This window comes from Petromyzon marinus, unplaced genomic scaffold, assembly GCF_048934315.1.
Source record: "Petromyzon marinus isolate PM22_M1 ecotype Great Lakes invasive population unplaced genomic scaffold, UKy_Petmar_22M1.pri1.0 PM_Scaffold_96, whole genome shotgun sequence".
Lineage (NCBI taxonomy): Eukaryota > Metazoa > Chordata > Hyperoartia > Petromyzontiformes > Petromyzontidae > Petromyzon > Petromyzon marinus.
This window is the reverse complement of record NW_027423706.1, coordinates 259,878-321,381: the sequence shown is the minus strand read 5'-3', so window position 1 is coordinate 321,381 and position 61,504 is coordinate 259,878. Positions and strand designations below refer to the sequence as shown.

At 54.3% G+C, this 61,504-nt stretch overlaps 2 protein-coding genes and 1 long non-coding RNA gene across 3 annotated transcripts; all 3 read left to right on the top strand.

Annotated features, from left to right (window-relative positions):
* Positions 1-4,957: 4,957 nt before the first annotated feature.
* Positions 4,958-14,679, top strand: LOC142923956 (sorting nexin-33-like). The gene is made up of 2 exons (XM_076064984.1): positions 4,958-5,155; positions 14,412-14,679. The coding sequence occupies exons 1-2, from the start codon at positions 5,086-5,088 to the stop codon at positions 14,663-14,665; spliced, it is 324 nt and encodes a 107-aa protein (XP_075921099.1). The 5' UTR covers positions 4,958-5,085; the 3' UTR covers positions 14,666-14,679.
* Positions 14,680-20,436: 5,757 nt separating this feature from the next.
* Positions 20,437-23,907, top strand: LOC142923959 (uncharacterized). The gene is made up of 5 exons (XR_012941032.1): positions 20,437-21,590; positions 21,833-22,313; positions 22,371-22,957; positions 23,079-23,266; positions 23,468-23,907. It is a non-coding gene; the product is annotated as an uncharacterized LOC142923959 (long non-coding RNA).
* Positions 23,908-31,880: 7,973 nt separating this feature from the next.
* Positions 31,881-50,087, top strand: LOC142923957 (putative ribosome biogenesis protein RLP24). Its single transcript, XM_076064986.1, has 6 exons — positions 31,881-32,084; positions 39,491-39,604; positions 42,731-42,803; positions 44,852-44,915; positions 47,568-47,653; positions 49,580-50,087. Exons 1-6 carry the CDS (start codon positions 32,004-32,006, stop codon positions 49,663-49,665), a joined length of 504 nt encoding a protein of 167 aa, XP_075921101.1. The 5' UTR covers positions 31,881-32,003; the 3' UTR covers positions 49,666-50,087.
* Positions 50,088-61,504: the final 11,417 nt, after the last annotated feature.

The window sequence follows — 61,504 nt, the reverse complement described above, 5'->3', positions numbered from 1 at the left end:
AACTAACTAGTATAACTAACTAGTATATGACCACCGTAACGAGTTCCACAAACAAAACCGGCAAACGCCTTCTGTGCCCCTCGGCCTCGCCTTGGACGGCGACCCTGTCCGGTAGGCCACTCTCGCTAGTTCGTAACTAACTAGTATAACTAACTAGTATAACTAACTAGTATGTGACCACCGTAACGAGTTCCACAAACAAAGTCGGCAAACGCCTTCCGTGCCCTCAGGAGATTGAATCTCTACCCTCGGGGCTCCTCCAGAAACAACAAAAAGCCGCTTCGTGTGGCCACGTGGAATGTTCGAACTCTCACTGCGGAGGAGAGGCTGCCACTCCTCTGTCGGGAGCTGGACCGGTACCGCCTGGATCTCTGCGGCATTCAGGAGGTCCGGTGGACCGGTTCTGGCTCCTGCCACCATGAGGGGTGGACAGTCCTCTACTCAGGGCAGCAGACTGCCAAACAACAGGGTGTGGCTCTTCTTCTGAACAAAATAATGAATGGGGCGTGGGAGCGTGGCGGTGAGGTGTGGGAAGCTGTAAGCCACAGGCTACTTTGGGCTCGGCTTCCCATCAACCGGAGGAGAGGAGTGGTGGTCGTGGTTACTTATGCCCCCACCGAAGACGAACATCCGTGGAGGGATGCAGGCAACGCCGATGAATCAGATGCCTTCTAAGACCTCCTGTCACAGGTGCTGGCTAAAGTGGCCCCTCGGGATAGAGTCATCATGTTGGGTGACTTTAATGCCCGAGTGGGTCATGATGCTGGCACCTGGTCTGGAGTGATTGGAAGGCATGGGCCAGATCAGCTCAATAACAACGGTAGGAGGCTGCTAGATTTTTGTGCAGCCCATGGGCTTGTAATTACCAACACACTGTTCCGGCATCGGCGCATCCTCACAACATCATGGATGCATGCCGGGTCCAAGCAAGAACATCTGCTGGAATACAGTGATGGACCAGCGGATGCGAGCCCATGTCCTTGACACCAGGACCTACCGTGGAGCTGATCTGCCCTCTGACCATCGACTAGTCATCTGAAAGATGCGCCTGCCATTCTTCCACTCCGGTGGTGAGTGTACCCCCAGGACCCCATTCCCACCGCAAGGTGGCCTGGTCTCAGCTATCTGATGACAGTTGCAAGCGAGAATTTCATCATCGCTTGCGGCTGGGATTGGCATCGTCCCCGACTCCTCCTGATGTCGAGGGTAAATGGGCGAGGTTTAGGACTGTGACTCATGCAGCTTCATTGGCTGCTTTGGATACGCGGTCCAGACCTCCCCAGAGACGCTGGGTGACAGAGGAGGTGTTCAGGATGGTTGAGAAAAAGCGACAGGCCCACTCTAATCGTCTACAGCATCCCACGTCAGAAAATGAGGAGGTTTACCGCAGCCTTCACTCGGAGGTTCGGAGAGCAGTGAGGCGCTGCAAGGATGGGTGGTGGTCGCGGGTTGCTGAGGAGATGGAGTCTGCCTCAATGGCCCGCGATCACAAATCCCTATTTAACTTCATCAAAAAGTAACCTGCAGCGCCACACCTATTACCGTCATTAGGGGAAAGAACGGTGATCCAATCTCTAACCCCCAGGAACTGGTTTGCAGATTTGCTGAGCATTTTTGTGAGGTCCTGGGGGAGGGGGAATCCCTCAGCCTGGAAAACATCATGGGACAAAGTGGGGATGACCCTGCTGAGGCTGCGGTGCCTCAAATATTGGAGGAGGGAGTCACCCCCCGTGAGTGGCTGGCTGAGGTGCCATCTGTTGAGGAAGTACTGAAGGTGATCCGGAGTCTGAGACCAGGAAAGGCAGCGGGCAGAGATGATCTCCCAAGCGAAATTCTGAGGGAGGGTGGTGTTTGTGCACAGACTGCCCTCTATGACATCATAACAACAGTCTGGGCCACTGGACGGGTTCCGCAGGATTGGAAGGATGCCCTGGTGGTCCCCCTCTTTAAGAAGGGGGACCGCACTGACTGTAACAACTACAGGGGCATCTCACTCCTCAGTTTGCCGGGAAAGGTCCTGGCAAGGATTATTCAACATCGCCTTGCTAGGCACACTGAGGAGAGGCTTGTGGAGCCCCAATGCGGTTTCAGGAAAGGGTGGTCCTGCACAGATGCCATATTTTCTGTCCGTCTGCTACAGGAGAGGTGTAGGGAATTCCAGCAAGACCTACGTCTCTGCTTCATTGACCTGGTCAAGGCCTATGATACCATCAGTAGGCCTGGGCTCTGGGTTGTTCTTCGTGCTTTCGGAGTCCCTGACCCTCTGCTGACGATCATTAAGGACGTTCATGATGGTGAGCTGGCCCGGGTAAAACTACGTGGCCGGGAGTCAGAGCCATTCCCTGTAAACCTTGGGGTGCGACAGGGATGTCCTCTGGCTCCCACATTATTTAACATCTACTTCGACCGCGTAGTTCGTGAAGCCTTCAGTAGCTTTACCGGAGGAATTTCCATCTGGTACAGATACAATGGGAGGCTGATCGATGCCCGGGTGCGGTCAAGGGATGGCTCCCTATCGCTCAACCACGTTATGTATGCTGATGATTTGGTAATAGCTGCTCATTCAGAGGAGGAGTTGGAGACGCTGCTGCTGAGACTGGAGCGTGCCACTAAGAGGTGGGGCCTTACCATCAGCCCCACCAAAACTAAGCACCTGCCTGGGTATTTTGTACCATTGGGCACTCCACCCCCCAATCGGTGATGGGGCAGTTGTGGAGAGAGTGGAGAGTTTCCCATACCTGGGCAGTGTGCTTATGACCGGCTCCAGTTTAACAGTAGAGGTCTCACTCCGAATCAGTCGAGCGGCAATATCTTTTCATCGGTTGCGTAACGCTGTGTGGAAGCTACCTGATCTGTCGCTCCGCACGAAGCTTCGGGTCTTCTCTGCCACAGTCATTCCCTCCCTTCTCTACGCTTGCGAAACGTGGACCCCCCTAATGGAACATCTTCGCCGGTTGGAAACATTTAAGCTGGCCTGCGTATGATCAATCCTGAGTTTAACAAGGCTGGATTGTGTGAGGAGCTCACAAATCCTTGAAAGATCTGGGCAAGGTCCCATCGGTGAGCTCCTCCGGCAGGCAAGGCTGCGTTGGCTGGGTCATGTAGCCCGCATGCCCAGCCACCACATGCCTAAACAGCTTTTGTTCGGCCGGATTGAGGGGGCTAAACGGGCGCGGCATGGTCTAGAGAAGAGATGGAGTGATGTGGTACAGGAGGACGTGGAGCTGAGTGGACTTGCCGATGACCGGTACCAGCGGTGTCAAGATCGGCCTCTGTGGAGGAGGCTCGTGAAGGATGCTACTGGGCAGTTGGAGGCAGTCGCCCTCCAACAACAACGGAGGGCGGAGGAGCGACGCTCACAACAACGAGGGAGCGCCGGGCGGCTAAAGCACAGCAGGTTGGCACAGTAGGGGGCACAGGTGGTGCATCAGCCAGTCATCTCGGTCAGTCGACCCATGGCACCTGGGTCTGCCCCGTGACCTCCTGCCAGCGGGTGTTCGACACTTCATGTGGCCTCAGGGTGCACATGGCCTGGCACAAGCGTCGTGGTGACGTCACCGCCACTTAGTGGCGAATGGCGGTTGTTGTTGTTGTTCTCTCACTGTGTGTGTCTCTCTGTGTGTCTCTGTGTGTGTCTGTGTGTGTCTCCTAGGGGTACCGATCCACTGAACTACGCTCTAAGTCAAACGGGAGACACCTACGTAGCTATAGGGGATCTGTGTGTGTGTGTGTGTGTCACTGTCTGTGTGTGTCTGTGTGTCTCTGTGTGTGTCTCTGTGTCTCTGTGTGTGTCTCTGTGTGTCTCCTAGGGTTAATGATCCACTGAACTACGCTCTAAGTCACACGGGAGACACCTACGTCGCTATAGGGGACCTGTGTGTCTCTGTGTGTGTCTCACTGTGTGTGTGTGTCTCTGTGTGTGTCTCTGTGTTTCTGTGTGTGTCTCTGTGTGTCTCTGTGTGTGTCTCTGTGTGTCTCCTAGGGGTACCGATCCACTGAACTACGCTCTAAGTCACACGGGAGACACCTACGTAGCTATAGGGGATCTGAGTGTGTCTCACTGTGTGTGTGTCTCTGTGTGTGTCTCTGTGTCTGTGTCTCTGTGTGTCTCTGTGTGTGTCTCCTAGGGGTACCGATCCACTGAACTACGCTCTAAGTCACACGGGAGACACCTACGTAGCTATAGGGAATCTGAGTGTGTCTCACTGTGTGTGTGTCTCTGTGTGTGTCTCTGTGTGTCTCTGTGTGTGTTTGTGTGTGTCTCCTAGGGGTACCGATCCACTGAACTACGCTCTAAGTCACACGGGAGACACCTACGTCGCTATAGGGGATCTGAGTGTGTCTCACTGTGTGTGTGTCTCTGTGTGTGTCTCTGTGTCTCTGTGTGTGTCTGTGTGTGTCTCCTAGGGGTACCGATCCACTGAACTACGCTCTAAGTCACACGGGAGACACCTACGTAGCTATAGGGGATCTGAGTGTGTCTCACTGTGTGTGTGTCTCTGTGTGTGTCTCTGTGTCTCTGTGTGTCTCTGTGTGTCTCTCTGTGTGTCTCCTAGGGGTACCGATCCACTGAACTACGCTCTAAGTCACACGGGAGACACCTACATAGCTATAGGGGATCTGTGTGTGTCTCACTGTGTGTGTGTCTCTGTGTGTGTCTCTGTGTCTCTGTGTGTGTCTGTGTGTGTCTCCTAGGGGTACCGATCCACTGATCTACGCTCTAAGTCACACGGGAGACACCTACGTAGCTATAGGGGATCTGAGTGTGTCTCACTGTGTGTGTGTTTCTGTGTGTGTCTCTGTGTGTCTCTGTGTCTCTGTGTGTCTCTGTGTGTGTTTGTGTGTGTCTCCTAGGGGTACCGATCCACTGAACTACGCTCTAAGTCACACGGGAGACACCTACGTAGCTATAGGGGATCTGTGTGTGTCACTGTGTGTGTGTCTCTGTGTGTGTGTCTCTGTGTGTGTCTCTGTGTGTCTCCTAGGGGTACCGATCCACTGAACTACGCTCTAAGTCACACGGGAGACACCTACGTCGCTATAGGGGATCTGTTCTCGGAGCAGCCGGCCTACGATCTGCAGCCCATGCTGGATGTGCTTGGCCTCTACCAGGGCCTGCTGGCCAACTTCCCGGACATCATTCACGTGATGAAGGGTACGGGAGACACGGGGGGGAGAGACACGGGGGGAGAGACACGGGGGGGAGAGACACGGGGGGGAGAGACACGGGGGGAGAGACACGGGGGGGAGAGACACGGGGGGGAGAGACACGGGGGAGAGACACGGGGGGAGAGACACGGGGGGAGAGACACGGGGGGAGAGACACGGGGGTGGAGACATGGGGGGAGAGACACGGGGGGGAGAGACACGGGGGGGGAGAGACACGGGGGGAGAGACACGGGGGGAGAGACACGGGGGGAGAGACACGGGGGGAGAGACACGGGGAGAGAGACACGGGGGGTGGAGACACGGGGGGAGAGACACGGGGGGGAGAGACACGGGGGGAGAGAGACACGGGGGGGGAGACACGGGGGGGGAGACACGGGGAGAGAGACACGGGGGGTGGAGACACGGGGGGAGAGACACGGGGGGGAGAGACACGGGGGGAGAGAGACACGGGGGGGGAGACACGGGGGGGGAGACACGGGGGGAGAGACACGGGGGGAGAGAGACACGGGGGGAGAGAGAGACACGGGGGGAGAGAGACACGGGGGGAGAGAGACACGGGGAGAGAGAGACACGGAGGGAGAGAGAGACACGGGGGGAGAGAGACACGGGAGGAGAGAGACACGGGGGGAGAGAGACACGGGGAGAGAGAGACACGGGGGTGGAGAGAGACACGGGGGGGAGAGAGACACGGGGGGAGAGAGACACGGGGGGGAGAGAGACGGGGGGAGAGAGAGACACGGGGGGAGAGAGACACGGGGAGAGAGAGACACGGGGGGAGAGAGACACGGGGAGAGAGAGACACGGGGGGAGAGAGACACGGGGCGGAGAGAGACACGGGGGGAGAGAGACACGGGGGGAGAGAGACACGGGGCGGAGAGAGACACAGGGAGAGAGAGACACGGGGGGGAGAGAGAGACACGGGGAGAGAGAGACACGGGGGGAGAGAGACACGGTGAGAGAGAGACACGGGGGGAGAGAGAGACACGGGGGGAGAGAGACACGGGGAGAGAGAGACACGGGGGGAGAGAGACACGGGGAGAGAGAGACACGGGGGGAGAGAGACACAGGGGGAGAGAGACACGGGGAGAGAGAGATACGGGGGGAGAGAGACACGGGGGGAGAGAGACACGGGGGGAGAGAGACACGGGGGGGAGAGAGACGGGGGGAGAGAGAGAGAGAGACACGGGGGGAGAGGGACACGGGGAGAGAGAGACACGGGGGGAGAGAGACACGGGGAGAGAGAGACACAGGGGGAGAGAGACACGGGGGGAGAGAGACACGGGGCGGAGAGAGACACGGGGGGAGAGAGACACGGGGGGAGAGAGACATGGGGCGGAGAGAGACACAGGGAGAGAGAGACACGGGGGGGAGAGAGAGACACGGTGGGAGAGAGACACGGGGAGAGAGAGACACGGGGGGAGAGAGACACGGTGAGAGAGAGACACGGGGGGAGAGAGAGACACGGGGGGAGAGAGACACGGGGAGAGAGAGACACGGGGGGGGAGAGACACGGGGAGAGAGAGACACGGGGGGAGAGAGACACAGGGGGAGAGAGATACGGGGAGAGACAGACACGGGGGGAGAGAGACACGGGGGGAGAGAGACACGGGGGGAGAGAGACACGGGGGGAGAGAGATACGGGGAGAGACAGACACGGGGGGAGAGAGACACGGGGGGAGAGAGACACGGAGGGGGGAGACACGGGGGGGGAGAGACACGGGGGGAGAAACACGGGGGGAGAGACACGGGGGGAGAGACACGGGGGGAGAGAGATACGGGGGGAGAGAGACACGGGGGGAGAGAGACACGGGGGGAGAGACACGGGGGGAAAGACACGGGGGAGAGACACGGGGGGAGAGACACGGGGGGAGAGAGAGAGACACAGGGAGAGATAGAGAGACACGGGGAGAGAGAGAGAGACACGGGGAGAGAGAGAGAGACACGGGGAAAGAGAGAGAGAGAGAGACACTGGGAGAGAGAGACACGGGCGGGAGAGACACGGTTAGAGAGAGAGAGACACGGGGAGAGAGAGAGACACGGGGAGGGAGAGAGAGACACGGGCGGGGAGAGACACGGGGAGAGAGAGAGAGACAAGGGGAGAGAGAGAGAGACACGGGGAGAGAGAGACACGGGGAGAGAGAGACACGGGGGGGAGAGACACGGGGGGAGAGAGACACGGGGGGAGAGAGACACGGGGGGAGAGAGACACGGGGGGAGAGAGACACGGGGGGAGAGAGACAGGGGGGGAGAGAGACACGGGGGGAGAGAGAGACACGGGGAGAGAGAGACACGGGGGGAGAGAGACACGGGGGGAGAGAGATACGGGGGAGAGAGACACGCGGGGAGAGAGACATGGGGGGAGAGAGACACGGGGGGAGAGAGACACGGGGAGAGAGACACGGGGGGAGAGAGATACGGGGGAGAGAGACACGGGGGGAGAGAGACACGGGGGGAGAGAGACACGGGGGGAGAGAGACACGGGGAGAGAGAGACACGCGGGGAGAGAGACATGGGGGGAGAGAGACACGGGGGGAGAGAGACACGGGGGGAGAGAAACACGGGGGGAGAGAGACACGGGGAGAGAGACACGGGGGGAGAGAGACACGGGGGGAGAGAGACACGGGGGGAGAGAAACACGGGGGGAGAGAGACACGGGGAGAGAGACACAGGGGGAGAGAGACACGGGGGGAGAGAGACACGGGGGGAGAGAGACACGGGGGGAGAGAGACACGGGGGGAGAGAAACACGGGGGGAGAGAGACACGGGGGGAGAGACACGAGGGGGAGAGAGACACGGGGAGAGAGAGACACGGGGGGAGAGAGACACGGGGGGAGAGAGACACGGGGAGAGAGAAACACGGGGAGAGAGAGAGAGACAAGGGGAGAGAGAGAGAGAGACACGGGGAGAGAGAGACACGGGGAGAGAGAGACACGGGGGGGAGAGACACGGGGGGAGAGAGACACGGTGGGAGAGAGACACGGGGGGAGAGAGACACGGGGGGAGAGATACAGAGAGACACGGGGGGAGAGAGACACGGGGAGAGAGAGACACGCGGGGAGAGAGACATGGGGGGAGAGAGACACGGGGGGAGAGAGACACGGGGGGAGAGAAACACGGGGGGAGAGAGACACGGGGAGAGAGACACGGGGGGAGAGAGACACGGGGGGAGAGAGACACGGGGGGAGAGAAACACGGGGGGAGAGAGACACGGGGAGAGAGACACAGGGGGAGAGAGACACGGGGGGAGAGAGACACGGGGGGAGAGAGACACGGGGGGAGAGAGACACGGGGGGAGAGAAACACGGGGGGAGAGAGACACGGGGGGAGAGACACGAGGGGGAGAGAGACACGGGGAGAGAGAGACACGGGGGGAGAGAGACACGGGGGGAGAGAGACACGGGGAGAGAGAAACACGGGGAGAGAGAGAGAGACAAGGGGAGAGAGAGAGAGAGACACGGGGAGAGAGAGACACGGGGAGAGAGAGACACGGGGGGAGAGACACGGGGGGAGAGAGACACGGGGGGAGAGAGACACGGGGGGAGAGAGACACGGGGGGAGAGATACAGGGGGGAGAGAGACACGGGGGGAGAGAGAGACACGGGGAGAGAGAGACACGGGGGGAGAGAGACACGGGGGGAGAGAGATACGGGGGGAGAGAGACACGGGGGGAGAAAACACGGGGGGAGAGAGACACGGGGAGAGAGACACGGGGGGAGAGAGATACGGGGGGAGAGAGACACGGGGGGAGAGAGACACGGGGGGAGAGAGACACGGGGAGAGAGAGACACGGGGGGAGAGAAACACGGGGGGAGAGAGACACGGGGAGAGAGACACGGGGGGAGAGAGATACGGGGGAGAGAGACACGGGGGGAGAGAGACACGGGGGGAGAGAGACACGGGGAGAGAGAGACACGCGGGGAGAGAGACACGGGGGGAGAGAGACACGGGGGGAGAGAGACACGGGGGGAGAGAAACACGGGGGGAGAGAGACACGGGGGAGAGAGACACGGGGGGAGAGAGACACGGGGGGAGAGAGACACGGGGGGAGAGAAACACGGGGGGAGAGAGACACGGGGGAGAGAGACACGGGGGGAGAGAGACACGGGGGGAGAGAGACACGGGGGGAGAGAAACACGGGGGGAGAGAGACACGGGGAGAGAGAGACACGCGGGGAGAGAGACACGGGGGGAGAGAGACACGGGGGGAGAGAGAACACGGGGGGAGAGAGACACGGGGGAGAGAGACACGGGGGGAGAGAGACACGGGGGGAGAGAGACACGGGAGAGAGAGACACGGAGAGAGAGACACGGGGGGAGAGAGACACGGGGGGAGAGAGACACGGGGGGAGAGAGACACGGGGGGAGGAGAGACACGGGGGGAGAGAGACACGGGGGGAGAGAGACACGGGGGGAGAGAGACACGGGGGGAGAGAGACACGGGGGGGAGAGAGACACGGGGAGAGAGAGACACGGGGGGAGAGAGACACGGGGGGAGAGAGACACGGGGAGAGAGACAGGGGGGAGAGAGACACGGGGGGAGAGAGACACGGGGGGAGAGAGACACGGGGGGAGAGAGACACGGGGAGAGAGACACGGGGGGAGAGAGACACGGGGGAGAGAGACACGGGGGGAGAGAGACACGGGGGAGAGAGAGACACGGGGGGAGAGAGACACGGGGGAGAGAGACACGGGGGAGAGAGACACGGGGGGAGAGAGACACGGGGGGAGAGAGACACGGGGGGAGAGAGACACGGGGGAGAGAGACACGCGGGGAGAGAGACACGGGGGGAGAGAGACACGGGGGGAGAGAGACACGGGGGAGAGAAACACGGGGGGAGAGAGACACGGGGGAGAGAGACACGGGGGGAGAGAGACACGGGGGGAGAGAGACACGGGGGGAGAGAGACACGGGGGGAGAGAGACACGGGGAGACAGGGGAGAGAGACACGGGGGAGAGAGACACGGGGGGAGAGAGACACGGGGGGAGAGAGACACGGGGGGAGAGAGACACGGGGAGAGAGAGACACGCGGGGAGAGAGACACGGGGGGAGAGAGACACGGGGGGAGAGAGACACGGGGGGAGAGAAACACGGGGGGAGAGAGACACGGGGGGAGAGACACGAGGGGGAGAGAGACACGGGGAGAGAGAGACACGGGGGGAGAGAGACACGGGGGGAGAGAGACACGGGGAGAGAGAGACACGGGGAGAGAGAGAGAGACAAGGGGAGAGAGAGAGAGAGACACGGGGAGAGAGACAGGGGGGGAGAGAGACACGGGGGGAGAGAGAGACACGGGGAGAGAGAGACACGGGGGAGAGAGACACGGGGGGAGAGAGATACGGGGGGAGAGAGACACGGGGGGAGAAAAACACGGGGGGAGAGAGACACGGGGAGAGAGACACGGGGGGAGAGAGACACGGGGGGAGAGAGACACGGGGGGAGAGAAACACGGGGGGAGAGAGACACGGGGAGAGAGACACGCGGGGAGAGAGACACGGGGGGAGAGAGACACGGGGGGAGAGAGACACGGGGGGAGAGAAACACGGGGGGAGAGAGACACGGGGAGAGAGACACGGGGGGAGAGAGACACGGGGGGAGAGAGACACGGGGGGAGAGAAACACGGGGGGAGAGAGACACGGGGAGAGAGACACGGGGGGAGAGAGACACGGGGGGAGAGAGACACGGGGGGAGAGAGACACGGGGGGAGAGAGACACGGGGAGAGAGAGACACGCGGGGAGAGAGACACGGGGGGAGAGAGACACGGGGGGGAGAGAGACACGGGGGGAGAGAAACACGGGGGGAGAGAGACACGGGGAGAGAGACACGGGGGGAGAGAGACACGGGGGGAGAGAGACACGGGGGGAGAGAGACACGGGGGGAGAGAAACACGGGGGAGAGAGACACGGGGAGAGAGAGACACGCGGGGAGAGAGACACGGGGGGAGAGAGACACGGGGGGAGAGAGACACGGGGGGAGAGACACGGGGGGGAGAGAGACACGGGGAGAGAGAGACACGGAGAGAGAGACACGGGGGGAGAGAGACACGGGGGGAGAGAGACACGGGGGGAGAGAGACACGGGGGGAGAGAGACACGGGGAGAGAGACACGGGGAGAGAGAGACACGGGGGGAGAGAGACACGGGGAGAGAGAGACACGCGGGGAGAGACACGGGGAGAGAGAGACACGGGGGGAGAGAGACACGCGGGGAGAGAGACACGGGGGGAGAGAGACACGGGGGGAGAGAGACACGGGGGGAGAGAAACACGGGGGGAGAGAGACACGGGGGGAGAGACACGGGGGGGAGAGAGACACGGGGAGAGAGAGACACGGGGAGAGAGAGACACGGGGGGAGAGAGACACGGGGGGAGAGAGACACGGGGGGAGAGAGACACGGGGAGAGAGAGACACGCGGGGAGAGAGACACGGGGGGAGAGAGACACGGGGAGAGAGAGACACGCGGGGAGAGAGACACGGGGGGAGAGAAACACGGGGGGAGAGAGACACGGGGGGAGAGAGACACGGGGGGACAGACACGGGGAGAGAGAGACACGGGGGGAGAGAGACACGGGGGGAGAGACACGGGGGGGAGAGAGACACGGGGAGAGAGAGACACGGGGGGAGAGAGACACGGGGAGAGAGAGACACGCGGGGAGAGAGACACGGGGGAGAGAGACACGGGGAGAGAGAGACACGCGGGGAGAGAGACACGGGGGGAGAGAAACACGGGGGGAGAGAGACACGGGGGGAGAGAGACACGGGGGGGAGAGAGACACGGGGGGAGAGAGACACGGGGGGAGAGACACGGGGAGAGAGAGACACGGGGGGAGAGAGACACGGGGGGGAGAGACACGGGGGGGAGAGAGACACGGGGAGAGAGAGACACGGGGGAGAGAGAGACACGGGGGGAGAGAGACACGGGGGGAGAGACCGGGGGAGAGACACGGGGAGAGAGAGACACGGGGAGAGAGAGACACGGGGGGAGAGAGACACGGGGGGAGAGACACGGGGGGAGAGACACGGGGAGAGAGAGACACGGGGAGAGAGAGACACAGGGGGAGAAAGACACGGGGGGAGAGAGACACGGGGGGAGAGAGACACGGGGGGAGAGAGACATGGGGAGAGAGAGACACAGGGGGAGAAAGACACGGGGGGAGAGAGACACGGGGGGAGAGAGACACGGGGGGAGAGAGACACGGGGGGAGAGAGACACGGGTAGTGGGTGTTAGTCTCCGCTTCCAACCCCCCGTCATGATCACCCTTTCCTCTCCCCACCACCACCACCCACCACCACCCACCCACCCACCACCACCACCCACCCATCACCATCACCCACCCATCACCACCACCACCACCACCCACCCATCACCATCACCCACCCACCACCACCCACCCATCACCACCACCACCACCCACCACCACCACCCACCCATCACCACCACCCACCCACCACCTCCCACCCATCACCATCACCCACCCACCACCACCACCCACCCATCACCACCACCCACCCACCACCTCCCACCCATCACCATCACCCACCCACCACCACCACCCACCCATCACCACCACCACCACCCACCCACCACCACCCACCCATCACCATCACCCACCCATCACTCACTCACCGACCCACCCACCGACCCCACACCGACCCCCCCCACCGACCCCCCACCACCACCCACCCACCACCACCCACCCACCACCACCCACCCACCACCATCGCCCATCACCATCACCCACCGACCCACCACCCACCCACCACCACCCACCCACCACCACCCACCCACCACCACCCACCCACCACCATCACCCACCGACCCACCACCCACCCACCACCACCACCGACCCACCTACCACCACCATCCACCCACTCACCCATCACCACCACCACCACCACCCACCCACCACCACCCACCACCACCCACCACCACCGACCCACCTACCACCACCATGCACACACTCACCCACCACCCATATCACCATCACTGCCACCACCCACCACCACCACCACCCATCACCACCACCATCACCATTACCACCACCACCACCACCCACCACCACCCACCATCACCCACCCACCCACCACCACCACCACCCATCACCACCACCACCACCATGCACACACTCATCCATCACCATCACCATTACCACCACCACCACCCACCACCACCACCACCCACCACCACCACCACCATGCACACACTCACCCACCACCCACCACCATCACTACCACCCCCCACCCACCACCACCACCACCACCATGCACACACTCATCCATCACCACCACCACAACCACCATGCACACACTCATCCATCACCACCACCACCACCACCATGCACACACTCATCCATCACCACCACCACCACCACCATGCACACACTCATCCATCACCACCACCACCACCATGCACACACTCATCCACCACCACCACCACCACCCACCCTTCACCACCACCACCACCCATCACCACCACCCACCACCACCCACCACCACCCACCCACCCACCACCACCCATCACCACCACCATGCACACACTCATCCATCACCACCACCACCACCACCATGCACACACTCATCCATCACCACCACCACCACCACCATGCACACACTCATCCATCACCACCACCACCACCACCATGCACACACTCATCCACCACCACCACCACCACCCACCCTTCACCACCACCACCACCCATCACCACCACCCACCACCACCCACCACCACCCACCCACCCACCACCACCCATCACCACCACCATGCACACACTCATCCATCACCACCACCACCACCACCATGCACACACTCATCCATCACCACCACCACCACCATGCACACACTCACCCACCACCCACCACCACCCACCCTTCACCACCACCACCACCCATCACCACCACCCACCACCACCCACCACCACCCACCCACCCACCACCACCACCACCCACCACCATGCACACACTCATCCATCACCATCACCACCACCACCATGCACACACTCATCCACCACCACCACCACCACCATGCACACACTCATCCACCACCACCACCACCACCATGCACACACTCATCCATCACCACCACCACCACCATGCACACACTCATCCATCACCACCACCACCACCATGCACACACTCATCCATCACCACCACCACCACCATGCACACACTCATCCATCACCACCACCACCACCATGCACACACTCATCCACCACCACCACCACCACCCCCGCCCGTCCCTTCACAGGAGCCCTCACCAAAGTGCGTGAGTCGCAGCGTCTGTGCGACGAGGGCAAGCTGGAGCCGAGCGAGGTGAGCGAGGTTCGCCACCGCTGCAACATCATCGCCTACGCCACGCTGGCCGAGGTGAACCACCTGCACGAGGCTCGCCTCCGGGACGTCAGGCGCATGGTGCGAGCCTACCTGCAGCAGCAGATTTCCTTCTACCAGCGTGTTGGGCGCAAGCTGGAAGACACCCTGCGCATGTACGACGCGGAGTGACGGGGGCACGCCGGTGGGTGGGTGGGTGGGTGGTGGAGGTGGTGGAGGTGGTGGTGGTGGTGGAGATGGAGGACATTGAGCATCCATCACACCGAGTGAGCAGAGGTGGTGGTGGAGGAGGTGGAGGAGGAGGTGGTCGAGATGGAGGTGGAGGAGGTGGGGATGGAGGACACTGAGCATCCATCACACCGAGTGAGCAGAGGTGGTGGTGGAGGAGGTGGAGGTGGAGGAGGTGGGGATGGAGGAGGTGGGGATGGAGGAGGAGGTGGAGGAGGAGGTGGAGGAGGAGGTGGAGGAGGAGGTGGTGGAGATGGAGGTGGAGGAGGTGGGGATGGAGGACACCGAGCATCCATCACACCGAGTGAGCAGAGGTGGTGGTGGAGGAGGTGGAGATGGAGGTGGAGGAGGTGGGGATGGAGGAGGTGGGGATGGAGGAGGAGGTGGAGGAGGAGGTGAGGAGGAGGTGGAGGAGGAGGTGGAGGAGATGGAGGTGGAGGAGATGGAGGTGGAGGAGGTGGGGATGGAGGACACTGAGCATCCATCACACCGAGTGAGCAGAGGTGGAGGAGGTGGAGATGGAGGAGGAGGTGGATGGTGGTGGTGGTATAGGTGGAAGTGGTGGTGGTGGAGATGGAGGACACTGAGCATCCATCACACCGAGTGAGCAGAGGTGGAGGAGGTGGAGGAGGAGGTGGAGGAGGAGGTGGAGGAGGAGGTAGAGATGGAGGTGGTGGAGATGGAGGTGGTGGATGGTGGTGGAGATGGAGGACATTGAGCATCCATCACACCGAGTGAGCAGAGGTGGAGGAGGTGGAGGAAGAGGTGGAGATGGAGGAGGAGGTGGAGATAGAGGAGGAGGTGGTGGATGGTGGTGGAGGAGGTGGAGGAGGAGGTGGTGGAGATGGAGGTGGAGGAGGTGGAGATGGAGGACACTGACCATCCATCACACCGAGTGAGCAGAGATGGAGGAGGTGGAGATGGAGGAGGTGGATGGTGGTGGAGATGGAGGACACTAAACATCCATCACACCGAGTGAGCAGAGATGGAGGAGGTGGAGGAGGAGGTGGAGATGGAGGTGGTGGAGATGGAGGTGGAGGTGGTGGATGGTGGTGGAGATGGAGGACACTGAACATCCATCACACCGAGTGAGCAAAGGTGGTGGAGGAGGAGGTGGAGATTGAGGAGGAGGAGGTGGAGGAGGAGGTGGAGATGGAGGAGGTGGTGGTGGTGGAGGAGGTGGAGATGGAGGTGGTGGAGATGGAGGTGGTGGATGGTGGTGGAGATGGAGGACATTCATCATCCATCACACCGAGTGAGCAGAGGTGGAGGAGGTGGAGGAGGAGGTGGAGGAGGAGGTGGAGGAGGAGGTGGAGGAGGAGGTGGAGGAGGAGGTGGAGGAGGTGGAGATGGAGGAGGTGGAGATGGAGGAGGAGGTGGAGATGGAGGAGGAGGTGGTGGATGGTGGTGGATGGTGGAGGACACTGAGCATCCATCACACCGAGTGAGCAGAGATGGAGGAGATGGTGGAGGTGGAGGAGGTGGAGATGGAGGTGGTGGATGGTGGTGGAGATGGAGGACACTGAACACCCATCACACCGAGTGAGCAGAGGTGGTGGAGATGGAGGTGAAGGAGGACACCCTGGACATCTACGGAACTGAGAGGTGATGGAGGTGGTGGAGGAGGTGGACGCCCTGAACATTTACAGCACTGAGTGAGAGATGTTGATGGAGGAGGTGGAGGAGGTTGAGGAGTTGGTGGAGGAGGTGGAGGAGTTGGTGGTGGAGGTGGAGGTGGTGGTGGTGATGGTGAGGTGTGGGGTGGTGGAGAGGGTGAGTGAGTGACTGACTAATCTCTTCACACGAGTGACAGCATCACACCTCCTAGACCGCCTCAAGACCGACACCTCCTGGACCTCCTCAAGATCTCCTTAAGACCCCCTCAAGACCTCTTGGCAAGATCCTCCTCCGTCTAAGGTACTGCTCAGAGGCCTACTCGGGAGGACCCGATCTCCGATCTCGTTCTCCTTCTCAAGATCCTCTCTCTCACTGTTGATCTCCGAACATCTGCAGGAACCAGTTTGTGATCCACAGGGAGTCCTCTGGGAGCCTCAGTTTGGACCGAGTGATCTCCTAAGATGGATCTCAGTCTCCTTTAAGATCCTCTCTCTCGCCGTTGATCTCCGAACATCTCCAGGAATCAGTTCGTGATCCACAGGGAGTCCTCTGGGAGCCTCAGTTGAGACCGAGTGATCTCCTAAGATGGATCTCAGTCTCCTTTAAGATCCTCTCTCTCGCCGTTGATCTCCGAACATCTGCAGGAACCAGTTCGTGATCCACAGGGAGTCCTCTGGGAGCCTCAGTTGAGACCGAGTGATCTCCTAAGATGGATCTCAGTCTCCTGCTCAAGATCCTCTCTCTCGCCGTTGATCTGCAGACATCTGCAGGAACCAGTTCAAGATCCTTTCTCTCTTGCCCACACTCCCCCCCCTCCTCGGTGATGGGGGACAACGTCTCTGAGATTGTTGTGATAATCTGTGATGGGACTTTGGTGGTGGTGGTGGTGATGATGATGGTGGTGATGGTGGTGATGGTGGTGGTGGTGATGATGGTGGTGATGGTAAAGGTGGTGATGGTGGTGATGGTGGTGGTGATGAAGGTGATGTTGGTGGTGGTAGTGGTGGTGATGGTGGTGATGGTGAAGGTGGTGATGATGGTCATGGTGGTGATGGTGGTGATGGTGAAGGTGGTGATGATGGTGAAGGTGGTGATGATGGTGGTGGTGGTGGTCACGGTGGTGGTGGTGATGATGGTCATGGTGGTGAAGGTGGTGATGATGATGGTGGTGGTGGTCACGGTGGGATCTTTATGGTATTTTTGATGGGATCTTGGGAGGGTCTTGATGGGGGGTGGGGGAGGGTCTTGATGGTTTATTTTTGGTATCTTAACGGGAGTTTTGACGGTATGTTGATATCCTGATGGGATTTTGATGGTATGTTGATGGTATATTGACGGTATGTTGATATCCTGATGGTATGTTGATGGTATATTGATGGTATGTTGATATCCTGATGGTATGTTGATGGTATGTTGATATCCTGATGGGATTTTGATGGTATGTTGATGGTATATTGACGGTATGTTGATATCCTGATGGGATTTTGATGGTATGTTGATGGTGTATTGATGGTATGTTGATGGTATATTGATGGTATGTTGGCATTCTCTCAAACCTCCACAACTCACATGGAGACAGCTACATCATCATCATCATCAGCTACATCATCATCAGCTACATTGTCATCATCAGCTACATCATCATCAGCTACATCATCATCAGCTACATCATCATCAGCATCATCATCATCAGCTACATCATCATCAGCATCATCATCAGCTACATCATCATCAGCTACATCATCATCATCAGCTACATCATCATCACCTACATCATCATCAGCTACATCATCATCATCATCAGCTACATCATCATCAGCAGCTACATCATCATCAGCAGCTACATCATCATCAGCTACATCATCATCATCAGCTACGTCATCATCAGCTACATCATCATCATCAGCTACATCATCATCATCAGCTACATCATCATCAGCAGCTACATCATCATCAGCTACATCATCATCATCAGCTACATCATCATCATCAGCTACATCATCATCATCAGCTACATCATCATCAGCTACATCATCATCAGCTACATCATCATCAGCAGCAGCTACATCATCATCTACATCATCATCATCAGCTACATCATCAGCTACATCATCATCAGCTACATCATTATCATCAGCTACATCATCAGCTACATCATCATCAGCTACATCAGCTACATCATCATCAGCTACATCATCATCATCAGCTACATCATCATCATCAGCTACATCATCATCATCAGCTACATGATCATGATCAGCTACATGATCATGATCAGCTACATGATCATCATCAGCTACATGATCATCATCAGCTACAGCATCATCAGCTACATCATCATCAGCTACAGCATCATCAGCTACATCATCATCAGCTACATCATCATCAGCTACATCATCATCAGTATCTTCAGTAGCAGCATCATCATCAGCTACATCATCAGCTATATCATCATCAGCTACATCATCATCAGCTACATCATCATGATCATCAGCTACATCATCATCATCAGCTACATCATCATCAGCTACATCATCAGTATCGTCAGTAGCAGCATCTGGAGCAATATTATTAGTAGTAGCAGCAGCAGCATCATCATCAGCATCATCAATAGCAGCAGTATCATCAGCATCATCAATAGCAGCATCATCATCAGCATCATCATCAGCATCATCAATAGCAGTATCATCATCAGCATCATCATTGCAGTATCATCATCAGCATCATCATTAGCAGCAGTATCATCATTAGTAACAGCTTCATCAGCTTCATCAGCAGTAACAGCATCATCAGCAGTAACAGCATCATTATCAGCAGTAACAGCATCATCAGCAGCAACAGCATCATCATCAGCTACATCGTCATCATCCGCTACATCATCATCAGCTACATCATCATCATCAGCTACATCATCATCATCAGCTACATCATCATCAGCAGCAGTAACAGCATCATCAGCAGCAGTAACAGCTTCATCATCATCAGCAGTAACAGCATCATCAGCAGTAACAGCATCATCATCAGCATCATCATCAGCAGTAACAGCATCATCATCAGCAGTAACAGCTTCATCAGCAGTAACAGCTTCATCATCATCAGCAGTAACAGCATCATCAGCAGTAACAGCATCATCAGCAGCAGTAACAGCATCATCAGCAGTAACAGCGTCATCAGCAGCATCATCATCAGCAGTTACAGCGTCATCATCAGCAGTAACAGCGTCATCATCAGCAGCAGTATCAGCATCAGCAGTAACAGCATCATCATCAGCAGTAACAGCATCATCATCATCAGCAGTAACAGCATCATCAGCAGCAGCAGTAACAGCATCATCAGCAGTAACAGCATCATCAGCAGCAGCAGTAACAGCTTCATCATCATCAGCAGTAACAGCTTCATCATCATCAGCAGTAACAGCTTCATCATCAGCAGCAGTAACAGCATCATCATCATCAGCAGTAACAGCTTCATCATCATCAGCAGTAACAGCTTCATCAGCAGTAACAGCTTCATCAGCAGTAACAGCTTCATCATCATCAGCAGTAACAGCATCAGCAGCAGTAACAGCTTCATCATCATCAGCATCAGCATCAGCAGCAGTAACAGCTTCATCATCATCAGCAGTAACAGCTTCATCATCAGCAGTAACAGCATCATCAGCAGTAACAGCTTCATCATCATCAGCAGTAACAGCATCATCAGCAGTAACAGCATCATCAGCAGTAACAGCATCATCAGCAGTAACAGCTTCATCATCATCAGCATCATCATCAGCAGCAGTAACAGCATCATCATCATCAGCAGTAACAGCTTCATCATCATCAGCAGTAACAGCATCATCAGCAGTAACAGCATCATCAGCAGTAACAGCATCATCAGCAGTAACAGCATCATCATCATCAGCACTAACAGCATCATCAGCAGTAACAGCTTCTTCATCAGCAGCAGTATCAGCATCAGCAGTAACAGCTTCATCAGCAGTAACAGCATCATCATCATCAGCATCATCATCAGCAGTGAATCAAAGAGAGGACGAATCCACGTGGGTTATCTTGTACAGGCAGTGGTGGGGGGCAGTGGTGGGCGGCAGTGGTGGGGGGCAGTGGTGGGGGGCAGTGGGAATGTGGTCCACCACCACCATCACCACCACCTGTGATGTACACACAGACAAAGCTCCCCCAGGTAGCCTCCAGCAGGGCTGTCGGGGCAAGTGCAGTGTTAGTAGCGAGTTAGCAGCACCGCCTATGATGTACAGAGTTAAACAGAGACACACACAGTTACACATGGAGACACAGAGAGACACAGAGAGAGACAGAGACACACAGAGACATACAGAGACATACAGAGACACACAGAGACATACAGAGACACACAGAGACATACAGACACACAGAGAGACACAGAGACACACAGAGACATACAGAGAGACACAGTGACACACACAGAGAGACAAGAGACAGAGACACACACAGACATACAGAGACATACAGAGACACACAGAGACACACAGAGACATACAGACACACAGAGAGACACAGACACACAGAGACATACAGAGAGACACAGTGACACACAGAGAGAGACAAGAGACAGAGACACACACAGACATACAGAGACATACAGAGACACACAGAGACACACAGAGACACACAGAGACACACAGAGACATACAGACACACAGAGAGACACAGAGACACACAGAGACATACAGAGAGACACAGTGACACACAGAGAGAGACAAGAGACACAGAGACACACACAGACATACAGAGACACACAGAGAGACAGAGACACAGAGACATACAGAGACAAGAGATACAGAGAGACACAGAGACACACAGAGAGACAAGAGACAGAGACACAGAGAGACACAGTGAGACACAGATTTACACACCGAGACACACAGAGAGACACACAGAGAGAGACACACAGAGAGACACAGAGACACACAGAGACACACAGAGACACACAGAGAGACACAGAGACACACAGAGTTACACACCGAGACACCGAGACACACAGAGACACACAGAGACACACAGAGAGACACAGAGAGACACAGAGACACACAGACACATGGAGACACAGTTACATAGAGGAACCTTTACTGACATCACTGAGACTAAACTACAGCTGTGTGTACAGCAGGTGACACTACTACAGCTGTAGTGACACTACTACAGCTGTAGTGACACTACTACAGCTGTAGTAGTGACACTACTACAGCTGTAGTGACACTACTACAGCTGTAGTAGTGTCACTACAGCTGTAGTGACACTATTACAGCTGTAGTGACACTACTACAGCAGGTGACACTACTACAGCTGTAGTAGTTAACACTACTACAGCTGTAGTGACACTACTACAGCTGTAGTGACACTACTACAGCAGGTGACACTACTACAGCTGTAGTGACACTACTACAGCTGTAGTGAACACTACTACAGCTGTAGTGACACTACTACAGCTGTAGTAGTGTCACTACTACAGCAGGTGACACTACTACAGCAGGTGACACTACTACAGCAGGTGACACTACTACAGCTGTAGTGACACTACTACAGCTGTAGTTAACACTACTACAGCTGTAGTGACACTACTACAGCAGGTGACACTACTACAGCTGTAGTGACACTACTACAGCTGTAGTTAACACTACTACAGCTGTAGTGAACACTACTACAGCAGGTGACACTACTACAGATGTAGTTAACACTACTACAGCTGTAGTTAACACTACTACAGCTGTAGTGACACTACTACAGCAGGTGACACTACTACAGCTGTAGTGACACTACTACAGCTGTAGTTAACACTACTACAGCTGTAGTGACACTACTACAGCTGTAGTAGTGACACTACTACAGCTGTAGTGACACTATTACAGCTGTAGTGACACTACTACAGCTGTAGTGAACACTACTACAGCTGTAGTGAACACTACTACAGCTGTAGTGACACTACTACAGCTGTAGTGAACACTACTACAACAGGTGACACTACTACAGCTGTAGTGACACTACTACAGCAGGTGACACTACTACAGCTGTAGTGACACTACTACAGCAGGTGACACTACTACAGATGTAGTTAACACTACTACAGCTGTAGTTAACACTACTACAGCTGTAGTGAACACTACTACAACAGGTGACACTACTACAGCTGTAGTGACACTACTACAGCAGGTGACACTACTACAGCTGTAGTAACACTACTACAGCTGTAGTAGTGACACTACTACAGCTGTAGTTAACACTACTACAGCTGTAGTGACACTACTACAGCTGTAGTGACACTACTACAGCAGGTGACACTACTACAGATGTAGTGACACTACTACAGCTGTTGTAGTGACACTACTACAGCTGTAGTGACACTACTACAGCAGGTGACACTACTAGAGCTGTAGTGACACTACTACAGCAGGTGACACTACTACAGCTGTAGTAGTGACACTACTACAGCTGTAGTTAACACTACTACAGCTGTAGTGAACACTACTACAGCTGTAGTAGTGACACTACTACAGCTGTAGTTAACACTACTACAGCTGTAGTGACACTACTACAGCTGTAGTGACACTACTACAGCTGTAGTGACACTACTACAGCTGTAGTGATACTACTACAGCTGTAGTGACACTACTACAGCTGTAGTGACACTACTACAGCTGTAGTGACACTACTACAGCTGTAGTAGTGACACTTCTACAGCTGTAGTGACACTACTACAGCAGGTGACACTACTACAGCAGGTGACACTACTACAGCTGTAGTAGTTAACACTACTACAGCTGTAGTGACACTACTACAGCTGTAGTGACACTACTACAGCTGTAGTAGTTAACACTACTACAGCAGGTGACACTACTACAGCTGTAGTAGTTAACACTACTACAGCTGTAGTGACACTACTACAGCTGTAGTGACACTACTACAGCTGTAGTGACACTACTACAGCTGTAGTGACACTACTACAGCTGTAGTGACACTACTACAGCTGTAGTGACACTACTACAGCAGGTGACACTACTACAGCTGTAGTGACACTACTACAGCTGTAGTGACACTACTACAGCTGTAGTGAACACTACTACAGCTGTAGTAGTTAACACTACTACAGCAGGTGACACTACTACAGCTGTAGTAGTTAACACTACTACAGCTGTAGTGACACTACTACAGCTGTATTGAACACTACTACAGCAGGTGACACTACTACAGGAGGTGACACTACTACAGCTGTAATAGTGACACTACTACAGCAGGTGACACTACAACAGCTGTAGTGACACTACTACAGCAGGTGACACTACACCAGCTGTGTGTACAGCTGGTGGTGATGATGTTAGTGATGATGATTGTGATGGTGGTGGTGATGGTGGTGATGATGATGTTGGTGATGATGGTGGTGATGATGATGGTGGTGATGATGTTGATGGTGGTGATGATGATGGTAGTGATGATGTTGATGGTGGTGATGATGATGGTAGTGATGATGTTGATGACTTATATGCAACTTGTATTTTTGTACGTTTTGTAACCAATAAAATGCTGTAAACTCCACTGTCTGGTGTCGAAACTTGGAGACCCATAGACTCCACTCATAGAGACACATAGACTCCACTCATAGAGACCCATAGACTCCACTCACTCACAGAGACCCATAGACTCCACTCATAGAGACCCATAGACTCCACTCACTCACAGAGACCCATAGACTCCACTCACTCATAGAGACCCATAGACTCCACTCATAGAGACACATAGACTCCACTCATAGAGACCCATAGACTCCACTCACTCATAGAGACCCATAGACTCCACTCACTCATAGCGACACATAGACTCCACTCATAGAGACCCATAGACTCCACTTATAGAGACCTATAGACTCCACTCATAGAGACCCATAGACTCCACTCAGTCATAGAGACCCATAGACACCACTAAGTCATAGAGACCCATAGACTCCACTCATAGAGACCCATAGACTCCACTCATAGAGACCCATAGACTCCACTCATAGAGACCCATAGACTCCACTCACTCACAGAGACCCATAGACTTCACTCGTAGAGACCCATAGACTCCACTCACTCACAGAGACCCATAGACTCCACTCCACTCACAGAGACCCATAGACTCCACTCACAGACCCATAGACTCCACTCACTCACAGAGACCCATAGACTCCACTCCACTCACAGAGACCCATAGACTCCACTCACAGAGACCCATAGACTCCACTCACAGAGACCCATAGACTCCACTCACAGAGACCCATAGACTCCACTCCACTCACAGAGACCCATAGACTCCACTCACAGACCCATAGACTCCACTCACTCACAGAGACCCATAGACTCCACTCCACTCACAGAGACCCATAGACTCCACTCACAGAGACCCATAGACTCCACTCACAGAGACCCATAGACTCCACTCACAGAGACCCATAGACTCCACTCCACTCACAGAGACCCATAGACTCCACTCACAGAGACCCTTAGACTCCACTCACAGAGACCCATAGACTCCACTCATAGAGACCCATAGACTTCACTCACTCACAGAGACCCATAGACTCCACTCACTCATAGAGACCCATAGACTCCACTCACTCACAGAGACCCATAGACTCCACTCCACTCACAGAGACCCATAGACTCCACTCCACTCACAGAGACCCATAGACTCCACTCATAGAGACCCATAGACTCCACTCACTCACAGAGACCCATAGACTCCACTCACAGAGACCCATAGACTCCACTCACAGAGACCCATAGACTCCACTCCACTCACAGAGACCCATAGACTCCACTCCACTCACAGAGACCCATAGACTCCACTCACAGAGACCCATAGACTCCACTCACTCACAGAGACCCATAGACTCCACTCATAGAGACCCATAGACTCCACTCCACTCACAGAGACCCATAGACTCCACTCCACTCACAGAGACCCATAGACTCCACTCCACTCACAGAGACCCATAGACTCCACTCCACTCACAGAGACCCATAGACTCCACTCCACTCACAGAGACCCATAGACTCCACTCCACTCACAGAGACCCATAGACTCCACTCAATCACAGAGACCCATAGACTCCACTCACTCACAGAGACCCATAGACTCCACTCATAGAAACCCATAGACTCCACTCATAGAGACCCATAGACTTCACTCACTCACAGAGACCCATAGACTCCACTCACTCACAGAGACCCATAGACTCCACTCACTCACAGAGACCCATAGACTCCACTCATAGAGACCCATAGACTCCACTCACAGAGACCCATAGACTCCACTCACTCACAGAGACCCATAGACTCCACTCATAGAGACCCATAGACTTCACTCACAGAGACCCATAGACTCCACTCACAGAGACCCATAGACTCCACTCACAGAGACCCATAGACTCCACTCACTCACAGAGACCCATAGACTCCACTCATAGAGACCCATAGACTTCACTCACAGAGACCCATAGACTCCACTCACTCACAGAGACCCATAGACTCCACTCATAGAGACCCATAGACTTCACTCACTCATAGAGACCCATAGACTTCACTCACCCATAGAGACCCATAGACTCCACTCATAGAGACCCATAGACTCCACTCACAGAGATCCATAGACTCCACTCATAGAGACCCATAGACTCCACTCACTCACAGAGACCCATAGACTCCACTCCACTCACAGAGACCCATAGACTCCGCTCACAGAGACCCATAGACTCCACTCACAGAGACCCATAGACTCCACTCACTCACAGAGACCCATAGACTTCACTCGTAGAAACCCATAGACTCCACTCCACTCACAGAGACCCATAGACTCCACTCCACTCACAGAGACCCATAGACTCCACTCACAGACCCATAGACTCCACTCCACTCACAGAGACCCATAGACTCCACTCCACTCACAGAGACCCATAGACCCACTCATAGAGACCCATAGACTTCACTCATTCACAGAGACCCATAGACTCCACTCACTCACAGAGACCCATAGACTCCACTCACAGAGACCCATAGACTCCACTCCACTCACAGAGACCCATAGACTCCACTCACTCACAGAGACCCATAGACTTCACTCGTAGAGACCCATAGACTCCACTCACTCACAGAGACCCATAGACTCCACTCCACTCACAGAGACCCATAGACTCCACTCACAGACCCATAGACTCCACTCACTCACAGAGACCCATAGACTCCACTCCACTCACAGAGACCCATAGACTCCACTCACAGAGACCCATAGACTCCACTCACAGAGACCCATAGACTCCACTCCACTCACAGAGACCCATAGACTCCACTCACAGAGACCCTTAGACTCCACTCACAGAGACCCATAGACTCCACTCATAGAGACCCATAGACTTCACTCACTCACAGAGACCCATAGACTCCACTCACTCATAGAGACCCATAGACTCCACTCCACTCACAGAGACCCATAGACTCCACTCCACTCACAGAGACCCATAGACTCCACTCCACTCACAGAGACCCATAGACTCCACTCCACTCACAGAGACCCATAGACTCCACTCCACTCACAGAGACCCATAGACTCCACTCAATCACAGAGACCCATAGACTCCACTCACTCACAGAGACCCATAGACTCCACTCACAGAGACCCATAGACTCCGCTCACAGAGACCCATAGACTTCACTCACTCACAGAGACCCATAGACTCCACTCACAGAGACCCATAGACTCCACTCCACTCACAGAGACCCATAGACTCCACTCCACTCACAGAGACCCATAGACTCCACTCCACTCACAGAGACCCATAGACTCCACTCACAGAGACCCTTAGACTCCACTCACAGAGACCCATAGACTCCACTCATAGAGACCCATAGACTTCACTCACTCACAGAGACCCATAGACTCCACTCACTCATAGAGACCCATAGACTCCACTCACTCACAGAGACCCATAGACTCCACTCCACTCACAGAGACCCATAGACTCCACTCCACTCACAGAGACCCATAGACTCCACTCCACTCACAGAGACCCATAGACTCCACTCCACTCACAGAGACCCATAGACTCCACTCCACTCACAGAGACCCATAGACTCCACTCAATCACAGAGACCCATAGACTCCACTCACAGAGACCCATAGACTCCGCTCACAGAGACCCATAGACTTCACTCACTCACAGAGACCCATAGACTCCACTCACAGAGACCCATAGACTCCACTCCACTCACAGAGACCCATAGACTCCACTCCACTCACAGAGACCCATAGACTCCACTCAATCACAGAGACCCATAGACTCCACTCCACTCACAGAGACCCATAGACTCCACTCCATTCACAGAGACCCATAGACTCCGCTCACAGAGACCCATAGACTTCACTCACTCACAGAGACCCATATACTCCACTCACAGAGACCCATAGACTCCACTCCACTCACAGAGACCCATAGACTCCACTCAATCACAGAGACCCATAGACTCCACTCCACTCACAGAGACCCATAGACTCCACTCATAGAGACCCATAGACTTCACTCACTCACAGAGACCCATAGACTCCACTCACTCACAGAGACCCATAGACTCCACTCCACTCACAGAGACCCATAGACTCCACTCCACTCACAGAGACCCATAGACTCCACTCCACTCACAGAGACCCATAGACTCCGCTCACAGAGACCCATAGACTTCACTCACTCACAGAGACCCATATACTCCACTCACAGAGACCCATAGACTCCACTCCACTCACAGAGACCCATAGACTCCACTCGTAGAGACCCTTGGCTTGACCACAGCTGCAGCTGTGGGTGATCACGATCTAGTTTTCTCCAATATCACCAAAGTGCTCTACAAACCTATCGGTTATCATCAGAGATTTGTCCACGAGGCCATGCAGTATTTACAAACACAGACGCAACTGCAACCGAGGGGATGGTTTCAAATTTGAGCGACACCCTGCAGTATAACTAAAGGGGTTTTACCCGCGTGTGTGAGGTCCACAACCACCACTCCCTGAAACACCCTGCAGTATAACTAAAGGGGTTTTACCCACATGTGTTTGAGGTCCACCATCACTCCCTGAAACACCCTGCAGTATAATTAAAGGGGTTTTACCCGCATGTGTTTGAGGTCCACCATCACTCCCTGAAACACCCTGCAGTGTAACTAAAGGGGTTTTACCCGCGTGTCTTTGAGGTCCACCACCACCACCATCACTCCCTGAAACACCCTGCAGTATAACTAAAGGGGTTTTACCCGCGTGTGTTTGAGGTCCACCACCATCACTCCCTGAAACACCCTGCAGTATAACTAAAGGGGTTTTACCCGCATGTGTTTGAGGTCCACCATCACTCCCTGAAACACCCTGCAGTTTAACTAAAGGGGTTTTACCCGCATGTGTTTGAGGTCCACCATCACTCCCTGAAACACCCTGCAGTATAACTAAAGGGGTTTCACCCACATGTGTTTGAGGTCCACCATCACTCCCTGAAACACCCTGCAGTATAACTAAAGGGGTTTTACCCGCATGTGTTTGAGGTCCACCACCATCATCACTCCCTGAAACACCCTGCAGTATAACTAAAGGGGTTTTACCCGCGTGTGTTTGAGGTTCACCATCACCCCCTGAAACACCCTGCGGTATAACTAAAGGGGTTTTACCCGCATGTGTTTGAGGTCCACCATCATCACTCCCTGAAGCACCCTGCAGTATAACTAAAGGGGTTTTACCCGCGTGTGTATGAGGTCCACCATCACTCCCTGAAACACCCTGCAGTATAACTAAAGGGGTTTTACCCGCATGTGTTTGAGGTCCACCATCACTCCCTGAAACACCCTGCAGTATACCTAAAGGGGTTTTACCCGCATGTGTTTGAGGTCCATCATCACTCCCTGAAACACCCTGCAGTATAACTAAAGGGGTTTGATTTACTCAGCCCTCCCACCTAACCACGCCCCCTTTCTGGCTCCTCCCCCCTCCTTAACCTATATATATAAACCCGAACGTCCCAGTCCAGTTCAGTTTATTTATTTTGGGTATAGCCCCGTGAGCCATTCGGCTCTTGAATCGGGGTGAAACCTCAACAAACACAAACACAAAAACACGAACATGAAAAACATCTTAGAGTGACTGCGTGTTACATTTTTATTTAAAGCTTTCGTGACTGCAGTAATTCATATTCTCAGCTCTTTCGGTAAAGTCACCACCACGTTGAAGGGAAACAATAAAATAATAAAATATATAAGTCACGTTGAAGGGAAACAATACAATAATAAAATATATAAGTCACGTTGAAGGGAAGCAATAAAATAATAATAATATATATATAAAATAATAAAAATTATCACGACGTTTCGACCATAACACAAACGGTCATCATCAGGTGTGGGGGAGGAGTCTACGCGTGCGGGAGGAGTCTAACTGGTGGGGGAGGAGTCTACGGGTGGGGGAGAAGTCTACGGGTGGGGGAGGAGTCTACGCGTGGAGGAGGAGTCTACGCGTGGGGGAGGAGTCTCACTGGTGGGGGAGGAGGAGTCTACTGGTGGGGGAGGAGTCTACACGTGGGGGAGGAGTCTACACGTGGGGGAGGAGTCTACGGGTGGGGGAGGAGTCTACTGGTGGGGGAGGAGTCTACGTGTGGGGGAGGAGTCTAACTGGTGTGGGAGTAGTCTCACTGGTGGGGGAGGAGTCTACGGGTGTGGGAGTAGTCTCACTGGTGGGGGAGGAGTCTACGGGTGGGGGAGGAGTCTACACGTGGGGGAGGAGTCTACGCGTGGGGGAGGAGTCTAACTGGTGTGGGATGTAGTCTCACTGGTGGGGGAGGAGTCTACGTGTGGGGGAGAAGTCTACGGGTGGGGGAGGAGTCTACTCGTGGGGGAGGAGTCTCACTGGTGGGGGAGGAGGAGTCTACTGGTGGGGGAGGAGTCTACACGTGGGGGAGGAGTCTACACGTGGGGGAGGAGTCTACGGGTGGGGGAGGAGTCTACTGGTGGGGGAGGAGTCTACGTGTGGGGGAGGAGTCTAACTGGTGTGGGAGTAGTCTCACTGGTGGGGGAGGAGTCTACGGGTGTGGGAGTAGTCTCACTGGTGGGGGAGGAGTCTACGGGTGGGGGAGGAGTCTACACGTGGGGGAGGAGTCTACGCGTGGGGGAGGAGTCTAACTGGTGTGGGAGTAGTCTCACTGGTGGGGGAGGAGTCTACGGGTGGGGGAGGAGTCTACACGTGGGGGAGGAGTCTACGCGTGGGGGAGGAGTCTAACTGGTGTGGGAGTAGTCTCACTGGTGGGGGAGGAGTCTACGGGTGGGGGAGAAGTCTACGGGTGGGGGAGGAGTCTACGCGTGGAGGAGGAGTCTACTCGTGGGGGAGGAGTCTCACTGTTGGGGGAGGAGGAATCTACTGGTGGGGGAGGAGTCTACACGTGGGGGAGGAGTCTACGGGTGGGGGAGGAGTCTACACGTGGGGGAGGAGTCTACTGGTGGGGGAGGAGTCTACTGGTGGAGGCGGAGTCAACGTAGACTCCTCCCCCACACCTGGTGATGACCGTTTGTGTTATGGTCGAAACGTCGTGAGAATTTTTATTTTTTATATTTATTTTATTATTTTATTGCTTCCCTACAACGTGGTGACTTTACCGAAAGAGCTAAGAATATGACTGCGTGTTGACTGTGCAAAAAATCCATGGTGAAAAAATAACAGCAAAAAATATTCCTGAATTTAAAAAAATCAAGCACCTCGTTACACCACCACAGCCGCGTGCAAAAAAACAAAAATATCTCCAGTGGGATGCAAAGTCAAACAACAACAACAACCAACAACCAACAACAACAACCAACAACAACAACTTAAATTTAGAGTTGATATTGCGCTTGACACAGATATTCTGCGTTGACTGGTTCCACCTGAAGACGGACGCTTGTGTTGCCCGCCGAAACGTCGTGCTTTAACGTAGTTTCAGTTTTACCCACGTGGCTTTAACCGGTTAAAAACCAAGGAGTGTGAACTCCCCGTTCACCCCCTGCAGGAAGGAAAGCCTTCAAATCGAGCGTTGACGTCACCACGCCGGAAGCGCGCGGGCACGTCACAAAGCCCGGAAGCGCGCGGCGACATCACCACGCCGGAAGCGCGAGTTGACGTCACCACGCCGGAAGCGCGCGTCGACGTCACAAAGCCCGGAAGCGCGCGGCGACATCACCACGCCGGAAGCGCGAGTTGACGTCACCACGCCGGAAGCGCGCGTCGACGTCACAAAACGCCGGAAGCGCGGCGACGTCACCACGCCGGAAGCGCGAGTTGACGTCACCACACCGGAAGCGCGCGGCGACGTCACCATGCTGGAAGCGCGAGTTGACGTCACCACGCCGGAAGCGCGAGTGACGTCACCACGCCGGAAGCGCGCGTTCGACGTCACCACGCCCGGCGCGCGCGTCGACTATACCACGCCCTCTACACGCGCGTCGACGTCACCACGCCGGAAGCGCGCTGACGTCACTTCCTCCTTCTTCACCACCACCACCACCACACCAGCAGGTCGCCATTTCACCGCCTCGCTCGCCCCTCGTGGCCATCTCCTCCTCCACCTCCTCCTCCTCCACCTCCTCTCCGCCGCAGCCATGCGGATCGAGACTTGCTACTTCTGCTCGGCGCCCGTCTACCCGGGACACGGCATCCAGTTCGTGCGTAACGACTGCAAGGTGAGGAGCAGGGGGAGAGAGAGACACGTGGGGACGCGATCCTTAGGGTTCTGGTAACACGAGGTCTCTCAGCTGTTCACTCACACACACGCAGTGTTCACTCACACACACACTCACACACGCAGTGTTCACTCACACTCACACGCAGTGTTCACTCACTCACTCACACGGGGTGTTCACACACATACACTCACACGGGGTGTTCACACACACACTCACACACACACACGGTGTTCACTCACACACACACACGCAGTGTTCACACACACACACACGGTGTTCACACACACCACACAGTGTTCACACACTCACACACACACACGGTGTTCACACACACACACACGGTGTTCACACACACACACTCACACGGTGTTCACACACACACACACGGTGTTCACACACACACACGGTGTTCACACACACACTCACACGGTGTTCACACACACACACACACGGTGTTCACTCACACACACGGGGTGTTCACACACTCACACGGGGTGTTCACACACACACACACACGGTGTTCACACACACACACACACGGTGTTCACACACACCACACAGTGTTCACACACTCACACACACACACGGTGTTCACACACACACGGTGTTCACACACACACACGGTGTTCACACACACACACGGTGTTCACACACACACACGGTGTTCACACACACACACGGTGTTCACACACACACACGGTGTTCACACACACACACGGTGTTCACACACACACACGGTGTTCACACACACACACGGTGTTCACACACACACACGGTGTTCACACACACACGGTGTTCACACACACACACGGTGTTCACACACACACACGGTGTTCACTCACACACACGGTGTTCACTCACACACACGGTGTTCACTCACACACACGGTGTTCACTCACACACACGGTGTTCACTCACACACACGGTGTTCACTCACACACACGGTGTTCACTCACACACACGGTGTTCACTCACACACACACACGGTGTTCACACACACACACACACGGTGTTCACACACACACACGGTGTTCACACACACACACGGTGTTCACACACACACACACACGGTGTTCACACACACACACACACGGTGTTCACACACACACACACACGGTGTTCACACACACACACACACGGTGTTCACACACACACACACGGTGTTCACACACACACACACGGTGTTCACACACACACACACACGGTGTTCACACACACACACACACGGTGTTCACACACACACACACACGGTGTTCACACACACACACGGTGTTCACACACACACACACACACGGTGTTCACACACACACACACGGTGTTCACACACACACACACACACGGTGTTCACACACACACACACACACGGTGTTCACACACACACACACACGGTGTTCACACACACACACACACGGTGTTCACACACACACACACGGTGTTCACACACACACACACGGTGTTCACACACACACACACACGGTGTTCACACACACACACACACACGGTGTTCACACACACACACACACACGGTGTTCACACACACACACACACACGGTGTTCACACACACACACACACACGGTGTTCACACACACACACACACACGGTGTTCACACACACACACACACGGTGTTCACACACACACACACACGGTGTTCACACACACACACACACGGTGTTCACACACACACACACACGGTGTACACACACACACGGTGTTCACACACACACGGTGTTCACACACACACGGTGTTCACACACACACACACACGGTGTTCACACACACACACACACGGTGTTCACACACACACACACACGGTGTTCACACACACACACACGGTGTTCACACACACACACACACGGTGTTCACACACACACACACACGGTGTTCACACACACACACACACGGTGTTCACACACACACACACACGGTGTTCACACACACACACACACGGTGTTCACACACACACACACACGGTGTTCACACACACACACACACGGTGTTCACACACACACACGGTGTTCACACACACACACGGTGTTCACACACACACACGGTGTTCACACACACACACACACGGTGTTCACACACACACACACACGGTGTTCACACACACACACACACGGTGTTCACACACACACACACACGGTGTTCACACACACACGGTGTTCACACACACACGGTGTTCACACACACACGGTGTTCACACACACACGGTGTTCACACACACACGGTGTTCACACACACACGGTGTTCACACACACACGGTGTTCACACACACACACACGGTGTTCACACACACACACACGGTGTTCACACACACACACACGGTGTTCACACACACACACACGGTGTTCACACACACACGGTGTTCACACACACACGGTGTTCACACACACACACACGGTGTTCACACACACACACACGGTGTTCACACACACACACACGGTGTTCACACACACACACACGGTGTTCACACACACACACACGGTGTTCACACACACACACACGGTGTTCACACACACACACACACGGTGTTCACACACACACACACGGTGTTCACACACACACACACACGGTGTTCACACACACACACACGGTGTTCACACACACACACACGGTGTTCACACACACACACACGGTGTTCACACACACACACACGGTGTTCACACACACACACACGGTGTTCACACACACACACACGGTGTTCACACACACACACACACGGTGTTCACACACACACACACGGTGTTCACACACACACACACGGTGTTCACACACACACACACGGTGTTCACACACACACACACGGTGTTCACACACACACACACGGTGTTCACACACACACACACGGTGTTCACACACACACACACGGTGTTCACACACACACACGGTGTTCACACACACACGGTGTTCACACACACACGGTGTTCACACACACACGGTGTTCACACACACACACGGTGTTCACACACACACACGGTGTTCACACACACACACGGTGTTCACACACACACACGGTGTTCACACACACACACGGTGTTCACACACACACGGTGTTCACACACACACGGTGTTCACACACACACGGTGTTCACACACACACGGTGTTCACACACACACGGTGTTCACACACACACACACGGTGTTCACACACACACACACGGTGTTCACACACACACACACACGGTGTTCACACACACACGGTGTTCACACACACACGGTGTTCACACACACACACACACGGTGTTCACACACACACACACGGTGTTCACTCACACACACACACGGTGTTCACTCACACACACACACGGTGTTCACTCACACACACACACGGTGTTCACTCACACACACACACGGTGTTCACTCACACACACACACGGTGTTCACTCACACACACACACGGTGTTCACTCACACACACACACGGTGTTCACTCACACACACACACGGTGTTCACACACACACACACGGTGTTCACACACACACACGGTGTTCACACACACACACGGTGTTCACACACACACACGGTGTTCACACACACACACGGTGTTCACACTCACACACACACACGGTGTTCACACTCACACACACACACGGTGTTCACACACACACACACACGGTGTTCACACACACACGGTGTTCACACACACACGGTGTTCACACACACACACACACGGTGTTCACACACACACACACACGGTGTTCACTCACACACACACACGGTGTTCACTCACACACACACACGGTGTTCACTCACACACACACACGGTGTTCACTCACACACACACACGGTGTTCACTCACACACACACACGGTGTTCACTCACACACACACACGGTGTTCACACACACACACACGGTGTTCACACACACACACGGTGTTCACACACACACACGGTGTTCACACACACACACGGTGTTCACACACACACACGGTGTTCACACTCACACACACACACGGTGTTCACACTCACACACACACACGGTGTTCACACACACACACGGTGTTCACACACACGGTGTTCACACACACACACACACGGTGTTCACACACACACGGTGTTCACACACACACACGGTGTTCACACACACACTCACACGGTGTTCACACACACACGGTGTTCACACACACACACACTCACACACACACACGGTGTTCACACACACACACACGGTGTTCACACACACACACGGTGTTCACACACACACACACGGTGTTCACACACACACACACACGGTGTTCACACACACACACACACGGTGTTCACACACACACACACACGGTGTTCACACACACACACGGTGTTCACACACACACACGGTGTTCACACACACACACACGGTGTTCACACACACACACACACGGTGTTCACACACTCACACGGTGTTCACACACACACACGGTGTTCACACACACACACGGTGTTCACACACACACACGGTGTTCACACACACACGGTGTTCACACACACACACGGTGTTCACACACACACACGGTGTTCACACACACACACGGTGTTCACACACACACACGGTGTTCACACACACACACGGTGTTCACACACACACACGGTGTTCACTCACACACACTCACACGGTGTTCACTCACACACACACACGGTGTTCACACACACACACACACGGTGTTCACACACACACACGGTGTTCACACACACACACACGGTGTTCACACACACAAGGTGTTCACACACACACACACGGTGTTCACACACACACACACGGTGTTCACACACACACACGGTGTTCACACACACACACGGTGTTCACTCACACACACTCACACGGTGTTCACTCACACACACACACGGTGTTCACACACACACACTCACTCACACACACGGTGTTCACACACACACACACTCACACACGGTGTTCACACACACACACGGTGTTCACACACACACACGGTGTTCACTCACACACACACACACGGTGTTCACACACACACACGGTGTTCACACACACACACACACGGTGTTCACACACACACACACACGGTGTTCACACACACACACGGTGTTCACACACACGGTGTTCACACACACACACACACGGTGTTCACACACACACAGTGTTCACACACACACACACACGGTGTTCACTCACACACACACACACGGTGTTCACACACACACACAGTGTTCACACACACACACGGTGTTCACTCACACACTCACACACGGTGTTCACACACACACACACGGTGTTCACACACACACACACACGGTGTTCACACACACACACACGGTGTTCACACACACACACACGGTGTTCACACACACACGGTGTTCACACACACACACACGGTGTTCACTCACACACACACGGTGTTCACACACACACACACACGGTGTTCACACACACACACGGTGTTCACACACACACTCACACACACACACACGGTGTTCACACACACACACGGTGTTCACACACACACACACACGGTGTTCACACACACTCACACACGGTGTTCACACACACACAGTGTTCACACACACACGGTGTTCACACACACACACACAAGGTGTTCACACACACACACGGTGTTCACACACACACACGGTGTTCACACACACACACACACGGTGTTCACACACACTCACACACGGTGTTCACACACACACAGTGTTCACACACACACGGTGTACACACACACACACACAAGGTGTTCACACACACACACGGTGTTCACACACACACACGGTGTTCACACACACACACGGTGTTCACACACACACACGGTGTTCACACACACACACGGTGTTCACACACACACACGGTGTTCACACACACACACGGTGTTCACACACACACACGGTGTTCACACACACACACACACGGTGTTCACACACACACACGGTGTTCACACACACACACACACGGTGTTCACACACACACACACACGGTGTTCACACACACACACACACGGTGTTCACACACACACACACACGGTGTTCACACACACACACACACGGTGTACACACACACACACGGTGTTCACACACACACACACACGGTGTTCACACACACACACACACGGTGTTCACACACACACACACACGGTGTTCACACACACACACACGGTGTTCACACACACACACACACGGTGTTCACACACACACACACGGTGTTCACACACACACACACACGGTGTTCACACACACACGGTGTTCACACACACACACGGTGTTCACACACACACGGTGTTCACACACACACGGTGTTCACACACACACACACACGGTGTTCACACACACACACGGTGTTCACACACACACACACACGGTGTTCACACACACACACGGTGTTCACACACACACACACACGGTGTTCACACACACACACGGTGTTCACACACACACACACGGTGTTCACACACACACACGGTGTTCACACACACACGGTGTTCACACACACACGGTGTTCACACACACACACGGTGTTCACACACACACGGTGTTCACACACACACACACGGTGTTCACACACACACACAGTGTTCACACACACGGTGTTCACTCGCTCCCACGCGGTGTTGAGGTTGCGTGTTGCTAGTTGCTGGTTGCGTGTTGCGTGAAGGTGTTCAGGTTGTGTACTAGTTGCTGGTTGCTAGTTGTTGTGTACTAGTTGGTGGTTGCGTGAAGGTGTTCAGGTTGTGTACTAGTTGTTGTGTACTAGTTGTTGTGTACTAGTTGTTGTGTACTAGTTGCTAGTTGCGTGTTGCTGGTTGCTGGTTGTGTACTAGTTGCTGGTTGCGTGAAGGTGTTCAGGTTGTGTACTAGTTGTTGTGTACTAGTTGTTGTGTACTAGTTGTTGTGTACTAGTTGCTGGTTGTGTACTAGTTGCTGGTTGCGTGAAGGTGTTCAGGTTGTGTACTAGTTGTTGTGTACTAGTTGTTGTGTACTAGTTGTTGTGTACTAGTTGTTGTGTACTAGTTGCTAGTTGTGTACTAGTTGCTAGTTGTGTACTAGTTGTTGTGTACTAGTTGCTAGTTGCTGGTTGTGTACTAGTTGCTGGTTGCGTGAAGGTGTTCAGGTTGTGTACTAGTTGTTGTGTACTAGTTGTTGTGTACTAGTTGTTGTGTACTAGTTGTTGTGTACTAGTTGCTAGTTGTGTACTAGTTGCTAGTTGTGTACTAGTTGCTAGTTGTGTACTAGTTGTTGTGTACTAGTTGCTAGTTGTTGTGTACTGGTTGCTGGTTGCGTGAAGGTGTTCAGGTTGTGTACTAGTTGCTGGCTGTGTACTAGTTGCTGGTTGCGTGTTGCTGGTTGCGTGAAGGTGTTCAGGTTGTGTACTAGTTGTTGTGTACTAGTTGTTGTGTACTAGTTGTTGTGTGCTAGTTGCTAGTTGCTAGTTGCTGGTTGCGTGTTGCTGGTTGCGTGAAGGTGTTCAGGTTTTGCCGCTCCAAGTGCCACAAGGGCTTCAAGAGGAAGCGAAATCCCCGCCGGGTGCGTTGGACAAAGTCGTTCAGGCGGGCTGCCGGCAAGGAGCTCACCCTGGTAACCCACACGCAACTCACACGCAACTCACACGCAACCCACACGCAACCCACACGCAACTCACACGCAACTCACACGCAACTCACACGCAACTCACACGCAACCCACACGCAACCCACACGCAACTCACACGCAACTCACACGCAACTCACACGCAACCCACACGCAACCCACACGCAACTCACACACGCAACTCACACACGCAACTCACACGCAACTCACACGCAACCCACTCGCAACCCACACGCAACCCACACGCAACTCACACGCAACCCACACGCAACTCACACGCAACCCACACGCAACCCACACGCAACTCACACGCAACCCGCACGCAACTCACACGCAACCCGCACGCAACCCACACGCAACCCACACGCAACTCACACGCAACTCACACGCAACTCACACGCAACTCACACGCAACTCACACGCAACTCACACGCAACTCACACGCAACTCACACGCAACCCACACGCAACCCACACGCAACCCACACGCAACTCACACGCAACTCACACGCAACTCACACGTAACTCACACGCAACCCACACGCAACCCACACGCAACTCACACGCAACTCACACGCAACTCACGCAACCCACACGCAACTCACACGCAACCCACACGCAACTCACACGCAACTCACACGCAACTCACACGCAACTCACACGCAACTCACACGCAACCCGCACGCAACCCGCACGCAACTCGCACGCAACCCGCACGCAACTCACACGCAACTCGCACGCAACTCACACGCAACCCGCACGCAACCCGCACGCAACCCGCACGCAACTCACACGCAACTCACACGCAACTCACACGCAACTCACACGCAACTCACACGCAACCCGCACGCAACTCACACACGTAACTCACACGCAACCCACACGCAACTCACACGCAACTCACACGCAACTCACACGCAACTCACACGCAACCCACACGCAACTCACACGCAACTCACACACGCAACCCACACGCAACTCACACGCAACCCACACGCAACCCACACGCAACTCACACGCAACTCACACGCAACTCACGCAACCCACACGCAACCCACACGCAACCCACACGCAACTCACACGCAACTCACACGCAACCCACACGCAACTCGCACGCAACCCACACGCAACCCACACGCAACTCGCACGCAACCCGCACGCAACTCACACGCAACCCGCACGCAACCCACACGCAACCCACACGCAACTCACACGCAACTCACACGCAACTCACACGCAACTCACACGCAACTCACACGCAACCCGCACGCAACTCACACACGTAACTCACACGCAACCCACACGCAACTCACACGCAACTCACACGCAACTCACACGCAACTCACACGCAACCCACACGCAACTCACACGCAACTCACACACGCAACCCACACGCAACTCACACGCAACCCACACGCAACCCACACGCAACTCACACGCAACTCACACGCAACTCACGCAACCCACACGCAACCCACACGCAACCCACACGCAACTCACACGCAACCCGCACGCAACTCGCACGCAACCCACACGCAACCCACACGCAACTCACACGCAACCCGCACGCAACTCACACGCAACCCGCACGCAACCCACACGCAACTCACACGCAACTCACACGCAACTCACACGCAACCCACACGCAACTCACACGCAACTCACACACGCAACTCACACACGCAACTCACACGCAACTCACACGCAACTCACACGCAACTCACACGCAACCCACACGCAACCCACACGCAACTCACACGCAACTCACACGCAACTCACACGCAACCCACACGCAACTCACACGCAACCCACACGCAACTCACACGCAACTCACGCAACTCACGCAACCCACACGCAACCCACACGCAACTCACACGCAACCCACACGCAACTCGCACGCAACCCGCACGCAACCCGCACGCAACTCGCACGCAACTCGCACGCAACCCGCACGCAACCCGCACGCAACCCGCACGCAACCCGCACGCAACCCGCACGCAACCCGCACGCAACCCGCACGCAACCCACACGCAACCCACACGCAACTCACACGCAACTCACACGCAACTCACACGCAACTCACACGCAACTCACACGCAACTCACACACGCAACTCACACACGCAACTCACACACGCAACTCACACGCAACTCACACGCAACTCACACGCAACCCACACGCAACTCACACACGCAACTCACACGCAACTCACACGCAACTCACACGCAACCCACACGCAACCCACACGCAACCCACACGCAACTCACACGCAACTCACACGCAACTCACACGCAACTCACACGCAACTGCACCACCACCACTACACCACCACCACTACAACAACACCACTACCACTACACCACCACACCACCACCACTACACCACCACCACTACACCACCACTACACCACCACCACTACACCACCACCACTACACCACCACCACTACACCACCACTACACCACCACCACTACACCACCACACCACCACCACTACACCACCACCACTACACCACCACTACACCACCACCACTACACCACCACCACCACACCACCACCACTACACCACCACCACTACACCACCACTACACCACCACCACTACACCACCACCACTACACCACCACCACTACACCACCACCACCACTACACCACCACCACTACACCACCACCACCACTACACCACCACCACTACACCACCACCACACCACCACCACTACACCACCACCACTACACCACCACTACACCACCACCACTACACCACCACCACACCACCACCACTACACCACCACCACTACACCACCACCACTACACCACCACTACACCACCACCACACCACCACCACTACACCACCACCACTACACCACCACTACACCACCACCACTACACCACCACCACTACACCACCACCACTACACCACCACTACACCACCACCACTACACCACCACCACTACACCACCACCACTACACCACCACTACACCACCACCACTACACCACCACCACTACACCACCACTATAGCATTGATTTTGTCGTTGATGTTGATGTTAATGATGTTAATGATGTTGTTGATGTTGAGAATGTTGATAATGTTGTTAATGATGTTGTTGTTGTTGTTCAGGACAATTGCTTTGAGTTTGAGAAGCGCAGGAACGTTCCAGTCAAGTATGACCGGGAACTCTGGGAGAAGACAGGTTAGTGGTGCCACAACAACATTCACAACAACATTCACAACCATCACAACAACATTCACAACATTCACAACATTCACAACAACAACCACATTAACAACATTCACATTAACAACCATCACAACATTCACATTAACAACATTCACATTAACAACATTCACATTAACAACAACATTCACATTAACAACCACAACATTCACAACAACATTCACATTAACAACCACAACATTCACAACATTAACAACCACAACCACCACATTAACAACCACAACCACCACATTAACAACAACCACAACATTCACATTAACAACCATCACATTCACAACAACATTCACATTAACAACCACCACATTAACAACATTAACAACATTCACATTAACAACCACCACATTAACAACATTCACATTAACAACCACCACATTAACAACCACCACATTAACAACCACAACATTCACATTAACAACATTCACAACAACATTCACATTAACAACCACAACCATCACATTAACAACCACAACATTCACATTAACAACCACAACATTCACATTAACAACCACAACATTAACAACCACAACATTCACATTAACAACCACAACAACCACCACATTAACAACCACAACATTAACAACCACAACATTCACAACAACATTCACATTAACAACCACAACATTCACAACAACTTTCACCACAACATTCACATTAACAACCATCACGTTAACAACCACAACATTCACATTAACAACCACAACATTCACATTAACAACCACAACCACCACATTAACAACCACAACCACCACATTAACAACCACAACATTCACATTAACAACCACAACATTCACATTAACAACCACAACCACCACATTAACAACCACAACATTCACAACAACCACAACATTCACATTAACAACCACAACCACCACATTAACAACCACAACATTCACATTAACAACCACAACATTCACATTAACAACCACAACATTAACAACCACAACATTCACATTAACCACCACATTAACAACCACAACATTAACAACCACAACATTCACAACAACATTCACATTAACAACCACAACATTCACAACAACATTCACCACCACCACAACATTCACATTAACAACCACAACATTCACAACAACATTCACAACAACCATCACAACAACCACAAAATTCACAACCACAACAACCATCACAACAACCACCACATTCATAACCACAACATTCACAACAACCACCACAACAACAACATTCACAACATTCACCACCACAACATTCATAACCACCACATTCATAACCACAACATTCACAACAACCATCACAACAACTACAACATTCACAACAACATTCACAACCACAACAACATTCACCACCACAACATTCACAACCACCACATTCATAACCACAACATTCACAACCACCACCACATTCACAACCACCACATTCACGACCACCACATTAACAACCACCACATTCACAACCACCACCACATTCACAACCACCACCTTATTCACAACCACCACAACATTGACAACCACATTCACAACCACCACCACATTCACAACCACCACAACATTCACAACCACCACAACATTCACAACCACCACAACATTCACAACCACCACAACATTCACAACCACCACATTCACAACCACCACATTCATAACCACCACCACATTCATAACCACCACAACATTCACAACCACAACCACCATCATCACATTCATAACCACCACATTCACAACCACCACACTCAAAACCACATTCACAACCACCACATTCACAATCACCACAACATTCACCACCACCCCCATCAACACCACCACCACCACCGCCCTCACCATCGCCACCACCACCCCTACCATCAACACCACCACCCCCACCACCACCCCCATCAACACCACCACCACCACCACCCCCACCACCACCCCCACCATCAACACCACCACCGCCACCATCACCACCCCCATCATCACCACCACCACCACCCCCATCACCACCATCACCACCATCACCCCCATCACCACCATCATCACGTGTGCTGTGCTGTGTTGCAGTTGAGGCGATGAAACGCGTTGTGGAGATCAAGAGCAGGCGACAGGCACAGTTCATCAAGAACCGGTAACTACCGCCACCACTACCACTACCACCACAAATACCGTCACCATTACTACCACCACAACTACCACCACAAATACCACCACCACAACTACCACCACCACAAATGCCGTCACCATTACTACCACCACAACTACCACCACCACAACTACCGCCACAACTACCACCACTACCACCACAAATACCGTCACCATTACTACCACCACTACCACCACAAATACCACCACCACAACTACCACCACCACAAATGCCGTCACCATTACTACCACCACAACTACCACCACCACCACTACCGCCACAACTACCACCACTACCACCACAAATACCGTCACCATTACTACCACCACTACCACCACAAATACCACCACCACAACTAACACCACCACAAATACCGTCACCATTACTACCACCACAACTACCACCACCACAACTACCGCCACAACTACCACCACCACCACATACCGTCACCATTACTACCACAACTACCACCACCACCACTACCGCCACAACTACCACCACCACCACAAATACCGTCACCATTACTACCACCACTACCACCACAAATACCACCACCACAACTACCACCACCACAAATACCGTCACCATTACTACCACCACTACCACCACAAATACCACCACCACAACTACCACCACCACAAATACCGTCACCATTACTACCACAACTACCACCACCACAACTACCGCCACAACTAACACCTCCACATACCGTCACCATTACTACCACTACAACTACCGCCACAACTACCACCACAACTACCACCACTACTATGGGCAGTGTTGAGTCTATGGGCAGTGTTGAGTCTATGGTGCAGTGCTGAGTCTATGGTGCAGTGTTGAGTCTATGGGCAGTGTTGAGTCTAAGGTGCAGTGCTGAGTCTATGGTGTAGTGTTGAGTCTATGGTGCAGTGTTGAGTCTATGGGCAGTGTTGAGTCTATGGTGCAGTGTTGAGTCTATGGTGCAGTGTTGAGTCTATGGTGCAGTGTTGAGTCTATGGGCAGTGTTGAGTCTATGGTGCAGTGTTGAGTCTATGGGCAGTGTTGAGTCTATGGGCAGTGTTGAGTCTATGGTGCAGTGCTGAGTCTATGGGCAGTGTTGAGTCTATGGTGCAGTGTTGAGTCTATGTGCAGTGTTGAGTCTATGGGCAGTGTTGAGTCTATGGGCAGTGTTGAGTCTATGGTGCAGTGTTGAGTCTATAGTGTAGTGTTGAGTCTATGGTGCAGTGTTGAGTCTATGTGCAGTGCTGAGTCTATGGGCAGTGTTGAGTCTATGGGCAGTGTTGAGTCTATGGTGCAGTGTTGAGTCTATGGTGCAGTGTTGAGTCTATGGTGCAGTGTTGAGTCTATGGGCAGTGTTGAGTCTATGGGCAGTGCTGAGTCGATGGTGCAGTGTTGAGTCTATGTGCAGTGTTGAGTCTATGGGCAGTGCTGAGTCTATGGGCAGTGTTGAGTCTATGGGCAGTGTTGAGTCTATGGTGTAGTGTTGAGTCTATGGGCTGTTGTTGATGGTGGCTGTTGTTGATGCTGGTGGTTGTTGTTGTTGATGGTGGTGGTTGTTGATAGTGGCTGTTGATGGTGGCTGTTGTTGTTGTTGATGCTGGTGGTTGTTGTTGATGCTGGTGGTTGTTGTTGATGCTGGTGGCTGTTGTTGATGCTGGTGGTTGTTGTTGATGCTGGTGGTTGTTGTTGTTGGTGGTGGTTGTTGTTGATAGTGGCTGTTGATGGTGGCTGTTGTTGTTGTTGATGATAGCTGTTGTTGTTGATGGTGGTTGTTGTTGGTAGCTGTTGTTGTTGATGCTGGTGGTTGTTGTTGTTGATGGTGGCTGTTGATGGTGGCTGTTGTTGTTGATGCTGGTGGCTGTTGTTGTTGATGGTGGCTTGTTGATGCTGGTGGCTGTTGTTGATGCTGGTGGCTGTTGTTGATGCTGGTGGCTGTTGTTGTTGATGGTGGTTGTTGTTGATGATGATGGTTGTTGTTGTTGTTGATGGTGGTGGTTGTTGTTGATGGTGGTGGTTGTTGTTGATGGTGGCTGTTGTTGATGCTGGTGGCTGTTGTTGATGCTGGTGGCTGTTGTTGATGGTGGTTGTTGTTGTTGATTGTGGTTGTTGTTGATGGTGGTGGTTGTTGTTGATGGTGGTGGTTGTTGTTGATGGTGGTTGTTGTTGTTGATGGTGGCTGTTGTTGTTGATGGTGGCTGTTGTTGTTGATGGTGGCTGTTGTTGTTGATGGTGGCTGTTGTTGTTTATGGTGGCTGTTGTTGTTTATGGTGGCTGTTGTTGATGATGGTTGTTGATGGTGGCTGTTGTTGATGCTGGTGGTTGTTGTTGATGCTGGTGGCTGTTGTTGATGCTGGTGGCTGTTGTTGATGGTGGCTGTTGTTGTTGTTGATGGTGGCTGTTGTTGTTGTGGATGGTTGTTGTTGTTGATGGTGGCTGTTATTGTTGTTGATGGCTGTTGTTGATGGTGGCTGTTGTTGATGGTTGTTGTTGTTGATTGTTGTTGTTGATGGTGGCTGTTGTTATTGTTGTTGATGGTGGCTGTTGTTGTTGTTGTTGATGGTTGTTGTTGATGGTTGTTGTTGTTGATGGTTGTTGTTATTGTTGTTGATGGTTGTTGTTGTTGTTGTTGATGTCCAGGCTCTCGAAGGGCAAGGAACTGCGGGCCAAGGATGATCTTCGTCTGGTCCAGAAAGACATCCATCTCATTCAAGCACCTCACGCAGGTAGAGTCACCCACAGGGGTAGTCACCCAAAGGGGTAGTCACCCACAGGTAGAGTCACCCACAGGTAGAGTCACCCACAGGTAGAGTCACCCACAGGGGTAGTCACCCACAGGTAGAGTCACCCACAGGGGTAGTCACCCACAGGGGTAGTCACCCACAGGTAGAGTCACCCACAGGTAGAGTCACCCACAGGTAGAGTCACCCACAGGTAGAGTCACCCACAGGTAGAGTCACCCACAGGTAGAGTCACCCACAGGTAGAGTCACCCACAGGTAGAGTCACCCACAGGGGTAGTCACCCACAGGGGTAGTCACCCACAGGTAGAGTCACCCACAGGTAGAGTCACCCACAGGGGTAGTCACCCACAGGGGTAGTCACCCACAGGTAGAGTCACCCACAGGTAGAGTCACCCACAGGGGTAGTCACCCACAGGTAGAGTCACCCACAGGTAGAGTCACCCACAGGGGTAGTCACCCACAGGGGTAGTCACCCACAGGGATAGTCACCCACGGGTAGAGTCACCCACGGGTAGAGTCACCCACGGGTAGAGTCACCCACAGGTAGAGTCACCCACAGGTAGAGTCACCCACAGGTAGAGTCACCCACAGGGATAGTCACCCACAGGGGTAGTCACCCACAGGTAGTCACCCACAGGTAGAGTCACCCACAGGTAGAGTCACCCACAGGTAGAGTCACCCACAGGTAGAGTCACCCACAGGGGTAGTCACCCACAGGGGTAGTCACCCACAGGTAGAGTCACCCACAGGGGTAGTCACCCACAGGTAGAGTCACCCACAGGTAGAGTCACCCACAGGGGTAGTCACCCACAGGTAGAGTCACCCACAGGGGTAGTCACCCACAGGGGTAGTCACCCACAGGTAGAGTCACCCACAGGTAGAGTCACCCACAGGGGTAGTCACCCACAGGTAGAGTCACCCACAGGTAGAGTCACCCACAGGTAGAGTCACCCACAGGGGTAGTCACCCACAGGTAGAGTCACCCACAGGGGTAGTCACCCACAGGGGTAGTCACCCACAGGGGTAGTCACCCACAGGTAGAGTCACCCACAGGTAGAGTCACCCACAGGGGTAGTCACCCACAGGGGTAGTCACCCACAGGTAGAGTCACCCACAGGTAGAGTCACCCACAGGTAGAGTCACCCACAGGTAGAGTCACCCACAGGTAGAGTCACCCACAGGGGTAGTCACCCACAGGTAGAGTCACCCACAGGTAGAGTCACCCACAGGTAGAGTCACCCACAGGTAGAGTCACCCACAGGGGTAGTCACCCACAGGGGTAGTCACCCACAGGTAGAGTCACCCACAGGGGTAGTCACCCACAGGGGTAGTCACCCACAGGTAGAGTCACCCACAGGGGTAGTCACCCACAGGGGTAGTCACCCACAGGGGTAGTCACCCACAGGTAGAGTCACCCGCAGGTAGAGTCACCCACAGGTAGAGTCACCCACAGTCCTCAACAAAATTAACCCCGTGTGTCTCCCCCCGTGTCTCTCCCCCCGTGTCTCTCTCCCCGTGTCTCTCCCCCCGTGTCTCTCCTCCCGTGTCTCTCCCCCCGTGTCTCTCTCTCCCCGTGTCTCTCTCCCCCGTGTCTCTCTCCCCGTGTCTCTCTCCCCCCGTGTCTCTCTCCCCGTGTCTCTCCCCCCGTGTCTCTCCCCCCGTGTCTCTCTCCCCCGTGTCTCTCTCCCCCGTGTCTCTCCCCCCCGTGTCTCTCCCCCCGTGTCTCTCTCCCCGTGTCTCTCTCCCCCGTGTCTCTCCCTCCGTGTCTCTCTCCCCGTGTCTCTCCCCCCGTGTCTCTCCCCCCGTGTCTCTCTCCCCGTGTCTCTCTCCCCGTGTCTCTCTCCCCCGTGTCTCTCCCTCCGTGTCTCTCTCCCCGTGTCTCTCCCCCCGTGTCTCTCCCTACACACAGAGAAAGAGCTGCAGCTGGAGGCGAAATTGGAGGTTGCTGTTCGCGTGGCAGACACTCCGGTGGCAATGGAGGAGAACGGAGAGTGACCACCACAACAACAACAACCACAACAACAAATACCACAACAACAAATACCACAACAACAACCACTACAACTACCACAACAACAACTACCACAACAACAAATACCACAACAACAACAACTACCACAACAACCACCACAACAACAAATACCACAACAACAACCACTACAACTACCACAACAACAACAACTACCACAACAACAACAACCACCACAACTACCACAACAACAAATACCACAACCACAACAACTACCACAACAACTACCACTACAACCACCACTACAACCACCACTACAACCACCACTACAACTACCACAACAACAACCACAACAACAAATACCACAACAACAAATACCACAACAAAAACTACCACAACAACAACCACCAAAACAACTACAACAACCACTACAACTACCACAACAACCTTAATTACTACCACAACAACTACCACAACAACCACAACAACAACAACCACAATAACTACCACACACACACAGCACTACACACAACACCACACACACCACATACACCACCACCACACACACCAACACCACACACACCACCACACACACCACCACCACACACACGTAACGCCACACCACACACATACACCACTCACACGTATCACCACACACACGCACCCCACACACACACACACCCCATACACCACACACACACCCACACACACCACACACACCACACACACCACACACACCACACACCCCACACACACACACACACCCCACACACCCCACACACTCACACACACCCCACACACACCCCACACACACACTCACACACACCCCACACACACCCCACACACACACACCCCACACACCCCACACACACACTCACACACACCCCACACACACACACACACCCCACACACCCCACACACACACTCACACACACCCCACACACACCCCACACACACACTCACACACACCCCATACACACCCCACACACACACACACCCCACACACACACACCCCACACACCCCACACACTCACACACACCCCACACACACCCCACACACACACTCACACACACCCCACACACACCCCACACACACACACACCCCACACACACACACCCACACACCCCACACACACTCACACACACACCACACACACACACTCACACACACCCCACACACACTCCACACACCCCACACACCCCACACACACACTCACACACACCCCACACACACTCACACACACTCCACACACCCCACACACACACTCACACACACACCCCACACACCCCACACACACACTCACACACACCCCACACACACCCCACACACACACCCCACACACACCCCACACACACACTCACACACACCCCACACACACCCCACACACCCCACACACACACCCCACACACACCCCACACACACACTCACACACACCCCACACACACCCCACACACACCCCACACACACACACCCACACACCCCACACACACACTCACACACACACCACACACACACACTCACACACACCCCACACACCCCACACACACACTCCACACACCCCACACACACCCCACACACCCCACACACACCCCACACACACACTCACACACACCCCACACACACCCCACACACCCCACACACACACTCACACACTCACACACACCCCACACACACACCCCACACACACACACACCCCACACACACACACACCCCACACACACACACACACTCACACACACCCCACACACACCCCACACACACACACACCCCACACACACACACACACACACCCCACACACACACACACCCCACACACACACACACACACACCCCACACACACACACACCCCACACACTCACACACACCCCACACACACCCCACACACACACTCACACACACCCCACACACACCCCACACACACACACACCCCACACACACACACCCACACACCCCACACACACACTCACACACACCCCACACACACACTCACACACACCCCACACACACTCCACACACCCCACACACCCCACACACACACTCACACACACCCCACACACACCCCACACACACACACACCCCACACACCCCACACACACACACCCCACACACCCCACACACACACTCACACACACCCCACACACACACTCACACACACCCCACACACACCCCACACACACCCCACACACACACACCCCACACACACCCCACACACACACACCCCACACACCCCACACACCCCACACACCCACTCACACACACCCCACACACACACACCCCACACACACCCCACACACCCCACACACCCACTCACACACACCCCACACACACACACCCCACACACACACACACACCCCACACACCCCACACACACACTCACACACACCCCACACACACCCCACACACTCACACACACCACACACACACACTCACACACACCCCACACACACACCCCACACACACACTCACACACACCCCACACACACACACACTCACACACACCCCACACACACTCCACACACCCCACACACCCCACACACACACTCACACACACCCCACACACACACACACTCACACACACCCCACACACCCCACACACACACACCCCACACACACTCCACACACCCCACACACCCCACACACACACTCACACACACCACACACACACACACACACCCCACACACACCCCACACACACACTCACACTCACACACACCCCACACACACACTCACACACACCCCACACACACACTCACACACACCCCACACACACTCCACACACCCCACACACCCCACACACACACTCACACACACCCCACACCCCACACACACACACCGCACACACCCCACACACACACACCCCACACACACCCCACACACACACAGCTCCACCCCGCTCACTCTTGTGTGTCTGTGTGTGTGCGTGAGTCCATGGCTCGCCCACTCTATGGAGGAAGTTGTTTTAGCTTGTCCTGACGAATAAACACAGAGCACTGTGTGTGGGGTGTGTGTGTCTGTGTGTGTGTGTGTCTGTGTGTGTGTGTGGGGTGTGTCTGTGTGTGTGGGGTTCTGTGTGTGTGTGTGTGTCTGTGTGTGGTGGTCCCCCTCTTTAAGAAGGGGGACCACACAGACTGTAACAACTACAGGGGCATCTCACTCCTCAGTGTGCCGGGAAAGGTCCTGGCAAGGATTATTCAGCATCGCCTTGCCAGGCACGCTGAGGAGAGGCTTGCGGAGCCCCAATGCGGTTTCAGGAAAGGGCGGTCCTGCACAGATGCCATATTTTCTGTCCGTCTGCTACAGCAGAGGTGTAGGGAATTCCAGCAAGACCTACATCTCTGCTTTATTAACCTGGTCAAGGCCTATGATACCATCAGTAGCCCCTGGGCTCTGGGTTGTTCTAAGTGCTTTTGGAGTACCTGACCCTCTGCTCACGATCATTAAGGACCTTCATGATGGTGAGCGGGCCCGGGTAAAACTACGTGGCCGGGAGTCAGAGCCATTCCCTGTACACCTTGGGGTGCGACAGGGATGTCCTCTGGCTCCCACATTATTTAACATCTATTTTGACCACGTAGTTCGTGAAGCCTTCAATAGCTGTACCAGGGGAATCTCCATATGGTACAGATATAATGGGAGGCTGATCGATGCCCGGGTGCGGTCAAGGGATGGCTTCCTATTGGTCAACCACGTTGTGTATGCTGATGATTTGGTAATAGCTGCTCAGTCAGAGGAGGAGTTGGAGACGCTGCTGCTGAGACTGGAGCGTGCCACTAAGAGGTGGGGTCTTACCATCAGCCCCACCAAAACTAAGCACCTGCCTGGGTATTTTGTACCATCGGACACTCCACCCCCACAACTCCCAATCGGTGATGGGGCAGTTGTGGAGAGAGTGGAGAGTTTCCCATACCTGGGTAGTGTGCTTATGACCGGCCCCAGTTTAACAGCAGAGGTCTCACTCCGAATCAGTCGAGCGGCAATATCTTTTCATCGGTTGCGTAACGCTGTGTGGAAGCTACCTGGTCTGTCGCTCCGCACTAAACTTCAGGTCTTCTCGGCCACGGTCATTCCCTCCCTTCTCTACGCTTGCGAAACGTGGACTCCCCTAATGGAACATCTTTGCCGGTTAGAAACATTTAGGCTGGCCTGCCTACGATCCATCCTGGGTTTAACCAGACTGGATTGTGTGAGGAGCTCACAAATCCTTGAAAGATCTGGGCAAGGTCCCATCGGTGAGGTCCGGCGGGCAAGGCTGCGATGGCTGGGTCATGTAGCCCGCATGCCCAGCCAACACATGCCGAAACAGCTTTTGTTCGGCCGGATCGAGGGGGCTAAGCGGGCGCGGCACGGGCTAGAGAAGAGATGGAGTGATGTGGTACAGGAGGACGTGGAGCTGAGTGGACTTGCCGATGACTGGTACCAGCGGTGTCAAGATCGACCTCTGTGGAGGAGGCTCGTGAAGGATGCTACAGGGCAGTTGGAGGCAGTCGCCCTCCAACAACAACGGAGGGCGGAGGAGCGACGCTCACAACAACGAGCGGAGCGCCGGGTGGCTAAAGCACAGCGGGTTGGCACAGTAGGGGGCACAGGTGGTGCATCAGCCAGTCATCTCAGTCAGTCGACCCATGGCACCTGGGTCTGCCCCGTGACCTGCCAGCGGGCGTTCCACACTCCACGTGGCCTCAGGGTGCACATAGCCTGGCACAAGCGTCGTGGTGACGTCACCGCCACTTAGTGGCGAATGGCGGTTGTTGTCTGTGTGGGGTGTGTAGTCTGTGTGTGTGTGGGTATCTGTATGGGGTGTGTGTGTCTGTGTGGGGTGTGTAGTCTGGGTGTCTGGGTGTCTGTGTGGGGTGTGTGTGAGTCTGTGGTTGTGTGTCTGTGTGCGTGTGGGGTGTGTATGTGTCTGTGTGGGGTGTGTGAGTCTGTGTGTGTATGTCTGTGTGGGGTGTGTGTGTGTGTCTTGTGTGTGTATGTGTGTATCTGTGTGTATGTGTCTGTGTGGGGTGTGTGAGTCTGTGTGTGTATGTCTGTGTGTGTATCTGTGTGTATCTGTGTGTATGTGTCTGTGTGGGGTGTGTGAGTCTATGTGTGTATGTGTGTGTGTGTATCTGTGTGTATGTGTCTGTGTGGGGTGTGTATGTCTGTGTGTATGTGTGTGTGTCTGACTGTGTCTGTGTGTGTGTAGTGGTAGTGTAGTAGTAGCGGGTCAGCGCTACGCCGCGCTACGAACCCGGACGCCCCGGTTTTCGATTCCCCTTCTCACGGCCAACACCACCGGTGACGATTATCTGAACCGGTCCCGGGCCTCCCCTAGGTCGACTCGGCCTCAAATGCGTACCCGTTGTCGTGGTGATGCGGTGCAGTGATCATCGCTAGCACCGGGGGAGAGACAAAGGCGGCCGGGCGTGGTGCTGACCCCCAGCAGAGTCGGCTGAGGCTACACGGGGGACATTCTTGCTCTCTGTGTGTGTCCCTTGCCCAAGCTGCTTCTCTTTGGACCTGGTAGGGGTGGGTGAACAGGCAATCCACAGGCTGTAGAGAAGTGATGAACCCGTGGGTGGGTGGGTGAGTGAGTGGGTGGGTGAGTGAGTGGGTGGGTGAGAGGGTGAGTGAGTGAGTGGGTGAGTGGGTGGGTGAGTGGGTGGGTGGGTGAGTGAGTGGGTGGGTGGGTGAGTGGGTGGGTGAGTGGGTGGGTGGGTGGGTGAGTGGGTGGGTGGGTGAGTGGGTGAGTGGGTGGGTGAGTGGGTGGGTGGGTGAGTGAGTGAGTGGGTGGGTGAGTGAGTGAGTGGGTGGGTGAGTGAGTGAGTGGGTGGGTGAGTGGGTGGGTGAGTGAGTGAGTGGGTGAGTGAGTGAGTGGGTGAGTGAGTGGGTGGGTGGGTGAGTGAGTGAGTGGGTGGGTGAGTGAGTGAGTGAGTGGGTGGGTGAGTGAGTGAGTGGGTGGGTGAGTGAGTGAGTGGGTGGGTGAGTGGGTGGGTGGGTGAGTGAGTGGGTGGGTGGGTGGGGTGGGTGGGTGGGTGGGGTGGGTGGGTGAGTGTATGGTTGGTTGAGTGGATGAGTGGATGGGTGAGTAAGTGAGTGGATGGTTGGGTGATTGGTTGGTTGAATGAGTGGATGAGTGGAAGGGTGAGTGTGGTTGGATGAGTGGATGGGTGAGTGTGTGATTGGTTGAGTGGATGGGTGGACGGGTGAGTAAATGAGTGGATGGGTGGGTGATTGGATGGGTGAGTAAGTGAGTGGATGGGTGAGTGGTTGGTTTAGTGGGTGAGTGGATGTGTGAGTGTGGTTGAGTGGATGAGTGAATGGGTGGATGAGTGGATGGGTGAGTGAGTGGATGGGTGAGTAAGTGAGTGGATGGGTGAGTAAGTGAGTGGATGGGTGGGTGAGTGAGTGGTTGGCTTAGTGGATGGGCGAGTGTGTGAGTGTGATGGGTTGCAGCTGAATGTGGTTCAGGAGGATGTGGAGCTGAGTGGACTTGCCGATGAGCGGTACCAGCAAGGTCGGAGGAGTCTCGTGAAGGATGCTTCTGGGCAGTGCCAGGCTAGGTGCACTCTGTGGCTACTGGAGGCAGTCGCTCAGCGGAGGGCAGAGAGGAGTGATGCCCACAACAACGAGCGGAGCGCCCGGCGTGTAAAGAGTTGGCACTTGTACGGGTAACAGGCGGTGCCTCATGCACCTAGCCTGGCACAGCAGTCGACCCATGGCACCTGATGGGTCTGTCACGTGACCTCATGCACCTAGCCTGGCACAGCAGTCGACCCATGGCACCTGCTGGGTCTGTCACGTGACCACCTCATGCACCTAGCCTGGCACAGCAGCACAACCCATGGCACCTGCAGGGTCTGTCACGTGACCACCTCATGCACCTAGCCTGGCACAGCAGTCGACCCATGGCACCTGCAGGGTCTGTCACGTGACCACCTCATGCACCTAGCCTGGCACAGCAGTCGACCCATGGCACCTGCAGGGTCTGTCACGTGACCTCATGCACCTAGCCTGGCACAGCAGCACAACCCATGGCACCTGCTGGGTCTGTCACGTGACCTCATGCACCTAGCCTGGCACAGCAGTCGACCCATGGCACCTACAGGGTCTGTCACGTGACCTCATGCACCTAGCCTGGCACAGCAGTACAAGCCATGGCACCTGCTGGGTCTGTCACGTGACCTCATGTACCTAGCCTGGCACAGCAGTCGACCCATGGCACCTGCAGGGTCTGTCACGTGACCACCTCATGCACCTAGCCTGGCACCTGCAGAGTCTGTCACGTGACCTCATGCACCTAGCCTGGCACAGCAGTCGACCCATGGCACCTGCAGGGTCTGTCACGTGACCACCTCATGCACCTAGCCTGGCACAGCAGTCAACCCATGGCACCTGCAGGGTCTGTCACGTGACCACCTCATGCACCTAGCCTGGCACAGCAGTCGACCCATGGCACCTGCAGGGTCTGTCACGTGACCACCTCATGCACCTAGCCTGGCACAGCAGTCAACCCATGGCACCTGCAGGGTCTGTCACGTGACCACCTCATGCACCTAGCCTGGCACAGCAGTCGACCCATGGCACCTGCAGGGTCTGTCACGTGACCACCTCATGCACCTAGCCTGGCACAGCAGTCAACCCATGGCACCTGCTGGCTTGAGTCTATGGGGCAGTCCCGGGGCTGCGATATATCGTCAGTTGCGATATATCGTCAATTACGATATATCGTAAATAACGATATATCGTCAATTACGATATATCGTAAATAACGATATATCGTCAATTACGATATATCGTAAATAACGATATATCGTCAATTACGATATATCGTAAATAACGAAATATCGTCAATTACGATATATCGTAAATAACGATATATCGTCAATTACGATATATCGTAAATAACGATATATCGTAAATTACGATATATCGTAAATAACGATATAGCGTCGAGGCAGCGATATATCGTAAATTGCGATATATCGGCAATTGCGATATAGCGTCAATTGCGATATATCGTCAATTACGATATATCGTCAATTACGATATATCGTAAATAACGATATATCGTAAATAACGATATATCGTCGAGGCAGCGATATATCGTCAATTACGATATATCGTCAATTACGATATATCGTCGAGGCAGCGATATATCGTAAATTGCGATATATCGGCAATTGCGATATATCGTCAATTAAGATATATCGTCAATTAAGATATATCGGCAATTAAGATATATCGGCAATTGCGATATATCGTCAATTGCGATATATCGGCAATTACGATATATCGTCGTGGCTGCGATATATCGTCAATTGCGATATATCGTAAATAACGATATATCGTCGTGGCTGCGGTATATCGTCAAAGCCGATATATCGGAAATTGCGATATATCGTCAATCACGATATATCGTCGTGGCTGCGATATATCGTCAATGCCGATATATCGTCAATCACGATATATCGTCGTGGCTGCGATATATCGCGATGCCCCCCCAACGTTAACCCACCTCAATTAGAATTCCGACAGCGCTTAAGTGGCAGCGCCTGCCCCTGATTGGTTGCGGAGCGCGAGCGCGCGGCGGAGGCGTGGCGGCGGTAAAAAAAATGCCCCGCCCACCCTTCCTCAACCAATAGGACGGCGAGAAAGAAGGGGGCGGAGCGACATCGGCGTATCCGTGCTAGGAATTACAAAGCGGAGGCCTGGAGGTGAGAGGCTTCTCCTAGGCCGCTTAACGAATTATTAAAAAGTTGAACAATTTTAAAACGTAACTGTCCGAGTTGTGTTTTTGCTGTTGGACGTTGTTGTTAAATGTTACGTTAACGTCGAGGCACGGGCGAGCGTTAAACAGTTTGTAATTGAATCTTGTGTGTAGTTTACTGTACGTGAGGTCACAGACTCAGGTGAGTGACTGGGTGGGTGAGTGAGTGGGTGAGTGACTTGGGTGAGTGAGTGAGTGGGTGAGTGAGTGGGCGGGTGAGTGAGTGAGTGGGTGAGTGAGTGGGTGAGTGACTGGGTGAGTGAGTGAGTGGGTGAGTGAGTGGGTGAGTGAGTGAGTGGGTGAGTGAGTGAGTGGGTGGTGAGTGAGTGGGTGGGTGAATGGGTGATTGAGTAGGTGGGTGAGTGAGTGGGTGAGTGAGAGGGTGAGTGAGTGACTGGTTGAGTGGGTGAGTGAGTGAGTGGGTGAGAGAGTGAGTGAGTGGGTGAGTGAGTGAGAGGGTGAGTGAGTGGGTGAGTGAGTGACTGGGTGAGTGAGTGACTGGGTGAGTGACTGGGTGAGTGAGTGAGTGGGTGGGTGGGTGAGTGAGTGGGTGAGTGAGTGAGTGGGTGAGTGAGTGGTGAGTGAGTGAGTGGGTGAGTGAGAGGGTGAGTGAGTGGGTGGGTGAATGGGTGATTGAGTAGGTGGGTGAGTGAGTGGGTGAGTGAGAGGGTGAGTGAGTGAGTGACTGGTTGAGTGGGTGAGTGAGTGAGTGGGTGAGAGAGTGAGTGAGTGGGTGAGTGAGTGAGAGGGTGAGTGAGTGGGTGAGTGAGTGACTGGGTGAGTGAGTGACTGGGTGAGTGAGTAACTGGGTGAGTGACTGGGTGAGTGAGTGAGTGACTGGGTGAGTGAGTAGGTGAGTGGGTGAGTGAGTGAGTGGGTGAGTGAGTGAGTGGGTGAGTGAGTGACTGGGTGAGTGAGTGAGTGACTGGGTGAGTGAGTGACTGGGTGAGTGAGTGAGTGGGTGAGTGAGTAGGTGAGTGAGTGGGTGAGTGGGTGGGTGAGTGAGTGGGTGAGTGACTGGGTGAGTGAGTGAGTGGGCGAGTGACTGGGTGAGTGAGTGAATGAGTGAGTGGGTGAGTGAGTGGGTGGGTGAGTGCGTGGGTGAGTTGGTGGGTGAGTGAGTGAGTGGGTGAGTGAGTGAGTGAGTGGGTGAGTGAGTGAGTGGGTGAGTGAGTGGGTGAGTGACTGGGTGAGTGAGTGAGTGGGTGGGTGAGTGAGTGGGTGAGTGAGTGGTTGAGTGAGTGAGTGGGTGAGTGAGTGGGTGAGTGAGTGAGTGGGTGAGTGAGTGGGTGAATGAGTGAGTGGGTGAGTGAGTGGGTGAGCAGTGGTGAGCACACGGCGGTGATGGTGAGGATACACTCGTAGAGTACACCTGGTGAGTGAGTGAGTGGGTGAGTGGGTGGGTGGGTGAGTGAGTGGGTGAGTGAGTGGGTGGGTGAGTGGGTGGGTGAGTGAGTGAGTGGGTGGGTGAGTGGGTGAGTGAGTGGGTGGGTGGGTGAGTGAGTGGGTGGGTGAGTAAGTGAGTGGGTGAGAGGGTGGGTGGGTGAGGGGTGGGCGGGTGAGTGTATGGTTGGTTGAGTGGATGGGTGTATGAGTGGATGGGTGAGTAAGTGAGTGGATGGTTGGGTGATTGGTTGGTTGAATGAGTGGGTGAGTGGAAGGGTGAGTGTGGTTGGATGAGTGGATGGGTGAGTGTGTGATTGGTTGAGTGGATGGGTGGACGGGTGAGTAAATGAGTGGATGGGTGGGTGATTGGATGGGTGAGTAAGTGAGTGGATGGGTGAGTGGTTGGTTTAGTGGGTGAGTGGATGGGCGAGTGTGTGAGTGTGGTTGAGTGGATGAGTGAATGGGTGGATGAGTGGATGGGTGAGTGAGTGGATGGGTGAGTGGATGGGTGAGTAAGTGAGTGGATGGGTGAGTGAGTGGATGGGTGAGTAAGTGAGTGGTTGACTTAGTGGATGAGTGGGTGAGTGGATGGGTGAGTAAGTGAGTGGATGGGTGAGTGGATGGGTGAGTAAGTGAGTGGATGGGTGAGTGAGTGGATGGGTGAGTAAGTGAGTGGTTGGCTTAGTGGATGAGTGGGTGAGTGGATGGGTGAGTAAGTGAGTGGATGGGTGAGTGAGTGGTTGGTTTAGTGGATGGGCGAGTGTGTGAGTGTGATGGGTTGCAGCTGAATGTGGTTCAGGAGGATGTGGAGCTGAGTGGACTTGCCGATGAGCGGTACCAGCAAGGTCGGAGGAGTCTCGTGAAGGATGCTTCTGGGCAGTGCCAGGCTAGGTGCACTCTGTGGCTACTGGAGGCAGTCGCTCAGCGGAGGGCAGAGAGGAGTGATGCCCACAACAACGAGCGGAGCGCCCGGCGTGTAAAGAGTTGGTACGGGTAACAGGCGGTGCCTCATGCACCTAGCCTGGCACAGCAGTCGACCCATGGCACCTGATGGGTCTGTCACGTGACCTCATGCACCTAGCCTGGCACAGCAGTCGACCCATGGCACCTGCTGGGTCTGTCACGTGACCACCTCATGCACCTAGCCTGGCACAGCAGCACAACCCATGGCACCTGCAGGGTCTGTCACGTGACCACATGCACCTAGCCTGGCACAGCAGTCAACCCATGGCACCTGCAGGGTCTGTCACGTGACCACCTCATGCACCTAGCCTGGCACAGCAGTCGACCCATGGCACCTGCTGGGTCTGTCACGTGACCTCATGCACCTAGCCTGGCACAGCAGTCAACCCATGGCAACTGCTGGGTCTGTCACGTGACCACCTCCTCATGCACCTAGCCTGGCACAGCAGTCGACCCATGGCACCTGCAGAGTCTGTCACGTGACCTCATGCACCTAGCCTGGCACAGCAGTCAACCCACGGCACCTGCAGAGTCTGTCACGTGACCTCCTCCTCATGCACCTAGCCTGGCACAGCAGTCGACCCATGGCACCTGCTGGCTTGAGTCTATGGGGCAGTCCCGGGGCTGCGATATATCGTCAGTTGCGATATATCGTCAATTACGATATATCGTAAATAACGATATATCGCAAATTACGATATATCGTCAGTTGCGATATATCGTCAATTACGATATATCGTAAATAACGATATATCGTCAATTACG

Coding starts and splice junctions, on each gene's coding strand:
- LOC142923957 (XM_076064986.1), top strand. CDS start 32,004: ATGCGGATCGAGACTTGCTACTTCTGCTCGGCGCCCGTCTACCCGGGA. Junction 44,916..47,567: donor GCACAGTTCATCAAGAACCG/GTAACTACCGCC, acceptor GTTGATGTCCAG/GCTCTCGAAGGGCAAGGAAC. Junction 47,654..49,579: donor CATTCAAGCACCTCACGCAG/GTAGAGTCACCC, acceptor CCCTACACACAG/AGAAAGAGCTGCAGCTGGAG.
- LOC142923956 (XM_076064984.1), top strand. CDS start 5,086: ATGCTGGATGTGCTTGGCCTCTACCAGGGCCTGCTGGCCAACTTCCCG. Junction 5,156..14,411: donor CATCATTCACGTGATGAAGG/GTACGGGAGACA, acceptor GTCCCTTCACAG/GAGCCCTCACCAAAGTGCGT.